The following is a 72,089-nucleotide window of genomic DNA, read 5'->3' on the forward strand; positions in this document are numbered from 1 at the left end:
GAGGGAAGAAAGGGAAAGAAGGAAGAGAGAAAGAAGGAAGGAGGGAAAGAAAGAGGGAAAGAGGAAGGAAGGAAGGAAGGAAGGAAGGGAGGAAGGAAAGAAGAAGGAAAGAAAGAAAGGAGGGAAAGAAAGGGGGAAGAAAGAGGGTAAGAAGAAGGAAGCAGGGAAAACAGGAGACAGAGAGGGAAAGAAAGAAAGAAAAGGAAAGAAAGAAAGAAAGAAAGAAAGAAAGAAAGAAAGAAAGAAAGAAAGAAGGAGGGAAATAAAGAGGGAAAGAAAGAAGGAAGGAAGGAGGGAGGGAGGGAAGGAGGGAGGGAGGGAGGGAGGGAGGAAACAAGAGACAGGAGAGAAAGAAAGAGATGTATAGAAAGAAAGAAGAAGAAGGGAAAAAAAGGAAAGAAGGAAGGAGGGATAGAAAGAAGGTGGGAAAGAAACAGGGAAGGAAGGAAGGAGGGAAACAGGTGACAGAGAGAGAGAAAGAAAGAAAGAAAGAAAGAAAGAAAGAAAGAAAGAAAGAAAGAAAGAAAGAAAGAAAGGAGAGAAACAGGAGACAGGGAGAGAGAGAGAGAGAGAGAGAGAGAGAGAGAGAGAGAGAAGAGACATATAGAAAGAAAGAAGAAGGGAAAAAAAGGAAAGAAGGAAGGAGGGAAAGAAAGAAGGTGGGAAAGACAGGGAAAGAAGGAAGGAGTGAAAGAAAGGGAAAGAAGGAAGGAGGGGAAAGAAAAGAAGGTGGGAAAGAAAGGGAAAGAAGGAAGGAGTGAAAGAAGGAAGGAGGGAAAGAAAGAGGGAAAGAGGAAGGAAGGAAGGAAGGATGGAGGGAAACAGGTGAAAGAACGAAAGAAAGAGAGAGAGAGAGAGATAGAAAGAAAGAAAGAAAGAAAGAAAGAAAGAAAGAAAGAAAGCTGAAGGAAGGAAGGAGGGAAACAGGTGAAAGAATGAAAGAAAGAAAGAGAGAGAGAGAAAGAAAGAGAGAAAGAAAGAAAGAAAGAAAGAAAGAGAGAGAGAGAAAGAAAGAAAGAAAGAAAGAAAGCTGAAGGAAGGAAGGAGGGAAACAGGTGAAAGAACGAAAGAAAGAAAGAGAGCAAGAAAGAAAGAAAGAAAGAGAGCAAGAAAGAAAGAAAGAAAGAAAGAAGGAAAGAAAGAAAGAAAGATAGAAGGAGGGAAAGAAAGAAAGAAAGAAAGAAAGAAAGAAAGAAAGAAAGAAAAAAGGAGGGAAAGAAGGAAAGAGGGAGAAGGAAAGAGGGAAAGAAGGAAGGAGGGAAAGAGGGAAGGAAGGAGGGAAAAAAAGAAAGAAGGAAAGAGGGAAAGAAGGAAGGAGGGGAAAAAGGAAAGAAGGAAGGAGGGAAAGAAAGAAGGATGGAAAGAAGATGGGAAAGAAGGAAAGAGGGAAATAAGGAAGAATGGAAAGAAGGAAGAACGGACAGAAAGAAAGAGGGAAAAGGAAGGAGGGAAAGAAGGAAAGAGGGAGAAAGAAAGAAAGAAAGAAAGAAAGAAAGAAAGAAAGAAAGAAAGAAAGAAAGAAAGAAAAAAGGGGAAAAAAGGACAGAAGGAAGGAGGGAAAGAAAGGGAAAGAAGGAAGGAGGGAAAGAAAGGGAAAGAAGGAAGGAGTGAAAGAAAGAGGGAAAGAAGGAAGGAGTGAAAGGAGAGAAAGAAAGAAGGAGGGAAATAAAGAGGGAAAGAAAGAAGGAAGGAAGGGAGAGAAAGGGAGAGAAACAGGAGACAGGGAGGAGAGAGAGAGAGAGAGAGAGAGAGAGAGAGAGAGAGAGAGAGAGAGAGAGAAAGAAAGAGACATATAGAAAGAAAGAAGAAGGAAAAAAAGGAAAGAAGGAAGGAGGGAAAGAAAGAAGGTGGGAAAGAAAGAGGAAAGTAAGGAAGGAGGGAAAGAAAGGGAAAGAAGGAAGTAGAGAAAGAAGGAAGGAGGGAAAGAAAGAGGGAAAGAGGAAGGAAGGAAGGAAGGGAGGAATGAAAGAAGAAAGGAAAAGAAAGAAGGAGGGAAAGAAAGGGGGAAGAAAGAGGGAAAGAAGAAGGAAGCAGGGAAACAGGAGACAGAGAGGAAAGAAAGAAAGAAAGAAAGAAAGAAAGAAAGAAGGAGGGAAATAAAGAGGGAAAGAAAGAAGGAAGGAAGGAGGGAGGGAGGGAAGGAGGGAGGGAGGGAGGGAGGGAAACAAGAGACAGGGAGAGAAAGAAAGAGATGTATAGAAAGAAAGAAGAAGAAGGGAAAAAAAGGAAAGAAGGAAGGGAGGGATAGAAAGAAGGTGGGAAAGAAACAGGGAAGGAAGGAAGGAAGGAAGGAAGGAAGGAGGGAAACAGGTGACAGAGAGAGAGAAAAGAAAGAAAGAAAGAAAGAAAGAAAGAAGAAAGAAAGAAAGAAAGAAAGAAAGGAGAGAAACAGGAGACAGGGAGAGAGAGAGAGAGAGAGAGAGAGAGAGAGAGAGAAAGAGACGTATAGAAAGAAAGAAGAAGGGAAAAAAGGAAAGAAGGAAGGAGGGAAAGAAAGAAGGTGGGAAAGACAGGGAAAGAAGGAAGGAGTGAAAGAAAGGGAAAGAAGGAAGGAGGGAAAGAAAGAAGGTGGGAAAGAAAGGGAAAGAAGGAAGGAGTGAAAGAAGGAAGGAGGGAAAGAAAGAGGAAAGAGGAAGGAAGGAAGGATGGAGGGAAACAGGTGACAGTTTGAAGACAGTTGCAGTAGAGGCCTGGCAGAGCATCACCAGGGATGAAACCCAGCGTCTGGTGATGTCTATGCGTTCCAGACTTCAGGCTGTAATTGACTGCAAAGGATTTGTAACCAAGTATTAAAAAGTGAAAGTTTGATTTATGATTATTATTCTGTCCCATTACTTTTGGTCCCTTAACAAGTGGGAGGCACATATGCAAACTGTTGTAATTCCTACACCGTTCACCTGATTTGGATGTAAATACCCTCAAATTAAAGCTGATAGTCTGCAGTTAAAGCACATCTTGTCCATTTCATTTCAAATCCATCGTGGTGGTGTATAGAGCCAAAAATTTTAGAATTGTGTCGATGTCCCAATATTTATGGACCTGACTGTAAGTACTGCCCTTCCATCTTTCAGTCTACAAAGCTTTAGCAGAAGGGATTACAAGATACTGATATCAAGAAAAACATAATAAATATTAAATACCTAACTGCGTTAAGTGTTTTTTTCAGTCTGCCTGTATTTCAGAATTAAAAACAGATAGTTCTTCCAACTACTGTACTGTTTGTTCTGTGGATTAAATGTGGCCACCAGTGGCGCTGCTACAGGTAGGTAAGGAGAAGGTATTCCTTGCCCACCTTCCTGTGTGCCACCCCCCACCCCCCCAAAATTAGGTGCAGGTGTTCAGCCACTGTGAGAGGGTACAAGAAGTCTCATGCTTCTCCTCTTCGACAGTGGCTGGCTTCTGCAGGAGAGAGGATTCCTTCCTCCAGCAGGGGGAAATGAGAACTCATAGTGCGGGAGAGGAAGGAGGAGCTGCCTAAACAGCATCTGTGAATACAAGGGGGCAACTCTGATGTATGGGGACACCTGATGGATGAGGACACCTGATGAATGGGGACACTGATGTATGGAGACACTAATATATGGGGACACCTGATGTATGGGGACACTGATGTATGGGACACTGATATATGGGGACGCTGATGTATGGGGACACTGATGGGGACACCCGATGTATTGGGACACATCTCCCACAGCTCCTGAGTCAGACATCCACGATGATCCATGCATATCTGAATTGTAAGTATGGGGTCTCCTATGGTAGCCCTTGGCTATTATATGTAACACCTTTTTTTAGTCATATTATATATTTACAACTGATGTTCTATTTTGTAAACATCTATCTGTGCATCTACTTCTGATGGAGTGGGCAATGACTCAAGAAATGCATTGAGTTTAAAGCAGGGGCAGACTGACCATTTGGAAACTCGTGCACTGCCCAGGGTCAGTAGGGGGCCCCATGAGATGCCACTGGAACCTTTTTCATAGGCTTTTTTGAGTTTGGGCAAGGACACAGGGGCCCCATGATCCCCTATTGCCCGGGGGCCCCATGAGTTGTCAGTCCGCCCCTGGTTTAAAGGATGTATCTTTAACTAATCATGTGTTGACCTTTATAATATTGTAATTTGATATTAATTATATTATGGAACTATCATAAAGATGCAATTTTAACTGAATCATGTGTTTACATTTGTAATATTGTAACTTGATATGAAATATATTATGGAATTATCATAAATCAACTTTACAATATAGTAACCTTTTATGTCATCTTATGTCAATTATATTTTCCCACTAATAAAATTGGTTAATATTTATTGTAATACATGTTGCACTTTATTTAAGTCCCAGAGCAAAATTATGTGTATATAGACTGATGTATATGGACACCTGATGCATGGGGACAATGATGGGGACACCTGGTGAATGGGGAAACTGATGGAGATACCTGATGTATGGGGACAATGATGTATGGGGGCACTGATGGGGATGGGCATCTCCTGTAGAATGCCTGCAATCTCTGACCATCTCCTGTAGTATGTCTGCAGTCTCTGACCATCAGGCCAGAAAAAAACAGAGACCCACAAAAACACTCAGGGTCTGTTCATTGGTCTTCATTAGTGACAAATTTAACATAGGGGGATAATTACACAGTCCTGGTGTTTGCTGAAATTGATTTAAACTATAAAGAAAAGCTTTTGAGAGTTTTTCCCTCTTTCTCAGTTATGAAGCAATAACTGAGGAAGAAAGGAAATTTTTTGAAAGCTCTTTTAAGTGTTAGGTTAGTACAATAAAAAGGCTTAACTGTATACCACATTACTCTCGTATTCTGAAATCTTATTTATATATCCTTACTTGTTTTTTTAAAGTGGTATGATTTAGTGGTGAAAATCATTAGGTGCCCCCAGTTTTGATTGTGGTATCCTATGGGCCCTCCCTATATATTGTTCCTAGAGTCGCCACTGAATGTCACTCCTGTATGTCTATCTGTAAAGCTTGAAAAGACTGCTGCAAAAATAGTTAAGCAGCTTCTACAGTATCACACTGTTCATTTGTCCTCTGGGCCTTCTTGAATAAATACTGTATCAGACATAAGCATGCTCACTGGGAAATAAATGAAAAATGACACAAAGAGGAAAGGTAAAAATCTGTTTAAAGCATAATTCTGGATTTCTCATTATGCTGCCTACTATGGAGCTACAAATGGCATTATGCTTTGTTGCACATTTTTACACATGTACACAGGAAATAAAATGTGGGCCTGCACATCCACATTAAATGAAGGAATGTCAATTTGTCCTGTTAAGGGCTGTGCTGGAGCCCAAAATCACTCAATAACTGCCATTTTCACAGGGGTTCACTGGAATGCTTGTGGGAACCTGACATGAAGGGAATGTCTGCTGACATTAGCTCATATGACAGTGTTATATCAATTGCAGAAGGCATAATAGGAATTTTTCATTCTGCCTTGGAGTTAAAACAAACCCATAATAAGCAAGGCACAGTATTATTTGCACAACATAGTTAAACTACTAAAGGCTTAAAGTGGAACTCCAGTCCAAACCTTTATGTGTTAGAGAATGGGACAGATAGTACCTCTGTGAGGTTTATATTGCTTTACAAGTCCCCACTGGGGAGATTTTCTCTAATTTTTCTGTCAAAATAACAATTTAAAAACATTAAATGACCTAAAGAAGTTCTAACCTTTCCACATTCTATCCAGAACAATGAATAATAGAAAGTTTTCTTTGCTTAAGAAAAGTATTTACAAATCTTTATATTACTTGAGTTAATAAAGGAACAGTGTTAGCTACACCAGCTTGTAGCTATGTTGGCCAACACATCCGGATGAGGATTTATTTGTGAAAAACCTTTGCACCACTTAGGTGTATCTAGGGTCTTCCATATGTTGACTTTGAGAGCTTCCTTTCCACAGTGTGTAATGTAATGCATTCATTGTTTACTACCTACTGTCAATACCACCATCATGCTGAAAGTCAGAATTTTAAAGTCCAAGCAATCTCATTAAATTCAATGAATATTTACCCGTGTCACCTACCTTCTCTTTGAGAACTATGTATGTGCCATCTGTTTCCCCTTTGTACACCATACATCTTTCTGTGCTTTGTCATTTTAATATTAATACATTCACAATGACACACAATTGTATTATTTTTATTTAGAATACAAAAATGGTGCTGGAAAAGTAATGCATATTTGGCTATCACATCAAAAATGATTTAGCTGTCCATCTTAGTCTTTTATTGTTCCAACCAACTGAGCCTCCAGGTAACCAGTTTGATTCCATACCCAAGTTTTTTTGATCTCAGATGTAAGTGTTCAGAAGTAGCACCTTTCGGGGCACCAATATTGACTGTTGTGAATATTTTTTAATGGAAAGAACTATACATGTTAAAGATATAGATGTGTTATTTATTCAGGATAAGGTATGGATGTGACAGAAAACCATATCCAGCTCAAGGGCCTCCAGCTGGACAAACTGATTCTGTGTACAGCAGGGTTTATCAACCAGGGTTCCTCCAGAGATTGCTAGGGGTTCCAAGAGCAATGAGCAATATCTGCCTGTCAGATAAGTTCCCACTGATACCATTGATCTATCATTTAGCTATCTGTGGTTTATCAACCAGGGTTCCTCCAGAGATTGCTAGGGGTTCCAAGAGCAATGAGCAATAACTGCCTGTCAGATAAGTTCCCACTGATACCATTGATCTATCATTTAGCTATCTGTAAGGGGGTAATTTTTCCCAGTGCCCACAAGTGCAAGGACCATTCTTTCCACTGACCATTACACTAATGTATCATGAGTGTAGATAAAGTAATTTTTAGCAGGGGTTCTCTGAGACGGAAAGTTATTTCAAGGGTTTTTCTGTGTGGAAAAAGTTGACAAAGGCTGGTCTAGAGTAACATAACAAAATGATTGCATTATAAGGAAGAAATAGATTATAATAGCATCTTGTCTAGACTCCAATATACAATACAAGGAAGTATTTTAGTGCTTTATAAGATACCCGTAGGTTTTAGTAAGACTGGAGTATAGTCTATCCTTTGTAGTCACATTGCTGTCCATTGCACATGATTTTATGAACCATCTTCAATAGGTTAAAAAAGTGTCACTACCAGTTTTCTGATGAAACATTTTGCCTACAATAATTCTCATATTTTACAGCTTTTTAGTTCTGCATTTTCTTGCCTTTGTGATGGGTCAGTTTAATATTAGGTTGGCCAAAGTGCTCCATGTTTATAGTCTTGTACAGTATGGAGGTAGACACATAGGCAGTCAGTATTCATCCGCAAAGCACTCGTTCCCCACATGTTCAGCGGACTCCAGCTCTACACTAGACAGAAAACGCCTCATACATTTCTTGCAGTTGTAATCCAGGGTGGTAGTGTAGACTGTTTTTGTGTGCTTTGGATAAACTATGGTGGTGCTCATGAATCTCTGTGGTTTGTTCTTTGGCTGAAAGTGAACTTCGGCTCTGTAGCTGCGCCATGTACAGTTGGGAACGCAGATTACTGTTTGACTGCATGAGGAGACACCCAGGCCCACAGGCATGTAGATGTTGTCAATAAAGTGCTTATCAGAGTCATATTTCACAGAAGATGTATACCTGGAAAGACAAAATATAACAGTATTTGAGGATTATAAAAATAATGTGTCACTTTAAGATACAAAAGGTTATGTTTAAAGAAAAGTATAACCACATGCACTTTCCAAATATTGGCATTGTAAAATGAAAAACTGTTTGTTAAAACAAACAATGTGATTCTTTGAGGCTACAACCAAAAAGGTCAGTTACTCTCTGGTTGCTATGGGCAGGGGCGGACTGACCATTTGGAAACTTGGGCACTGCCTGAGGGCCCGAGGTCAGTAGGGGGCCCCATGAGATGCCCCTGGTACCTTTTTCATAGGCGTTTTTGAGTTTGGGCAAGGACACAGGAGCCCCATGATCCCCTATTGCCCGGGGGCCCCATGAGTTGTCAGTCCCCTCCCTGGCTATGGGGCAATTCATATTGTTGCTTAATACATTCTGATAAATGTGACCAGCAATTTATATCACGTGAAACATTTCAAATAACAGGCCTCATTCATCAGAGTCTTTCTTTTCTTTTTCACTGGTTATACATACAGCAAATGTATATACATACACTATTGTGCAAAACTTTTAGGCAGGTGTGAAAAATGCTGTAATTTAAAAATGCTTTCAGGAATAGAAGTGTTAATAGTTTATTTTTATCACCTAACAAAATGGAAAGTAAATGAAAAGAAATCTAAATCAAATCAATATTTGGTGTGACCACCTTTTGCTTCAAAACAGCATCAGTTTTTTTTAGGTACACTTGCACTCAGTTTTTGAAGGAACAGGTAAGTTTTGAAGGCAGATAGGTTGTTTCAAACCTCTTGGAGAACTAACTACAGATCTTCTGTGGATGTAGGCTGCCTCAAATACGTCTGCCTCTTCATGTAATCCCAGACAGACTGAATGACATTGAGATTAGGGCTCTTTACGGGGCCAAACCATCACTTCCAGGACTCCTTGTTCTTCTTTATGGTGAAGATAGTTCGTAATGACACTGGCTGCATGTTTGGGGTTGTTGTCCTGTTACAGAATAAATTTGGGGCTAATCACACGCCTCCCTGATAATACGGCATGATGGATAAGTATCTGCCTGTATTTCTCAGCATTGAGGACACCAAAGATCCTGACCAAATCTCCAACTCCATTTGCAGAAATGCAGCCCCAAATTTGCAAGGAGCCTCCACCACGCTTCACTGTTGCTGCAGACTCTAATTATTATACCGCTCTCCAGCCATATGACAAACACATCAGTCCAGAGCACCTGCTGCCATTTTTCTGCACCTCAGTTCCTATGTTTCATGCATAGTTGAGTCGCTTAGTATTATTTCCAGGTCGGTGGTATGGATTTTTAGTTGCAATTCTTACATTAAGGTCACTTCTGGACAGATGTCTCTAAAAAAGTAGATGGGTGTACCTGTGCCCCACTGGTTTCTGCCACTTCTGTGCTGATGGCACTGCTGGACAACTTCCAATGCTGAAGGGAAGTAAACATTATTTGTCTTTTATCTGCTGCATTAAGTTTTCTTTGTCAACCACTGTTTCTACAGTCCTCAATCTTGCCTCTTCATTTTGGTCTCTTCGAAAGAGCTTGAACAGCACATCTTGAAACCCCAGTCTGCTTTGAAATCTTTGCCTGGGAGAGACATTGCTGATGCAGTGTAACTACCTTGTGTCTTGTTGCTGTGCTCAGTCTTGCCATAGTGTATGACCTTTGACATGAAACTGTCTTCCACAACCCCAAGTTTGTAGCAGAGTTTGGTTGTTCCTTTGATAGTGTTAAGCCTCCTACACAGCTGTTTCTGTTTACACTAATGACTGTGTTTCAACTTACATATGAAATTGACGATCCTTAGCACCTGCTTGGTATAGTTGGTGAATTGTACACCTGACTCTAATCCTAAAAAATCCCTGACTTTGTGCAAGGGTATGAAATGTACAAGTGTAAGGTTTGAAGCCTAAGGGTAGGCACACCAAATATTGATTTGATTTTTCTCCTGTTCGCTCACTTTGCATTTGTAAATTGCTAAAATATTAAAATATATATTTTTGCAGGCATTCTTACTTTAGAGCATTTCTTCACACCTGCCTAAAGCTTTTGCACCAGCCTGAACCATTGACACAAGGCAGGATGGATCCATGCTTTCTTGTTGTTTACAGCAAATTCTGACCCACCATCTGAATGTCACAGCTGAAATCGAGACTAATCAGACCAGACCTCTGCAATCAACAAGGCATTTTCAACCACACAACTGCCACTCACTGGATATTTTCTCTTTTTCAGACCATACTCTGTAAACCCTAGAGATGGTTGTGCATGAAAATCCCAATAGATCAGCAGTTTTTGAAATACTCAGACCAGCCCATCTGGCACCAACAACCATGCCACGTTCAAAGTCACTTAAATCTCCTTTCTTCCCCATTCTAATGCTCAGTTTGAACTTCAGCAAGTTGCCTTCACCACATCTACATTGTGTTACCAAGCAATTGAACAGGTGTACCTAATAAAGTGGCCGGTGATTGTGTGGGTATATATATATATATATATATATATATATATATATTCAAAATAATAGCAGTCAGACATCACTAACCTGATCAATCACTGTTTTTGGTAGAAATGATATTTCTACATGGGAAATAATTTAGCAGGTGTAGTAGAGTAATAGAAATCCAACAGACCCAACAGTCATGACATGCATGATGCTGATTCTGTGTAATTGAATCACTAATTGAGAGGTGTTTGAAATTCTGAGCAAAATGGGTCCTTCCAGACATTGTTCAGAAGGACTGCGTACCTTGATTAAAAAGTTGATTGGAGAGGGGAAAACATATAAAGAAGTGCAGAAAATGATAGGCCGCTCAGCTAAAATGATCGCAAATGCTTTAAAATGGCAACCAAAACCTGAAAGATGTTGAAGAAAGCGAAAAACTACCATTCGAATGGATAGAAGAATAGCCACTTTTCTTCAATTTTTTTAGAGGAACAACACAAATTTGATATATTTTTCTTCATGTTTTGATTTGGAATAGAATGTGTAGTGTTCCCAATGCATTTGTGTGTATGGAAATAAAAGCTATTAGAAGGATTTTGAGCTTTATTCACTTTTTCCAACACACTGCTATTATTTTGAACACAACTGTATATATATATATATATATATATATATATATATATATATATATATATATATATATAGTTGTTGTTAAAAACATCCTAATAGTTCATGCAGTGTCTGACATTTCTTTTTTACCAGTTTATGTACAGAAAATGTGACTTTTGCTGTAAAAATATTCATAATTTGTATAGATATTTAGATTACATATATTTTTATCTTTTTGTTCATGAGAAATTATATGTATTGCATTTTACACCTAGATAAGAAACTGATTATGTTTGCACACTAAAAACTTAGCAGCTTTTTTTTACGAGTGAGTTATTTATTCACAGAAATATAAGGAAGCTTTCACAGTAAATTCTTTCACTAAGCATGCATAAGCCTGCCACATGAAACATTCTCTGAAAGATGTTATCTACAGACTTTGTACCTTCTTTTGATACATTTACCTTCTGATGTTGGCATAACTGACTTTTTAGTTCTCAATAATGTTTTTTTTTTTTTATTACAATCAAAACAAACAAAACAAAATTAAAAAAGGAAGACGCTTATCAAAATACACCTGTGGCCTTTACAGTACTTTCCACACACAGTACACCCACCCCACCTGTGATACATCAAGATATCCAAAGTACATATTCCACATATCTTTCACACTCAGAAATAAAATGGGCAGGACATATCCATAGATAGTGTACCAGGGAGAATTACAAATACATTGCATTCATGTTACGTCACATAAAAAAAGCTGTTCTCACTGATGTTAATCTGATTCAATACAGCTGAACTCTAAGCAAGCATCTCAGTACTTAGTTGGGAAGTATGTTGTTTTACATAACAAAGCATAAAGCATACACTTCTCTACCTTCACTACAGTAGCAGCAGAGCTTGGTCAAAAACACACCCCCAGCTTGCAGTCTGAACAATGAAAAAGCAACATGCTCTCTCCTCCTGTCAGCATGTTCCATGTAAGCACATGTGCACTTTAGAAGAGCCTGGCTAAATTTAAATGCTAACCCTATTTCTCTCAATCTGACCCCTGATATACAGAGAAACAAGATGATTATATAAAGGGAAATTTGTGTATTTGCACACTGAGAAATACATTTAAAGTGATAAAAAAAGAAGCTGCTAACAGGTACAAACTGCAGGCACCAAGCATACTTAAGTGCCATGTTTCATTTCTTTTTGAACACTGGCAGCTACATGTTTCAGCTGTGCCTACTGCTATTTGAATTTCAGTTTCTCCTTCTCAACTCTGAAATCTATGATGAAGACCACTCCGCCGTAGATATCGCTAGCCAAAAAAAATCTAATCAAGAGACTGCTCTCTGCAAAAAGTCTAAATACAACACATACCTTGTTTTCAAATACAACCCACAACCTGGTTCCAAATACAACGCATAGCCTGGTTCCAATTACAGCACATAGTCTGTAGTTTAAATCACCATGCACCTTCAATTGCTTATTTGCTACCACCACAGTAAACAATTCTCATATTGGGGATTTTCTCCCTCTTGTAAAGGCTTTTAAGTTTAGTTATTTAAAATGTGAATAAAAGCTATTTTTGTTCTCTGGGCTCCATCTGGTAATTCTTTTTAAATGCCAACTCCTGCCATGTACCAGTAAGAGTTAGGACCAGTAGTAGGCCACCATTGGTAAGCAACCCACACTTTGGATAATACTGCAGTAAAGCAACAGGATGAGTGATAGGAGGGATTTAAAAAAAAGTTAAAAAGGCTATGGATATCTGCTGATATTTCTTACAGGGTAATGGTTCCTGCAGGCCCTACATTACAGAACCAGTACTAGAAAATCAGGCTGCTGCAAACAAAAACTCATCTCAAAATTAGTAGCAAGTAGGCATAGTTCACACAATTTCAGTTCACTATGTTAGACATGGATATCCAAGTAGTGAACAATTGAAAATGAATCCTTGTCTACTCAGTCGGCACATTCATAATTAATCATTACTTTTCTTTCACTGGACTGGGTGTAGGGCAGATAACATATGAATTACAGTTCCCATTTTAGTTATATATTTGTATTTTTACTGCTTGTCACAAATGGGAACTTCCAGTGAAAACATAACTTTGCTTTGAACATTTAGTTCTTTATTCAACATCCACTTTTACAGTCATCTGGAAGACATTCTCTGTACCCATGAAATCTTTAATGCAAATGTTAAACTTCTAGTAACATTTTCTTAAAAGGATTTCCTATGTCAAAGACAGTATGCCATTAATGCTCTGGCTATGCACATTCTTGTCTGTTTTTATTGATCTTTTTAAGAAACAAGGTTTTGAGGATGACAATAATCTTTCTTAGTATTTCTTTACAGTTAAAGCACCACAGGCATTTGAAAGGAGGAGCTAGTGTGTAATTAATGGACTCTGTAAAGGGACAATATGTATTTCCAAATAAACAGACAACTGGCAAGAAAAATATCTTGCAGAAACATGAAAAGGTTCATAAAATAGAACATTGTTAATTCTTTATTTATTTCGAGCATGATATATTCAGACTGCTGGCTCAAAATCAGTATTCAAGTATAAATATATGCTGTATATTGCACTATATGACAGTGGCCAGATTTTGTTGGACCTCTTTGGCTCTGATAACAGCTGCCAAATGTCACTGAAGGAACTATAAAATATACCTGTGTGAAGTTGACCACTCTGACATCGCAGGATTGGAAAGATGCGATATCAGCTGTTCCCTTCTATGGATTATGGATTATATATAGTTACATAGTTAGTCTGGCTGAAAAAAAGTCCATCCAGTTCAACCATTAAAAAAAAAAATGATAATCCTATACCCACAGTTGATCCAGAGGAAGGCAAAAAAAACAGCAAAGCATGATCCAATTTGCTCCTGCAGGGAAAACAATTCCTTCCTTATCCCCCGAGAGGCAATCGGATATTCCCTGGATCAACTTTACCTATAAATGTTAGTATCCAGTTATATTCTGTGTATCTAAGAAAGAATCCAGGCCTTTTTTTAAAGCAATCCACTGACCTGGCCAGAACCAACTCTTGAGGGAGTCTATTCTACATTTTCACAGCTCTCACTGTGAAGAAACCTTTCCATATTTGGAGATTAAATTTCTTTTCATCCAAACGTAAAGAGTGCCCCCTTGTCCTCTGTGATGACCTCAGGGTAAATAGCTCTACACCGGTTTATACCCAAGTCTACCATAGTGGTGCTTCATTTGAAACTGAGATTAGAAAATCCTCTCTGGTTCTTGTCATCTACATAATTAGCTTGAAAAAGTCCTTCCCTATGATGTCATGTAAAAGGGATTCAATCAGTAGCATGACATCAGTGTCATGTTTATTTAACCACTTTCCGACCGGCCGTTGTATATAAACGGCCGGACGGTGGCAGTGCAGGGTCGGGTGGCCATTTATAAACGGCCTCCCTGCACCCGGCTTGTGCGCGCTCCCTGGGAGTGCGCAGCACCACGATCCGGTGCCCGCTGTGTCCTCCGGACACAGTGAAACACCGATCGTCGGATGGGACCTCTGTACGAGGTCTGGATCATGTGATCACTGATTGGCCAATCAGTGATCACATGCAAAGTAGTAAGCAAGATGTCACTTGTGACATCATTGCTTACTACGTGTGAAATCTGTGAATGGTCACAGAGGTCACATGGTACAAGGCTATTCACAACAGCCTTGTACCATGTGACAAGCTGTGACCAATCACAGCTCACTCAGTACTTCTCAATGACTGCAAGAATGCACACAGAGAGAAAGAGAAATGATTGCTTTTATATCCTATATGGGTGTAAAAGCAATCAGTGTAAAAAAAAAAAAAAAAAATCTTCATCACCTCCCACAAGTAGTACAGTGTCACCATGGTGACACTGTACTGCTAGGGTGACAGTATGTAAAAAAAAAAAAAAATAATAATAATAATATAAAAAAATAAAATAAAAATGTAAAAAAAAATTTTACAAATTATAATTTTTGGTTATAAACTAATTTGGATTTTTTTTTACTAAAAAGATAACGGAATAAATTTTGGCCAAGGTTTATGACAAAATATTTATTTGCAAAATTTTATAAAAAAAACATTTTTTTTCAAAATTTTTGGACTTTTTCATTTACATAGCAAAAAAAATAAAAATCCCAGTGGTGAATAAATACCACCAAAATAAAGCTTTATCTGTCTAAAAAAAATGGTAAAAAATTAATTTGTGTACAGTGTTGCATGACCGCGCAATTGTCATTCAAAATGTGATAGCGCTGAAAGCTGAAAAGTGCCCTGGTCAGGAAGGGGGTGAAAGTGTCCCGTCTGGAAGTGGTTAACATGTGATCAAGAGAAGCAGTTGTGTTATAAAGTAAACGTGGTTCTTTTAAAGGAAATTTAATAAGACATACAAGTGCGGGCTGCCAAAATAAGCTGTCAGCAAACACTGATCGATCAATCAACTTGGGTACAACCAGCCTTTACTTGCGATTATTACTAGTGACTGCCACTAGTAATAATCACTTCTCTTCTGGTGGGGACAGCTTTCCCTACCGGGAGAATACAATATCTCAGGAGGAGGCATTCCCCTGTCAACACTGACTGTGTTGATGGAGTAATCGTGCAAATTTCTTTCCTGCAGCCTGTGGTTTCAGGAAGGAAATTTGCACCATCTATAGCCTGCCTTAAAGTGGGTAGTGAGAAACAAAGCCCCAATCTTAGATTAACCAGATTTCCTAAAACCGCCAGATGTCCCAAAATGCACATATCAAAATGTCATACAACATTTATATTAAAAATATTATAGATATGTTATTGATTAGAACTACTTTAAAACAAAATAATGATTTTTCTCGTGGTAGCATTGACCAAGCTGCTATGAAAACGAAACAGATTATTTCTAATATGTTAGGTTCACAAATTTATCAAAGAAATAATCACACTCCTGGGTTAATTTGTATAAGAGGAAGTCTATATAAATGTTCTAGCAGTAATTACAGACAATGTATTTGCATTGGTGAACAGTCTATGACACATGATCTTTACAGTAGACTTTTGTCAGTATCGAGTTAAAAACAAAAGGTGTACTTTGCGGCTAACTATTAACTAAAATAGTTGTTCCTGGAAACTTTGCCATCTGAAAGTAAAACATCTGGTTATTTCAGCTCTTTGTACTGCCAATACCACAACAAAACATTACATTCTTAAGCTGTCAAATTGCTCTTGGGCTGAGTATCAGCTTAACAATGTGTGTGTCCTGCTTTGGAATAAAAGTCCTCGGGGATCATGCAAAAACGGCCTATTTACCTGTAGTAACTATGTGGACTTTACATGATTGTAAAAGCTTACATACCAAATAAATGAATTACACCTATGTAAATGTGTACCAATGTGAAAGAAAGCTATACTGTATATTACCTTATCTCCTTGGGTGGCAGTGGATCAAATTCCACACCTTCTCCAAATGACAGAGGACAAAGCCTTGGGGTGTAACTGCTGGACAAACTTAAAGAAGGTGAAGTACTCTGAAAGAAAAGAAAACATACGATTGTTGTGTTATATTTTTTAATATTAAACTTCCCAGAATATATTAACATGAAGGAATTAAAAAATAACCAACAATGAGAAAAGTATTTCTAGTTTTATAACTCCAAATATTAGACAGGGAAATATTATAAACTGATTGTCAATGATGTTCTCTAGAAAAAAAGATTATGGCACAATTATTGGTAAGAAAAAAATGCCTCTGCATGCTATTGCTGAGTTTACTAAGGCTGGCCATACATTATACAATTTTCTTGTACAATTTTCCTTTAGATCTACCAAAACTATATAATATAAGGTCGGACCTGGAAACCTTCAATTTGTATGCAATCATGCAGGCCTGTGCACTACATAGTTCAAGGTAAATCTAAAGAAAATTGAATAAGAAAATTGTATAGTGTATGGCCAGCTTTAGACTCAAAGTAGAGATCTCTGTATGCAGAGGCATCAATTTAAATGGTGATGCCAACATGGGACTCTTGGTGATCTCAAAGAAGGGTTTATATGAAAGTATAGTGAATTTTCCTCTCTGCTACACATAGAATTTTATTTTGCAGCTTGTTTCCCTTCTAAATAGAATACCACCTTCTCAAGCAAAGGCTTAGGGTTAAAGGTAGGCAACATGGCAAGCATTAGTTTTAGGAGTAGAAAAATAATGCTTCAGTTATAACAGAGGTTATCCATGGGTAAGGTCTCAGGATGCGGCTTATGGTGACAGTTAAAGTCTACCTAAAGCCAAGTTTTTCCTAAGTTTGGTAAGAGATGTTCACTTAAAGTAAAACACTTGCTGGAATTCTGTGTCCCCTTATAGACATTTATTCTTTCTATCTGTCCTACTAACAATTGTCATCGGGGCTGAAAGTGAAAGAAAAATCCAAAATGCTGAACATTGCTGAATGCTGTTGCCAGAACAGGGACTCTACCAATGGGACACTTGTTCTAGTGACAACTGTCTAAGAGGCATTCATCCTTTGGAGAGATTTCCTTTTACTTCCTGTTGTACATGAAAATCTGACACAGACACAGGCAATGAAAAACCTGACAAGGGTTTTAACCATTCCTTAAAATGACAAAAAAAATGTTTGCTTTGGATACACTGTAGGTTTAGAGCAGAACAGGGTTTCTCAACCAGGGATGCATTGAACACTAGGATTTCTCCAGAGGTTGCTAGAGGTTCCATGGGCAATGAGCAAATTCTACCTCTCAGATAAGCTCCCACTGATGCTGTTAATCCTTTTAGCAGGGTCACTGCTAGACTATCTTGCACCCTCGGCAAGACCAGCTACTTGGGCCCCCCCCCAAAAAAAAAAATTAAAACTGTAAAAAAAACAGTAGAAAATATCAAATCAACAAAACATAAAACAGCTACATTTCTTTTAATTTGCAAAAATAAGTGCCATAAGATGCCGCCAGCACCAACATTAAAGACAAAATACATATTACCAAATATAAATTAACTGTATAAGCCAGTCAGAACAAAAAAAAAAGAGAGACAGTTACAAAACTCCACAGTTTTCTGCAGCTGTCAGCCAGCTTGCAGTAAGGGACTGAGTCTGAGAGGAACACTGGAAGGAGTGGCAGCTCAGTTGCTACACTGGCCCCAGACACCCAGCATCTTCCTCTGTCTTTCTTCCTTCCCCTCTGCCACCCCTCCCCTCAGCAGAAGGATCATTCATGCCGTGGCAACGTCCCACACAATCAATCAAGATCCGCTCCCCTCACCCGAGCAATGTCCGCCCCCCTCCTTCTCCTCTCACCTCTATGACCCACCATGCTCCTAGGCATGGCTCACCGCTGATGGCTCCTGACAGGATTGGGAGTCCAGGCTGCAGTTCTCAGTGAGGACAAGCAGCCTTCCAGCACTACACCGCTTCCTTCTCATACACACCGACTCCAATCATCCTACTCACATAGGGTTAACCCTGCAACCAGAGCACGCTCCCACCTATTGATTGGCTCCAGCTGTGTAGAAGAAGGCAGAGCCAGCGCTGGACATGCCCCATTTGGTCACTAGCCGGCTCCCTGTTACAGCTGAAGGATCATGTGTGCCAGTGTGTGTACTGGAGATGTACGGACCACTCCTTCAATCAGAGACTGCCGACAGCCCAGTGTCTTGGGCTAATGTCATCACTAGGGGGAGCCAACATGAAGTACTGATCTATATATACTAAATGGTCATGTGTGAGTAAAGATATGATCATTCCCTCATCATTCCCTGTGTATGAGGAGAGGAGGACTCTGCAGAGAAATGAAGAATTCATACAAGAGGTCCATAGGCCACACAAAGAGAGTACCTGCCTGTGCTGTGCCCAGGTGCCCCTAGGTGGCAGTGTGCCCTAGGCAGCTGCCCAGTTTCCCTAGTAGAAGCACCAGCCCTGGCTTTTACCCATCTGTAAGGGGGATTCTTCCCAATGTCCACAAATGTAAAGAGCATTCTTCCTGCTGACCATCACACTAATGCGGGGTTTCTCAACCAGGGTTCCATGGAACTCTAGGGTTCCTCAAGCAATGAGCAATCTCTTCCCTTAGATAAGTTCCCACTGACACCATTGATCTTTTTAGCTAATGTATCATGAGTTGTAGATATAGTCATTTTTAGCAGGGATACACTGAGACCAGAAAGTTACTTCAATGGTTCCTCTGTGTTGAAAAGGATGAGAAAGACTGGGGTAGAAGGTTTGGGAAAGTAACACTGCCCAGTGCTAGTGTCAAGTAAGCTGAGCGGCATGCACGCTGACAAAGTGAGTTGGTTTGAAAATGTTTAATCAGATTCCCCATTGCTGTTCTGCTGTTTTATGATAGAACACCCACCACCATGTTTGCCACCTACCTGTGTAATGAGAAGTCAAGGAGGATGTGTGTCTACAAAATGGAAGATTGTTAGCACTTGACTATGACCTACAACATGTATCTGAGCATCACATATGGGTTGTGCATGCATAAAACCTGTACATGAACGCAGTTGCGCTCATTTTTCCAAGAGATTAGTGAATAAGGTGAAGCTTCACTTTATAATGAATATCCAATCAGGTGCATATAAAATAATAATAAATTTAAAAAAAAAGCAATTTTGCTTGCACTAGATTGGATGATGGATATCAACAGAGCTTTACTACATTCACTAAGCTCTGGGCAAATTGAGTGCACCTTGCAAAGCGCACAGTCTATTTGCCTTTAGTAAATCAACCTCATAGTGTGCATTAATCTGAATTGGTGACAAAATGTGAAACTTTTTCTTAAACTCCAAAACGATAATCCCAAAAGAAAAACTGCACTGCACCAAGTTCCTAAATCAGCCTATCAGTAAGTCCACAGCTCCATGCAGGTCACAAGAGCTCGTCTACCTCAATACATATACCAAAATCAAAAAATGAGGGCTAAGGGTGGGGACTGTGTAACCAGCCAGCTATACACAATAAACCTACCAATGGAAACCCTGAAGAGTGCAGCCTCATTTTTTCATCTTTCCACAATGATAATCACCATGTGTTCCCACCACCCAATGGAACTGCACATACCAACCATTATGACCTCCAAATCATAGGAAGGTCATAATACACATGTAGTGTAGATAGGACTCCATGCTACTTCAATACCCCAATGGTAAGACCAACGTCAAAATACATCAAAAGCCATCTTTGAAACTGGATTCCTATTGCCATTACATGTATATTATGACCTTCCTATGATTTGGGGGTATTAATAGTTGGTGAGTGCAATTCCACAGTATGGCGGTACACATGGTGATCATGTTAGAGTTTAAGAAGTTTCACATTTACTATATTGCTATATACTCTATATTTACAATATAATTTGCAGTTTTTATTTACAGGATTTATGAATGCACAACCTACATGTGATGGACATTTAATATATGGAAGTGCTGCTTTATTTTGGTTTATTAGATTGCTGTACTAATTTTTTTTTTTTAAGTAGCTGCTTTGTGGATTTTTTTATTTACATTACTGGAGCACCGTGTCAGAAGGGGTTATGTAACTGAGCATACTGTGGCATATTTCTTTTATGTTATAGTAATTAATAGGTATACCTTATTGTTGTTACTTGTGTTAATGGCGCACTTCCAGCCTATAGTAAACCTGCTAGCTGTTTTATCCTATTAAAAGTAAAATTCCTGTCTACCAGAAGACATCACAAGGAGACAGCTATTCCTTTTTTCTGCCATATAAGTTTTGATAACGCTGGTAACTTTAGCTGTGTAAAGTCACGTTAAAAATGTGAGTTTTCCTTTTTTTTGCATTTAGTAGTGTTTTGCCGCGATTAGCAACGTTTTCCTGATTTAGCATTTTTCAGCGTTTTTTTATACAAAAAAAAAATTTTGGTAAAAAAATCCAAAAACGCCAGTTTGCAGTGTTTTACCGCGTTTTGCGGCATTTTTTGGCATTTTACAGACAAAAAACTCCTCTAGAAACCCACTAGTCCTGGGTTTTTTTCCAGCCAAAAATGTTGATTACAGTCTGTGTACATGGACACATAGGATAACATGCTGGGGGGTTTACTGGCTGTAGAAAAAAAACATCAAAAGCCAAAAACAGCCGCTGTAAAAATGTCCAGTGTGTATGAGGAATAAAAGATACCTCTGTGCACCCTTCTGATCCTGGTTTCACTTACGTGCTCATAGCTTAAACTCCTACTTTTAGGAAAAAGCCCCGCCCAAGCTTTTCCCCTGTCCAATCAGAGCACCGTAATTGGCCAATTAGGCACAGACAACAGTGGTAAGCCAGGGCTTAGTTTCAGGGGCCCTTTCAATCCACAGCATTTTGGGTGCATGCTATGTAATTGAATCATATACAAGGGGTTGCTGTGTTTACTATAGGCAGGTGTGCATCACCATGAATGTAGTCCAAATTCTTATATTTAATATTTTTGTGTCAACAGTACATCTCACACCCAACAAATGACATGGGTATATAGCAATTTTAGAAAATGAATTTCAGAGTGCTCTTTCTGGAGTTCAGTTGTAATACTAACACTCTGTTTAGCTAATTTTGTTCTTTTAGTTATTATGTGAAAATGTAAAACTCTGTGACGTACAGAGTACCATAGTATTCACAGTATTTGAAATCATTCTTATTAGGCCACAATTAGAGAAAATCCCACCATTTCACTAATAACAACTAAAAGTTCATGTCTCCTAGATTGTAAGCTTGAAAGAGCAGGGCCCTCGATCCCCTCATGTTTTGCATTGTATTGGTATTGTTCTGTCACATGTTCTGTCCCCCTTTGTAATGTACAGCGCTGAGCGAACTATTGGCGCTTTATAAATACTGAATAATAATAATAATAATAATGTACACTGCAGCTGATAAACTCACGTTTAGGAGCTTTTCTGCATTTTTTTCAGCAGCCCCTGAACTCTCCCTAATGTTTTCCTATGTGTCCATGTGCACATCGTTGTTTACAGACATTTGACTTTACAGTTGTTTTTTTGAACGCAATAAACTTGCATTCAGGAATAGATTTATCAGCGTTTCAAACGCTTGTAAATGCGTATAAACATGTCTAACCGCGTTTATAAGCGTTTGCGTTTAGAAGAGTTTTTTAACTATTCCATTTCCAGATGCTGTCCAGATCCTTTTTTTATCATGAAAAATGCATACAATATACATATTGTTTTCAAGGTACTCAAATGGACAAAACACTGAACACAGGATGTTCCTACCAAGCTTGTCACACATTGTAATGACCAATTCACACCGCAGACCTCTCCCACCCTTGGAAACAAAAGATATGTTAATGACCATTCACACCTCAAATTCCTCATGAAGACCCCCTGTCAGGTCGCCTTAACCTCCTTGGCGGTATGATTCTTTCCGATTTTTTGTGCTGAAAGCGGTACCATTTTTTTGCATGGAAATATGTAGTTTTTTATTGTAGGCTGTAATTTTTAGGAATAACTCACTGAAATCTGTCTGAACAAGAGTCTATTAAACATTCCGGATATGATAAAATTTGAAACACGAAATCATAAATTATAATTTAATAAATAATCATAAAAAATAATAATATAATAATAATAAATTTAATTCAATAATATAATCAAACCAAAAACACTGAAATTTGAAATACAGAGGCAAATTCGCACATCGCTGAGCAAAGTCGCAAAATCGTTTTCAGTGTCTGATGACGAATTTCCCCACGAATCATTATCACTCAATTCTGCAAGTGGTTCTGATTTACTATCGCTGTTCTAAAACCGCTTTTGACGTAAAGGGACGCTTTTTGGCCGCCATGGACTTTTCTAAGTTTCCAGGCAGAAAGAACAGTCAAAATGCAGGCAGGGCACAGGAAAAAGCAGTAGGGACAAAATGTATGTGAAATGCATTGAAACAGCAATGACAGCAAAAATGAAATTTTTAAAAAAATTCAAATTTCCCGCCGGTTCCGGCGCCCGTACGTCCCGACGTCACAGGGACCGGAACACGGAAGCTGGATGCCGGCATCGGCCGGAGGAGATGGCCGAGGACGCTGCAGGGGACACATCGCGGGAGCGAAGGACAAGGTAAGTGCTGCAGGGACCCCCAGAGCAGCGCCGCATGGTAAGCCCGAGTGTAGCTCGGGGTTACCGCTCTTGGTATAGAAATTTTACCCCGAGCTACACTCAGGAACACCGCTAAGGAGGTTAATGACTCACTCCACCAGACACCTTTCCCACCCTTGGAAACAAAAGAAATATTAATGAGCAACTCCCACCTAAGCTAATCTCAACATATACTGCTCTCTCTGCTTCTACTCTCTGTATTTCTCTGAAACAGTCTGAAATAGTATAATTTACTACTTTTCAGTGCATTCTGGGCATTTGGGAGGTTCTCCTGTACTTATCTTTACAAAACACTTCTAAATGCAAATGCACATAAGTGCAGTATGCAAACGCGTCAAAACTGATGTTTTTTATCCTGCGTTTACCTGCTGTCAATTTCCAGCGTTCAAACGTTAGTTTATCAGCTGTAGTGTACATGAGGGCTAAGTAAAATCTGATCAGGAGGAGATGGCCTTAAAACATTTACATATGTTTTCTTGGGAACCCGGAATGAACCGTTATTTTTATAACAAAGGTTACAAAGCAGCATGATTCTGAAAAGGGAAACGGTTTTGTATATTCTTTTCAGTGTAACAACTTTTGACAATGTGAAAACAGAATGCATGTTGAGGAAAAGAAGGTTTAGTAATTGGGAGCAAAAGGGCAAAGTGCTTTTAAGGTGGTGAAAACGAAGTACCTGCCTTTGTGCTGATTAGATTATACGCACTTATCAGGACCAGTTATATCACTGCAAGTTAAGGCACTCTTCAAAATGAATCCATGTTTGCTTTTCACACCTTATAATAATATTACAAAACAGCGTTGTTCTTAAAATATTTTCCATGTATAAAATGCACATCTGTTTAGAGGCCTGAAAAATCTTGCTGGAAATTTCCCACCATAAAATATCCTACATTTGGGATTTTAAAAATAAAGTTTAAAAGGCCCTTGTAAAATATTCATAGAATGTTCATACAGTTCTACAGTACTGCCTGACTTAAAGTGTTACTAAACCCACAACAGTAAAATCAGTCTGTATATGCAGTAAAGCATGCTTGTTATACTCACTGTGGAACCTAAGGGGTTAATCCACTGCATTGTGTAAAAAGGATGTTTGATCCTGTCTTCTCTGATTCTTCCCTTCTTCCAGTGTCTCCCTCTTATCTCCTGATAAGGCATATCATGTGGAGACACTGCACATGCTCAGTTTGGTGTGTATTGCTAGAGAGGTTTGTTTGTTTGTTTTTCTTGGGAGAGTGCATGTGATCAGCACAGGGCCAATCAACACTGGCCAGACAGAGGTAATAGAGAAAACTCCTCCTACAAGCTTTAACTAGTGCTCTGCTGGACACTGACAGAAGCCACAAGACTGTTCTAACTGCTGATGAGAAGAGATATTTAACAGTTTATATTTACAAAATAATTGCATTTTCATATTATGTGTACTGTGGGAGACCAGATATAGTGAATGCAGGGTCCTGGGTTTAGTAACACTTTAACTAGTTGCCGACCGCAGATAGCCGAATGACGGCTGCACTGCGGCCGGCCAGTTCTGGGTGGACGTCATATGACGTCCTCCCAGAACGCGCTCTCCTGCGCGCCCCAGGGGGCGCACACCCGGCGATCTCCGTGATCGCTGTGTCCTACGGACACAGCTGATCACGTGATGTGGTAAAAGGCCAATCACAGCGGCCTTTTACCAACGTGATCAGCGGTGTCCAATGACACGCTGATCACAGGGAAATGCAAGTGCCGGTTCTCGGCTGCACTTTCCTCACGCTGTCAGATCGTGAGGAAAGTACTGTCGAGAACCGGCAGTTGTCAGAGCGAGGATCGGCACCGATCATCAGGGCACTGATGATCAGTGCCCTGATGATCGGTGCCCAGCAGTGCCACCCACAAGTTCCGCCCACCTGTGCCCAGCAATGCGCCCACTAGCTCCGCCCACCTGTGCCCAGCAGATCACCCACCTGTGCCCAGAAGTGCCACCTACCTGTGCCCAGCAGTGCCACCCACCTGTGCCCACCCACCTGTGCCCACCAGTGCCACCCACCTGTGCCCACCCACCAGTGCTGCCCACCAGTGCCACCCACCAGTGCAGCCCAGCAGTGCTGCCAGTCAGTGCCACCAGTCAGTGCCCAGCGGTTGTGCCAGTCAGTGCCGCCAGTCAGTGCCCAGCAGTGATGCCAGTCAGTGCCGTCTATCAGTACCCATCATCAGTGTCACCTATCAGTGCCGCCTATCAGTGCTGCATATTAGTGCCGCCTATCCGTGACACCTCATTAGTGCTGTCTATCAGTGCCGCCTATCCGTGCCACCTCAGTACTGCCTATCAGTGCCCTTTAGTGCCGCCTATCAGTGCCCATCAGTGTCGCCTATCAGTGCCCATCAGTGCTGCCTCATCAACGCACATCAGTGAAGGAGAAAAATTACCTGTTTGAAAAATTTTATAATAGAAACAAAGAAACTTTTTTTTTTTTTTTCAAATTTTTTGCACTTTTTTTATTTATAGCGCAAAAAGTAAAGTGCCCAGTGGCGATTAAATACCACCAAAAGAAAGCTCTATTTGTGAGAAAAAAATTATCAAAATTTCATATGGGTACAATGTTGCATTACGGCGCAATTGTCAATCAAAGTGCGGCAGCACTGAAAGCTGAAAATTGGCCTGGTAAATAAGGGGGTATAAGTGCCTGGTAGGCAAGTGGTTAATGATGGTAAAAATGCAGCTCAACTGCAGTAAATGATCCAATTTGAGTCTTCTGCAGCTCACTGATGAGCGGACAAAGGAGCCAAGGATAAACATAAAAACCAAAAAAATTTAGCCCTGGTTCACACCGCTGCGACTTCAGGTGCGACATGAGATTTACAAATCGCACCCAAAGTCGTATCTAATGTATTTCTATGGCACTGTCTTCATAGGTGTGATTTCAAGTAGTATCCACCCCTTTTTCCAGTGTCTCCCTTTTATCTCCTGATAAGACATATTGTGTGGAGTCATTCTGTACATGCTCAGTTTGGTGTGTATTGCTAGAGAGGTTGTTTTTTTTTTTCTTGGAAGGGTGCATGTGATCAGCTCAGGGCCAATCAGCTCAGGAGCAATAAGATATATTGCATGGAGTCATTCTGCACATGCTCAGTTTGGTGTGTATTGCTAGAGAGGTTGTTTTTTTCTTAGAAGAGTGCATGTGATCAGCTCAGGGCCAATCAGCACTGTCCAGAAAGAGGTTATAGGTTCTGCATCCTCTTAGAGCAAAAAGAAAACTCCTCCTACAAGCTTTAACCAGCACTCTTCTGGACACTGATAGAAGTCACAAGACTGCTCTAACTGCTGATGAGAAAAGGTATTTAGCAGTTTATATTTATTAAAATAATTGCAATTTTCATGTTGTGTGTACTGTGGGAGACCAGATATAGTGAATGCAGGGTCCTGGGTTTAGTAACACTTTAATGCCCAAATTCAGCCAAAACCTTTTTTTTATATAGAGTGAGAAAGGGTTAGAATCTCTGTTGAGTTTTTGCTGCAGTCTATTCCCCTTTTGACGTATACCCTCACTTTCTGTCCCGGTGACAGGGTGTCACAAAGTAAGAAGTGACGGGATATGTCTCCAATGGAGACAGAGACAGCAACAAAAGCAAATTTACTTGGAAGCCAAAGGAAAATCTCCCCGGTAAAGACACAAATAGTATTAAAACTTCTCAGTTGGTTTGATCTGCATTCAGTCTATCAAAAACAGAAAGAAATTGCTTTGGCTGGAGTTTGGCTTTAAGTTAATTTAAGATAGATTTTTTTTTTATGGCTAACTTAAAAAATATGTAAACATGTATACAGATCAGAGCTGTAAATTTTCCTTTTCAGGCTTGTGCTAGACCAGGCAATATGTTTTCAACCTAGCTGTAGCCAGAGACTTCTGTTGCATGCAAGTTGAATGTCTGCATATGAACATACAGCGGGGAAAATAAGTACTGAACATGTCACCATTTTTTTTGGTAAAAATATATTTCTAAAGGTGCTATTGACATGAAATTTTTATTACATGTTGGTAACAGCCCATGCAATCCATATATACAAAACAAATAAGTTCAGAAATTAAGGTATGTGTAATAAAATGGAATTAAACAGGGAAAAAGTATTGAACACAAGAAGAAAGGGAGGTGCAAAAAAGCATGGAAAGCCAAGACACCAGCTAAAATCTATCAGTAATTAGAAAACAATCCTTGTCAGTACAAATTAATATCAGCTGTTTTAGTCTTAACTGATGGCCTATAAAAAGCTGTCTCATTACTAAGGTGTTTCACAAAAAGCAAAGAGCTCTCTCAAGACCTTTGCAACCTTATTGTTGTAAAACATACTGGCATTGGTTACAGAAGGATTTCTAAACTTCTGAATGTTCCAGTGAGCACTGTCGGGGCCATAATCTAGAAGTGAAAAGAACATCACCATAAACCAACCACGACAAGGTGCTCCCTGCAATTTTTCTGACAGAAGAGTGAAAAGAATTATCAGAAGAGTTGTCCAAGAGCCAAGGAGAGCTTCAGAAAGACCTGGAATTGGCAGTTTCAAAGAAACCAATAGGTAATGCCCTCAACCACCATGTCCTGTATGCACGCTCACCACGCAAGATGTGTTCAATACTTATTTTACCCACTGTACAATGGAGGTACACAGCCACCTTTAGGCTGTAAACACTTCCTGGACAGTGAAAATGGGTCAAGTCTACATTTGTGGCCAGTAAAAATATTTACTAGACAAGAGGGCCCCTGCAGCACTTTAGGTTAAAATGAATTTCCCTGTAAAGGCATATACCACCAAAAAAATTCACTGTGGCTCAGTGGTTAACATTGCTTCCATAGTGTTGGGGGCTGAGGTTTAATTGTATTTGGAGCGCTGGTGCCAAACATGCTGTATATTCACATATACATGTTATCGTTTTGAGCTTCCTTAGGGGTTCTCAGGTTGATCCTAAAAGACAATCCAAAGACATATGTCTTTAATTGGCCCTACAAAATTCATGCATGTTATATGAATATGGTTAGCATGTGTTGATCTCAACCATTCTCTGCAAGTAGAACACTCTGTTCCAAGCAAATAAAAATAGCACTTCAGTAACACATCAATACAAGTAAAAAACTAAATCATCAAACATCTAAACCTAGAATTCTGGAATGGATTCCCAGCTCCTCCTTCTGCTTTTGAATGGGAAAAGCTTGCTTTGGCAGTGATATCCTTGAAATCCTAATTCACTCTTTCCTACAGTTATGATTCCAACCAGTCCAATTTACTGATAAAATATTAAAACATACCCCATCTTCTGAGAAGCAGTCTTCGCTAATGGAATCATGAAGCAGATCCTTCATCCTGAGGTCCAGTTTAGTTCCAAGTCTGTTAACACTCTCATACACAGGTAAAGCACTGGGTGTTATATATTAGAGAAGAAAGATAAGATAACGAGCAGATTTCATCCAAAAAGATAAACCTATGGGTGGCCCTGTAATCTGTGAAAAGGAAATTAGCACCACACCTCTACATTATGTCAGGAAAAACACTCCAACTATAAGCCAGAATGAATGCATGGACCTTCAGTGCACAATGACTAGGTTTGAACCAACAAACCATAAATAGAAGTATTGTACATAAAGCCATGTTCACAGATGTAGGTAGATCAGGTGACAGCTTCTAAGAAAACGTTTCAAATCCAACACAGGCTATATATCCTGCTGTCTAAGGACATCCCCAGTACAGACCATAGAAATACAGTATCTTGAAAAAGTATTCATACCCCTTGAAATGTTCCACATTTTGTCATGTTACAACCAAAAACGTAAATGTATTTTATTGGGATTTTATGTGATAGACCAACACAAAGTGACACATAAGTGAAGTGGAAGGAAAATGATGAATGGTTTTCAACATTTTTTACACATAAATATCTGAAGTGTGGAGTGCATTTGTATTCAGCCCCCATAAGTCAATACTTTGTAGAACAGCGGTTCTCAACCTGTGGGTCGCGACCCCTTTGGGGGTCGAACGACACTTTCACAGGGGTTGCCTAAGACCATCGGAAAACACATATTTCCGATGGCCTTAGGAACTGAGACACCGCCGCTCTATCCGTCTCCAGGTGTGGGCGGGATGACATGCCGTCCCTGTCATCTGGACACACCCCCGGGATCAATCCTCGCCGGTGATTGGCCGCCGGAACTATAGCTCAGGAGAGGCACACAGGCGGCCAATCACCGGCGATGAGGTGGAGCTTGGAGAGGAGGAGCCGAGCGGCACCACGAAGATCGAGCGAGTGAAGAGGAGGAGAGCGGCCGGAGAAGGAAGACATCTGACCGGTAAGTGTCTGTACCATGGGAGAGGGAGGGAGCGAGTGAGCCCAGGCTGGAGCAGGGGTCAGCAAGGTAAGTATCATTGGTGTCAGTGGGAGGAATAGTGCCCAATCATTGGTGTCACTAATACCAATGATGGGGCACTACTCCTCCCACTGACACCAACGATGGGGCACTATTCCTCCCCCCACTGACACCAACGATGGGGCACTATTCCTCCCCCCACTGACACCAACGATGGGGCACTATTCCTCCCCCCACTGACACCAACGATAGGGCACTATTCCTCCCCCCACTGACACCAACGATGGGGCACTATTCCTCCCCCCACTGACACCAATGATGGGGCACTATTCCTCCCCCCACTGACACCAACGATGGGGCACTATTCCTCCCACTGACACCAACGATGGGGCACTATTCCTCCCACTGATACCAACGATGGGGCACTATTCCTCCCACTGACACCAATGATGGGGCACTATTCCTTCCACCGACACCAACGATGGGGCACTATTCCTCCCACTGACACCAACGATGGGGCACTATTCCTCCCACTGACACCAACGATGGGGCACTATTCCTCCCACTGACACCAACGATGGGGCACTATTCCTCCCACTGATACCAATGATGGGGCACTATTCCTCCCACTGATACCAATGATGGGGCACTATTGCTCCCACTGACACCAGTGTTGGGGCACTATTCCTCCCACTGATACCAGTGATGGGACACTTTTCCTCCCACTGACATCAGTGATGGGACACTATTCCTCCCACTGACACCAGTGATGGGGCACTATTCCTCCCACTGACACCAATGATGGGGCACTATTCCCCCCACTTACACCAATGATGGGGCACTATTACTCCCACTGACACCAATGATGGGGCACTATTCCCCCCACTGACACCTATGATGGGGCACTATTCCTCCCACTGACACCAATGATGGGGCACTATTCCTCCCACTGACACCAATGATGGGGCACTATTCCTCCCACTGACACCAATGATGGGGCACTATTTCTCCCACTGACACCAATGATGGGGCACTATTCCTCCCACTGACACTAATGATGGGGCACTATTCCCCCCACTGACACCTATGATGGGGCACTATTCCTCCCACTGACACCAACGATGGGGCACTATTCCTCCCCCCACTGACACCAACGATGGGGCACTATTCCTCCCCCCACTGACACCAACGATGGGGCACTATTCCTCCCCCCACTGACACCAACGATGGGGCACTATTCCTCCCCCCACTGACACCAACGATGGGGCACTATTCCTCCCCCCACTGACACCAACGATAGGGCACTATTCCTCCCCCCACTGACACCAACGATGGGGCACTATTCCTCCCCCCACTGACACCAATGATGGGGCACTATTCCTCCCCCCACTGACACCAACGATGGGGCACTATTCCTCCCACTGACACCAACGATGGGGCACTATTCCTCCCACTGATACCAACGATGGGGCACTATTCCTCCCACTGACACCAATGATGGGGCACTATTCCTTCCACCGACACCAACGATGGGGCACTATTCCTCCCACTGACACCAACGATGGGGCACTATTCCTCCCACTGACACCAACGATGGGGCACTATTCCTCCCACTGACACCAATGATGGGGCACTATTCCTCCCACTGATACCAATGATGGGGCACTATTCCTCCCACTGATACCAATGATGGGGCACTATTGCTCCCACTGACACCAGTGTTGGGGCACTATTCCTCCCACTGATACCAGTGATGGGACACTTTTCCTCCCACTGACATCAGTGATGGGACACTATTCCTCCCACTGACACCAGTGATGGGGCACTATTCCTCCCACTGACACCAATGATGGGGCACTATTCCCCCCACTTACACCAATGATGGGGCACTATTACTCCCACTGACACCAATGATGGGGCACTATTCCCCCCACTGACACCTATGATGGGGCACTATTCCTCCCACTGACACCAATGATGGGGCACTATTCCTCCCACTGACACCAATGATGGGGCACTATTCCTCCCACTGACACCAATGATGGGGCACTATTTCTCCCACTGACACCAATGATGGGGCACTATTCCTCCCACTGACACCAATGATGGGGCACTATTCCCCCCACTGACACCTATGATGGGGCACTATTCCTCCCACTGACACCAATGATGGGGCACTATTCCTACCACTGATACCAATGATGGGACACTATTCCTCCCACTGACACCAATGACGTGGCACTACTCCTCCCACTACAAAATTACAGTTATGAAGTAGCAACGAAAATAATTTTATGGTTGGGGGTCACCACAACATGAGGAACTGTATTAAGGGGTCGCGGCATTAGAAAGGTTGAGAACCACTGTTGTAGAACCACCTTTCACTGCAATTACAGCTGCAAGTCTTTTTGGGTATGTCTCTACCAGTTTTGCACATCTAGAGAGTGACATTTTTGCCCATTCTTCTTTACAAAATAGCTCAAGCTCTGTCAGATTGGATGGAAAGTGTCTGTGAACAGCAATTTTCAAGTCTTGAAAGACTTGCAAACTTTATCCCTGACTTGTCTGGTGTGTTCCTTGGCCTTCATGATGCTGTTTGTTCACTAATGTTCTCTAACAAACCTCTGTGGGCTTCACAGAACAGCTGTATTTATACTGAGATTACATTACACATAGTGGACTATTTACTAATTAGGTGACTTCTGAAGGCAATTGGTTCCACTAGATTTTAGTTAGGGGTATCAGAGTAAAGGGGACTGAATACAAATGCACACCACACTTTTCACATATTTATTTGCAAAAAAATTTGAAAACCATTTATCATTTTCCTTCCACTTCACAATTCTGTGTCACTTTTGTGTTGGTCTAGCACAGTGGTCGGCAAGCCGCGGCTCGCGAGCCACATGCGGCTCTTTACCCACTCTAATGCGGCTCTCCTGTGTGCCGGGCGCCTGCTCCCCTCCCTCCTCTCGGTCGGCCGCTCCCCTGCCTCCTCTCGGTTGGCAGCCCCAAAAGTCCGCGCGGACCTTTTAATCCGGCCCGCGGATGTGGCTGTCAGGATGTGTGTAGGCGGGGCAGCGTGCCGAACGTGAGGGGAGGGGAGCTAGGCTCCTCTCACAGTCCGCCCTGAAGACCCGAACGGCGCGGGAAGACAGCGAGAGGAACGCAAAAGGTAAGTGAATTGACACGGGGGACTTGGCTTACTAGAAGGGGGGGGGGGGGGGGGGGAATAGTACTGTGGGGGATGAAATACTATATGAGGGATGAATTACTATATGGGGGGTGAATTACTATATGGGGGGTGAATTACTATATGAGGGATGAATTACTATATGAGGGATGAAATACTATATGGGGGATGAATTACTATATGGGGGATGAATTACTATGGGGGATGAATTACTATATGAGGGATGAATTACTATATGGGGGATGAATTACTATATGGGGGATGAATTACTATATGGGGGATGAATTACTATATGGGGGATGAATTACTATATGGGGATGAATTACTATATGGGGGGTGAATTACTATATGGGGGGTGAATTACTATATGAGGGATGAATTACTATATGGGGGATGAATTACTATATGAGGGATGAAATACTATATGAGGGATGAAATACTATATGGGGGGATGAAATACTATATGGGGGGATGAAATACTATATGAGGGATGAAATACTATATGGGGGGATGAAATACTATATGAGGGATGAAATACTATATGAGGGATGAATTACTATATGGGGGGATGAAATACTATATGAGGGATGAAATACTATATGAGGGATGAATTACTATATGGGGGGATGAAATACTATATGAGGGATGAAATACTATATGGGGGGATGAAATACTATATGAGGGATGAATTACTATATGGGGGGATGAAATACTATATGAGGGATGAAATACTATATGAGGGATGAAATACTATATGGGGGGATGAAATACTATATGAGGGATGAAATACTATATGGGGGGATGAAATACTATATGAGGGATGAAATACTATATGAGGGATGAATTACTATATGAGGGATGAAATACTATATGGGGGGATGAAATACTATATGAGGGATGAAATACTATATGAGGGAAGAATTACTATACGGGGGATGAAATACTATACGGGGGATGAAATACTATACGGGGGATGAATTACTATACGGGGGATGAATTACACTATGGGGGATGAATTACACTATGGGGGATGAATTACTATATGGGGAATGAATTACTATATGGGAGATGTATTTTCAGTTTTAAAAATGTGGCTCTCAAAATAAATTGCAATCATGGTTTTGGCGAGATTTGGCTCAGTTGAAAAAAAAGGTTGCCCACCACTGGTCTAGCACATAAAATCCCAATAAAATACATTTACGCTTTTTATTGTAACATGACAAAATGTGGAAAATTTCAAGGGGTATGAATTCTTTTTCAAGGCACCATAGAACCTCATTATATGGAGGGGTAGTGGACAAACTGCACAAGACGTAGCTAAAAAACGTTACAGAGCAAAAAGGTTATGGATTGAATATTCATATAACTGTTGAATTTGACTGACAGTCAATGTCAATATAATGCCATGAAACAGAGAACAGTTCTTTTAACATCTTTGTCCACACAACAGTATACTGCATTTTTCCAAGGTGTCCTCAGAGACAGTCAAGTACAGTACAGCATGACCAAGTTGCGTGTAAACTCATCCTGGAGTATTCCTAATCTTTTCTGTGGCATATAGCATGTCCTACAACACTTAGAGGAAGTTTTGCTTTATGCTTTCTTTCCCCCTCTTCTTCTATGGGAAGTGTTCCCAGTTCCGGTCGAGACGCCTAGGCGATTCCACCCGGAAGTCTCCGTAGGCGATTCCACCGGAAGTCCCCCTAGGCCAGTGATGGCGAACCTTTTTGAGCCCGAGTGCCCAAACTGCAACACAAAACCAACTTTTTTATTTCAAAGTGCCAACACTGGAATTAATCACTTGCCTACCGGGCACTTCTACCCCCTTCCTGCCCAGGACAATTTTCAGCTTTCAGTGCTGTTGCACTTAACAAAGACAATTGTGCGGTCATGCAACACTGTAACCATATGCAATTTGTATCATTTTTTCACACAAATAGAGCTTTTTTTGGTGGTATTTAATCACCACTGGGTGTTTTATTTTTTGCACTATAAATGAAAAAAGAGCAAAAAATTAAAAATATAAAAGGTTTCCTTTGCTTCTATTCTAAAATTTTGCAAACAGGTAATATTTCTTCTTTGATGTGCGTTGGTGAGGCTGCACTGATAGGCAGCACTGATGGGCATTGATGAGGCGGCACAGATAGGTAGCACTGATGAGGCGGCACTGGTGAGCATTGATGAGGAGGCACTGATGATGCACTGATATGCAGGAAATGATGGGCACTGATAAGCGGCACTGACAGGCGGCACTGACCGGCGGCACTGCTGGGCATCATTGATGGGTGGCACTGATGGGCAGCACTAATGAGGTGTCACAGATAGGTGGCACTGATAGGCGACACTGATAATGGGTACTGATAGACAGCACTGATAGGTGGCACTGACTGACATCACTGCTGGGCACTGACTGGCACAACCGCTGGGCACTGACTGGTGGCACTGACTGGCAGCACTGCTGGGCTGCACTGATGGGCACTGGTGGGTGGCACTGGTGGGCGGCACAGGTGGGCACTGGTGGGTGCATTGCTGGGCACAGGTGGGCGCACTGTTGGGCACAGGTGGGTGCATTGCTGGGCACAGGTGGGCGCACTGCTGGGCACAGGTGGGCACACTGCTGGGCACAGGTGGGCGGAACTTGTGTGTGGCACAGGTGGGCACCGATCATCAGGGCACTGATGATCAGTGACCCTGATGATCAGTGCCGATCCCTGTTCTGACAACACTTTCCTCACGATCTGACAGCGTGAGGAAAGTGCAGCCGAGAACCGGCATTTGCATTTCCCGGTGATCAGCGTGTCATTGGACACGGCTGATCACGTGGTAAAAGGCCGCTGTGATTGGCCTTTTACCATGTCACGTGATCAGCTGTGTCCGCAGGACACAGCGATCACGGAGATCGCCCGGTGCGCGCCCCCGGAGGTGCGCAGGAGAGCGCGTTCTCTTCCTCTTCCTCTCTTCCTCCTGGCGTGCCCACTGAGATGGCTCTGCGTGCCAGCTCTGGCACGCGTGCCATAGGTTCGCCATCACTGCCCTAGGCGATTCCACTGGAAGTCCCTCTAGGCGATTCCACTGGAAGTCCCCCTAGGCAATTCCACCGGAAGTCCCCCTAGGCGATTCCATCTGAAGTTCCCCCAGGCAATTCCACCGGAAGTTCCCCCTTCGCCTGCAACTTTCTGGGACATGTCATAGGTCTCAGAAGGCTGCAGGACCATTCACAAAGCGCAGCGCGGCTCAAGTATGTACATCTGGAGTCTATTTGTGAAGCCACAAGAAATCACAGCCAGCTTCCCACAGTTAATATGCCAGCACCAGGGACCTGAAGACCAGCGAAGAACTGGCCTGGGTGAGGACAACGCTGGATCCCTGAACAGATAAGTGTCCTTTTATTACAAGTCAACAGCTACAGTTTTTGTGGATTATGACTTTGGATAATTATTTGAAGAGGGTGAAAAACCTCTTTAACAATTTAAAACAATTTTGTTTGTTAAAACAATTTTAACAAAGTCACACTATAAATATTTTAGGTTTCTAAATTGCGACATAAAATGAAATAGTGGCAAAGGCCTACATGCAAAGGCAAACAAAAAGGGACTTTACTCTGCTACAAAGTCCTCATACACACTGGACGTTTTTACAGCGGCTCTTTTTGGCTTTTGATGTTTTTTTCTACAGCCAGTAAACTCCCCAGCATGTTATCCTATGTGTCTATGCACACATAGACTGTAATCAACATTTTTTAGCTGGGACGTTTTTTGGCTGGAAAGAAAACCCAGGACTAGTGGGTTTCTAGAGGAGTTTTAGAGCTGTAAAAAATGCTCTAATGCTGAAAAACGCAGTAAAACGTGGTAAAATGCCACAAACCAGTATTTTTTGATGGTTTTTTTGGGTAAAAAAACACCAAAAAATGGAAATGTGGAAAATCGCAGCATGACGCCACTAAACACTACTGCAAAAACGCTAAAAAAAGCTGAAAAACTCACATTTTTAACGTGACTTTACACAGCTAACATTATCAAAACGTCCAGTGTGCATGAGGACAAAATACTACCAGTACTCTCCAGTATTATCCAGCATTTTTTTACCCTTTCTGCTAACAAAGGGTAAAAGTCTTCAATCTGAAATGTTTTTAAATTGCATGCAGTACCCACTAAGCTTTTCTCCATTAAGTATCAAGCTGATCATACACTGAGTGAATTGTATCTGGCTCTTGATGAACCTGCCAAAATTCACTTAAATGGTGGCCTGACATTCTTAGCTGGGTGGAACATTGTTGACCAAACAGCATCTGCAGCCAATCTCAAACAGCGATGTTGAGGTATTCTAAGAGCTGCCCAGAATACAATCGTCACAGAGGAAGATTTGTCCATCTGCAATGTATAACACGGATGGTGGAATCTGCTGGATTTTGCAGGCTGAATGAAAAAATCTGTGTGTATGGTCAGACTAAAACTGGCCATACACGTATAGATTTTTGTTCCAATTCCAGGATATTTGTTTGATTTTTCTAATCATTAGTGGGGTCAAATTGATGCTCGTTTTTGATAGCAGTGATGGGAAAATTTGAAGGGGCGGGAAGGAACACTTTTCTCGATCAAATTTTTAGCCAGTGTATGTGGTTATCATTCAGAAATTACATTCATTCTAAAACCAAATATTAGAACAAAAGACAATTTTTGAACAACATTCGTTCATTCATCGAATGTACAAAGAATTTTCATACGACTTTTGTTACTAATATTCTCGTGCGAAAATCTACACATGTATGGCCAGCTTTACTCTCCAAGGGCTCTCCAAGAACTTGGCATCATTAAATGGAGAGTCTGTTCACACACCAGTACTCGTAAACTTGGGAGTATTTAGTAGTGGGAAAGCAAGAATGAAGCGAAGTATGTTAACACATAATAATCAGAAATCATTAGGCACTGAAGTTAAAGCAGGAAAATGCTATTTGATTAATTACATTGCTTCTTCTACTGCCTTATGCCCCAAACTTTATATTATATAAGTAGATATTGGACTGATTCTTTTTTTATCTTTTACTTGATGTGCTACAATTCACTAATCCCCCAAAGTACCCCCAAAGAAACAATAGTCAGGCCAAAATAAAAAACCCATATTCAGCTAATGGTGCTGATATTTCCTCTTCTCCCTTCTAATATTTCTTACAAGTGTGACAGTCACACTATCACTCAACACACACCCCCTACAGTCACTTCATTCTTGGCAATTGTTCTGGATTTTCTCCAATGTAATCTCATTTTCGTCCACCATAGACTCTCTTGGCCTACACCATGGTATCTCTCTTGGCAAAGTAAGATCCTCACTTCAGTTTTACATACTTGTCTACAGACACTATTTCCATTCCTGGAGTTATTCAGTAAATTAGTCAATATCACCATCCACTTAGGACCTCCTTTCTGCTTGTCCAGAAAATCTGCACATACATTTGTTCTGTGCGCATTGGGCAAAAATGAATGTTATTAGGTTATTTTCTCTTCTGAACCAATGTTGTTTTATGGCCAGTAGTAAGATACCACATTATGGTCATTAAATGGAATTAGAATCTTTGTAACAAGAGATACAATGTAACAATTCTAGCAGGATTTTAGTAAATATCTAATCACTGGTCACCTTTTCTCTCCTTGTATGGCAGGGAACAAGCGGAAAGGTACAATACTGCAGATACAGTGGGCTGAAGGGCCAGATGGAGAAGTTGGGGAAGGTCAGCAGCCAGCATCAATGCTGATGTTCTGCTGGATCATGCAGATCCACCTTTAGCCTGTTGTCAGTCCTACCACCTTTCCTTTGATGTTAGAATAGGCATAGATGTGGGAGGTAGAGTGCAGAGTAACTGGTCAGGTGCAGGCCAGGTAAACCTAGGAAGCACAAATCTCAGAGGTGCACTGAGACAACCAGCATGTTAGAAGCATGCTGCTGGTCTGGTCACTTAAAAAGGTGCCGTCTGACAGAGATAAGATCAACTCATTTTTAGGCTTCATGGACCACAAAAAGAAAAATAAAGGGCACATTCCCTTAAGGTACACATGCATCTAAGTCTTTATCAAAAATGTATTGTGCCTAAACAGGTCAGGGCTAGGTTCACACTTCTTCAATCTGATTTCGATCCAAGTGCGATTATGTAGTGAAAATTGGATGATAGCTGGACACTACATTGATGGTACTTTTTAGTGGTTTGCATATTTCATGGGGCCAAAAGCACACTGGAATCACACCAAAGTAGTGCAGGAACCTTTTCCAAAATCATTCCATGGTGAGTTTCATTGATATGAACGGACACCATTGAAAACAATGTGATTTCCATTGTCATGTGATTCTGTGCGACTCAAGTCACATCTGAAATTGCACTAGTGTGAACCGAGCCTTACTTAGAACTCAAGTACCAGTATAACAATTGAAAGAGCCAGCAAAATACATGTAGTCACCAGGGAGCATATTCCACTGTAAAAACAAATGTTAAAATGGGGAGACATAGACATGGATTGTGTGTTTCCCCAGAGTAGACTGTCCATAGCAGCTGTTGTGAACAAGAGTTATGTGAAACCCTAGGGGTTCTCCAGAATTTGCAAGGGTTCCTTGAACTGTGGTTGATGGACCTCTCATCTTATGGTCCTTGCATCATTTTGGGTCTAACACTACTTAGAAGAACTAGTGGTATGACACCATTGATCTTCCTAGATGTCTGTAAGGGTGGCACTGTAAGTAGGACATTCTTTATAGAGGTCACTAATAGTGATGGCCCTTGATGTTTGAGGCGAACATAAGAAAGTAACATTGGCCATTCGTGTGTCTGGCGAACAGAACGGTAAGGGTGTTCGAGGCGAACATAAGAACGTAACATTGGCCATTCGTGTGTCTGGCGAACAGAACGGTAAAGGTGTTCGAGGCGAACATAAGAACGTAACATTGGCCATTCGTGTGTTTGGCGAACAGAACGGTAAGGGTTTTCGGTGGGCTGTTAGCCCACTGCGCCCCATAATGCACTCTGCTTGGCCACAGTGATGCACCTGACCACAGGCCAGGTGCAATGCTTTGGCCAATCAAAGCACAATTGGACGTAGCTAGCGGTGACATCACTGCTAGCTCTGCCCAATTGTTTACATCTGACCGGCAACTGTCAGACCTGTCAGATTGTGATGAGTACTCAGTGGGTGCAGAAAGGTCGGTGAGCGGCAGGGTTTTTTTTATTTCAGCGAGTCGGTGTCGTCGTGTCAACTCTGGACACCATGATTAAAAATGAATTACAAAGATGGAACCATTTTTTTTTTCAATAAATAATAATAAGTAAAATGGACTCAGAAAACTGTTGTTTTGTTTTGTTTTTTTGCTCAAAAAAGGAATTTTTCAAAAGACTGGTCTTTTTATTTTTTACTCAATTTAACCCTTTAGTGAATGGGTACCCCTTACACAAGGGGGGGGCAGAATCAGGGTGCACCCTTATTTAAAGGGGTACCTTGATGCTAATGAGCCCCCTGCACACAGACCCCCACAACCACCGGCCCAGCGTTGTGTGGAAAAGGTCCTTGAATTTAGGAGGGACCCCATGCTTTTTCCCCCCCATTTTTTGAGGGTTTGGTGGGGCTTTTAGGGGGCACCCCACGTACTCCCCCCCCCATTTTTGGGAGATGAAGCTCCCCTTAACAGTCCTACCAGGCCTAAAGGGCTTGTTATGGCTTTTAGGGGAAACCCCACACTTTTTTTTTCTGTGGGGTGCCTCCTAAAAATGTTATTTTTTTTTAAATGTCAGTCCTGCTGCAGCAGGTTCTATACATTGTACAGATGTGCAAGTTTGAAGGTAGTTTAAGAGGACCTCCCAGGCATGATATTTAAAGGAATTTTTCATTCTTCTTTTTTTACTTTAAGCAATGAAAAATGATGATTGCCCCTTTAACAACAGTACTTTTTGAATTTTTATTTTTTCACTGATTCATGTCCTTCAGGACAGTACCCGAGTCCCCATACCCCTTTTATGGCCAATAACTTGCATATATATATATATTTGTATCACTCAACCCTCCTAGATTGTAAGCTCTAATGAGCAGGGCCCTCTGTTTCCTCTTGTACCAAATTGTATTGTAACTGTAATGTCTACCTTCATTTTTTAAAGTGCTCCACAAATTGTTGGCGCTATATGATAATGATAATGATAATATAAGCCTTCAAAATGGGCACTTTTGAATTTACAACATTGAGTCCCATAGATTTGCATTAAGTTTGAAATTCGTAGTTGAAGATTCATTAGGTTTGAATTTTCAACCACGAACCGAACATGGGAGTGTTCGGCCCATCACTAGTCACCAATGGAAGGGGGCATTTTCCCACTGGCCCTGACTGATTGATTTTATCTGGAGTTTCCCGACACCAGAAACTTTTTTCAAGAGTTTCTCTGTGATAAAAAGATTGAGAAAGGCTGATCTATAGGATACCTGCAACTTTTCTTTTCACCTGCATCAGAGCTTTATCTTGGGAATATCAGTATCTACTTTCTCCTTTAAACAGCAGTACTAGAGCTGTCCAGTACTAGGGCTGTCTGTTGCACATACTGTATATTCATGGATACTTGTAAGGAATGAATATTCAAATAGTGTAACATCAATTGAAATTTTACATATACACACATATATATATATATATATATATATATATATATATATGTGTGTATTTAGCCTGGGTGTATGGGAGGTTTTTCCCTGCTTCAGTTAGGTGTGTATTGCTCTAGTCTTCATTAAAATGGCCGCCGGGGTCCACCCTCACAGTGATTAATGTTTAGACTCCCTATATATGGAGTTCACTGTCACCACCTTCTTTGCCCTGAGGAAGTCATGTGACCCGTGACGTAACACGTAGGACGGAGATGTGGTGACGTAATTTCCGGCGTAGACGGCAGCCGCCATCTTGCTACACCCATGCAAGTACACCCTGTGTGTTTTATGCTGATTTGGAAGCTTGTGGGTCTGCAGACCCTGTTTATTTATTGTAAGTGGTATTTTGGCATGTGTTGATTTTAATAAATAGCTTGACTTACTACACTATGGAAGTCCTTTTTTACTTACCTCTTTATGGGGATCGTTTGAGAGGCTCTATGGTCCACCATCACAAGGAGCGGGATACCACCACTGTTGTTATGATTGCTGGATTACTGCCAAAGGCCCATAAGCGATTTAGACCACTTCGCTGAGCACTTTTCTGATGTGTGTTGGCCCCTAGGGGCCGCAGCATGGAGGTGAGCGGGCATGCTAGCCAGTGGTGGATACGTTTGTTACCAATCAAGTTTCACACAGAGTCATATTGTTGGATCCTTCACGGAGTTATTTTGGACTGTACACCATTGTGTTAGTTCACATTTTTGTGGCACAATTGTCATTTCAGTTTATACGTTTAGATTATGTCCTTTTTACACTTATTTATTTGATACACTCACTTTATTACCCATCACATTGGGGATTACGTCCTTATGTGTCATTTGATGGTTATATTGCTCTTTGGTTAATGTTTTTGCTGTTGCGTTTTCACTCTCACGTTTTTATGTATTCATTATTTGTTCATCCACTAGTGCATTTTCTCACATTTCTTGGATTTGTTCACTTTATGTAAATAGGAGTAGTGCAGCACCTCTGTTTGTTTTTTCACCATTGTTTAGTGGGGGGTTCTGATTTGCATTGCACATTAGACTATATGTATGTTGATATCTTATTATCACGGTTCTGTTGACACTTTTCTTTCATTTATTTCCATTGATCTTTTTGTTATTGTTTTATAACCTGTATACACTTACGGGCAGCTCAGTGGCTAAATGGTTAGCACTCCTGCCTGGCAGTACTAGGGTTGTTGGTTCGATTCCCAACCATGGCACCTCCTGCCTGGAGTTTGCATGTTCTCCCTGTGCCTGCGTGGGTTTTCTCCAGTTTCATCCCACACTCCAAAGACATGCTGGTAAGTTAATTGGATCTTGTCTAAATTGGCCCTAGTATGTGTATGAATGAAATTAGGGACATTAGATTGTATGCCACTTGAGGGTTAGGGCCTAATATGAATGTACTATATACTGTATATGTAAAGCACTTCATAAATTGACAGCGCTATATAAGTACCTGAAATAAATATAGGATTAGCGCAGCACCACCTTTGTCCTGTTGTTTTCTACTATTTGGTATTATAGTTTATCTAGTTTATATAGTTTATCAGGCGCTTAGTCTATTTTAATTATGTCCAATCCGACATATCGGATTGGATGTCAATCCATTTCCTCAAACTAAATCTTTCCAAAACTGAGCTCCTAGTTTTCCCCCCAGCCCTCGCCCCCTCCCCTGACTTCTCCATCAAGACCAACAACACCACCATCAGTCCCACCCCTCAAGCCAGAGTACTTGGTGTCATCCTAGACTCCAATCTGTCCTTCCAGCCCCAGATCCAATCGCTGACAAACTCATGTAGACTTCACCTCCGCAACATCTCCAAAATACGTCCATTCCTAACCCCGGAATCCACTAAGCAACTCATTCACTTCCTTATTATTTCACGCCTTGACTACTGTAACTCCCTCCTCATCAGCTTACCTCACCACAGGCTATCCCTGCTTCAGTCTATCTTGAATGCTGCAGCCAGACTCATCCACCTTACTAACCATTCCGTATCTGCCACCCCCCTCTGCCAATCCCTCCACTGGCTTCCGATTGCCCAACGGAAAAAATTCAAAATACTAACACTGACGTACTGTATAAAGCTGTTCATAATACTGCCCCAAACTACATCACCGATCTGGTATCCAAATACCACCCTAAACGTGCTCTCCGCTCCTCACAAGACCTCCTACTCTCTAGTTCCCTGGTCTCCTCCTCCCATGCCCATCTCCAGGACTTCTCCAGGGCTTCCCCATCCTCTGGAACTCACTACCCCAATCCATCAGACTATCACCTACTCTCCTCACGTTTAGGCGCACCCTGAAAACCCATCTATTCAGGGAAGCCTACCCCGCCCTCAGCTAATTACTGAACTCCTCTACTCTTCCTACCACTCCACCCCCCACAGCTATTTCTTCCTGTACCACTATCCCCTCCCTCCTAGATTGTAAGCTCCAAGGAGCAGGGCTCTCAAACCCCTTGTGTATTGAATCGTATTGTTACTGTACTGTCTCGTGTACTGTCTCCCATTATAATGTACAGCGCTGAGCAAACTGTTGGCGCTATATAAATACTGTATAATAATAATAATATGAATAGTTGGGTGCTAGCACCCATTCTTGGTTTCTGTGGTTTAGGTTTATTTGTTTTTTCCTTTTGTGGTATAGTGGCAGGGCAGGGGGCTCTTTGTGTTCAGTGGATTGATTACCAGCATACAAACCACTATTTAATGTCGATGGACAGTTACAGGTATACTTTAATCAGTACTGAAAATGAAGCCCTGAAATGCCTACAGGGAGCGCAGCCTACCTGCTCAGGGCTTCAGTTTGTAACGAATGAGGAAAGACAAAACAGAGGGCGCACAGGCCTAGTGCATTACCATAAAAAATGTTTAATAAAAAATAAAGTATGTGTTGTACTCACAAACGACAATATGGTCAAGGCACATCATAAAGAACAGCTGGGTCAACACCGTGCTGAGTAACAGTCCGTAATAGGGAGTTTAGACATCCAAAAGGCTGACGTGTTTCGAGGACTTGCCTCTTCCTCAGAGCTCAGAACATTTTTTATGGTAATGCACTAGGCCTGTGCGCCCTCTTTTTGTTCTTTCCCCATTCAGTATATTTGGCTTCCCCCGGTCCATTTGAGGGCAGCAAGGTGTGCATGTTCCAGGACATTCTTAATGTGGTTGTAGCCTGCATCGAGTCCATCCCCAAGCGCAGGAGCATTTGTGTTTGCTGGTTCTTTCTTCCGTTTGTAACGTAGGCATTGTATCAGTCCACCCCATTCCCTTGTCGTTATTTGGATTATCTGGAAATCCATTTCTGTAATGCAGAAGACCTGTTCCCAGAAGCACCCACTGCATGCTCCCTGTTGTCTCACATATAAAAAGTCTGATATTGTAAATCAGGGGTGTCCAACCCGTGACCCACGATGGCTATGAATGCAACAAAAAACACAAACACAACTCAACACAAAATCGAACACTTACTTAAAAAAATGTAGATTTAAAAAAAAAACGCATTTACACTTAGCGAACAGATGCAGCCGCAGAAAATTCTGACAGTGTCTGTTTACTGGACCTTTCTAAGTTTAATCTTCCCAAACTCTTCACAATCAAGCCCTATTGGTTCATGGCAGCACCTATATTTGTGAGCAACTATCTTCAAGAATGAAGCACTCAAAGGGCAAAATTAGAACCAAAATATCTGATGAGCACCTTGAGAATTCATTGAGAATCTCTACTACATCCATCGAACCAAATATTGATGTGTCAAATATCGCACTAGTTTCATGTTGCCCTCTTTTACTTTGAGAATAAAAATATTATAAAAAATGACTTTTATTACTCAGATAGGTACATTATCTATCAGAGATCATTAACTTGTGATCTGCCTGACTTTTTCTGCTCATCAGCTATCCTTATTGTTAGTGTATTTTATGTGTGGCCCAAGACAATTCCTCTTCTAATGTGGCCCAGGAAAGTCAAAAGGTTGGATACCCGTGATTTAGCCTCCATGTACACGGGACACTTCTGAAAAATGGAAACTGACTGCTGGAAAACGTAGGTTAAAAAATGTCTGTTTAGCTGCGTTTATGCAGGTTTATGAGTGTTTTTTAAAGATAACCTCAGGAGACCTTTCCAAATGCCCAGAATGCACTGAAAAACAGTAAAAAATTAACTATTTCAGACATTTTGAGAGAAATAGAGAGAGCAGAAGCAGAGAAAGCAGTATTTGTTGAGATTAGCTGTCTTTTTTTTTGTGGTGTTTGGATGTGTTCCAGCTCATTTCTGTGCAGAAATTACTGCAGCAGTGTCTAACATATTTTCTTTCATGCAAAACCTCAAAGTATGGTATACCAGGTCAATTTGAGTACCAGGAAAAAGCTTTGCATGCATTTTTAATGATGAAAAATGCTCTGGACAGCATCTGGAAATGGAAGAGTTAAAAAAAATTGCAAACACTTATAAAAGTGGTTAGCCACGTTTACAAGCATTTGAAACGCTGATAAAATCTACTCCTGAAGGCAAGTTTTCTGTGTTCAAAATGACAACTGTAAACTCAACTGCCTGTAAACGACTGGAAACGACGATGTGTACATGGACACATAGGAAAACATTAGGGTGAGTTCAGAGGCTGCTGAAAAAAATGCTGATCAGCTCCTGAACATCAGTTTATCATCTGCAGTGTACATGAGCCCTTAAAGTGTCAGCAGTAGATTGCTCACCACTACCAATCAGATTCACACCTGCCTGGAACGTTTTGTGGATTCCAATACAGTAAGCACAGAGTGAGATAAGGTTACACAACACATGCTTTAGTAAGTATCCTCCCAGGGAACACTGTGTGAAGCCCTCAGGAATCTGGTCCCTGTGCATTTCATACAGCTCTGATAAAGGTAAACAGGGTTACATTTCAGTCTTTGGCACAGCTACAGTGTTTCCTGGACAGCATTACTGGTTTCCCTTATTGCCTGAAATTACTCCTTAAAGTGTTACTAAATCCACAACAGTAAAATCAGCCTGTATATGCAGTAAAGCATGCTTGTTATACTCACTGTGGAACCTAAAGGGTCAATCCTATGCATTATGTAAAAGCTCTGTTTGATCCTGTCTTCTCTGATCCTCCCCTTCCAGTGTTTTTTTGTTTATAACGCAAAAAGTAAAAACAGCAGAGGTGATCAAATACTACCAAAAGAAAGCTCTATTTGTGAAAAAAAATTACATAAATATAATTTATGTACAGCGTTGCATGACCGCGCAATTGTCAGTTAAAATAACACAGCGCCGTATCACAAAAAATTGCCTGGCCAGGAAAGGGGGTAAATCTTCAAGAGGTTAACCAAAAAAAAAAAAAATCACAAATTTTGGATTGTCCACAACTACTTAATAAAGGGGAAATCTTCCAATAGGGACACTAGTTCTGGTGACCAGGGGGTCCCCAAGGGAGTCCCTTAATTTGTAGGGATTTCCTCTCATTTCCAGTTTTGACTATGAGATAGGAAGTAAATCTCCCCAATTGGACACAGATGGGAAAAAACTGACAGGGGTTATAACCTTCCCTTACCTAACCAAATCGAAAAAAAAGTTTTGCCTATAGTTCTACCTTAATGTGGAACTACACTGCATCTGTCCACCACAAACCAAATAAAGCTCATTTTTAATATTAAAAAAGAAAACTCAACCATCCATCCATATTTCCATGTTTTATTTTGCTGAGAAATGACTTTGAAAACCATCCTCCTAGCATTTCTGGTCAGGGCCATCTTGAGTAAGGGCAGATGATTTATGTATATTTACTTCCTTGAATCCTTCTGCCCTTAGCTCAGACATGCAGGCAGGAGGGTGTGCTTAGCTGTGAGGACCCCTCCTACCTCCTGAAGACTCCTGGGATGTATGACATCATTAGCCTAGACCTGGAAACTGGGAAGTAGCTGACAGTGAAATGTTAAAAAAAGGTTTAAAATATAAATACTTATACCGATATAATTTCCTACTTACTAAAGCTAGCGGCATAAGGATTAAACATAGTCAAAGCTGATTGAGAGTGTAAAGTTCCACTTTAAGAAAGATATGTCACTCAAATCTGTCACAGAAATAAAAATTATGAGTACTACTTCTACTATGAACTAGAGAGCATCTATTGGTCATTGGTCCATCCTTGTGTAGCCTTGTTCACACAGGGTGCAACAATGCATATACCCATGCGAGGTCATGCAAGGTATCAATACTAATTTGACATCAGTGTGGGTGCAGGTCAGGGGTGGACTGACCATTTGGAAACTCGGGCACTGCCTGAGGGCCCGGGGTCAGTAGGGGGCCCCATGAGATGCCCCTGGTACCTTTTTCATAGGCTTTTTTGAGTTTGGGCAAGGACATGGGGGCCCCATGAGTTGTCAGTCCGCCCCTGGTGCAGGTGAGTACAGGGTGCATGTCCCTGAACTCACACAGTGTGCATTTGAGGCAATGCACCCGCAAAAATGTCAGGCTGAGAGCAACAGTTGTGTCCATGCAGCCGCTGCTTCCCAATTGACATCAATGGAGTGCCTTCAAGGGGATGCACAATACACCTGGGCATTCATGTACAGGCAAACAGGGCCTTGTATGAGCGTACGCATTGATACACCCCGTATGAATGAGGCCTTAGTCTAATAGAAATGAATGATGCACAAACACATATCTAGTGAGCCCACATTGCAAGTATACAATCCAAACATACACGTTCTGGCGTTGGTCACATGTCTGATGAAGGGGTCCTGCGAGACTGAAACGTTGCCTTGTTGTAACTATGTGATCGTTCATTAAAACGTCTGGACCCATATTGGTAATCCTCGATGTGTTGGTGACATTCACCCTTAGTGAGCCCACATAACACAATGCTTACATATGAACAGTATGCTACCTTGTGGCATGTCCTGTGCACAGCTAAACATTAAAGCTTGCGTTCACTTGATTTTAAAATCAGCACAAGGAACAGTACTTATATTAAATGATGTGTCCCTTGTGGTGGTGACTGCTCTCTTTAAGTCCTCATGACACTGGACGTTTTTACAGCGGCTGTTTTTGGCCTTTGAGGTTTTTTCCTACAGCCAGTAAACTCCCCAGCATACTATCCTATGTGTCCATGCACACAGACTGTAATCAACGTTTTTCGGCTGGAAAAAAACCCAGAGCTAGTGGGATTCTAGAGGAGTTTTTTAGCTGAAAAACGCGGCAAAACACAGTAAAATTCCGCAAACTGGTGTTTTTGGACTTAAAAAACACTAAAAAATGCAAACGCGGGAATACGCCGCTAATCACAGCAAAATGCCACCAAACGTTAATGCAAAAACACTAAAAAATGCTGAAAAACGTGACTTTACACAGCTAACGTTACCAGTGTTATCAAAATGCCCAGTGTGCATGGAGCCTAAATCTTCAGTCCTTCAGTCATTTTCCAGTGCTGCAGGGGCTAATTGAAGCTGCTGAAACTGTCACAGGTACTTGTCAAGGACATTGACTATATCCGCCTATTCCGTCCCCCTCCTCCCTTCATAAAAGCTGTACTATAGCTTCCCCCAATGAATTGTGCTCTATGAATGGAGGACCTTTCTTTCATCTATCCATCCACCATTCATAGAGCACTTTTCATTGCAGGAAGCTATAGTACAGCATCTATGAAGAGCACTTTTCATTGCAGGAAGCTATAGTACAGCATCTATGAATAAAGGATGGGGGGGACGGACAGAATGAGGAGGCATATAGTTAACATCCTTGAAGAGTGCCTGTGACAAGTCCAGTGGCTTGCATTAACCCCCACAGCACCAGAAGATTATGGGCATGGGGTGGGGACAGAGGGCTGAAGATTTAAATGATGACAGCAGTCACCAGCAGGGGCGGACTGACAACTCATGGGGCCCCTGGGCAATAGGGGATCATGGGGCCCCTGTGTTTTTGCCCAAACTCAAAAAAGCCTATGAAAAAGGTACCAGGGGCATCTCATGGGGCCCCCTTCTGACCCCAGGTTTCCACATGGTCAGTCCGTCCCTGGTCACCAGCACAAGGGACACTAATTATTTAAAGCAGAGTTCCACTCACCTGTCAAAAAATAAAAGTCAGCGGCTACAAAAACTGTAGTTTTTAAAAAACAGCCACTTACCTCTCCCTCAGTCCCGCGGTGTGTCCCCCACAGCCCGTTTCACCGGCCATCCTGTATTCCAGGCACCGGCATCTTCAGTGTGGGCACCCGGCTGTGCGTGTCCACTGCGCATGCGCAAGTAGTGCTGCGTTTCATGAATGGTCCTGTAGTCTTCTGGGACCTGTCACATGTCCCAAAAGACTACAGGAAGGGAGGGAGGGAAGCCTAGGCGATCGGACCGGAAATGGGAGCGGGTACCTGTCAAATTCGGGTACCCGCTCCCCCCCCCCCCCCCACCCCACAAAGGTGCCAATTCTTAATGGGGAGCGAGGAAGCAGTTCTTAAAGTGGAACTTCCCCTTTTGGGTGGAGCTCTGCTTTAATGTAATACCATCCCTTGTGCTGATTAAACTAAAAAAATAACTAAACTTAAGCTTTAACAGTACTGTATGGTGTCCTTGTATGCTGATATATGGAAGTTTGTTAGGAATCCTAAATAATACTAGGTCCTGCTAGATATGTGTGTGTATGTGTGGGGCTTGCATAAATATGTACCTCTGTAAATTGTTTATTAAAGAGAAGGGCAAAAATCCCTTCACCACCCAAGACAAACAATGGCAAAATTAGGGAGAAAAGTTACAACAGGTTCATTGGGTCCACAATTGCTACAAAGGAAGGCAGACTAATCGCTACCAACCATTAGCAATGAATGGTCTTTAAACCAGCCATTTGGGCTTTGTGCTAGAGAGGCTAATGACACTTTTAAGGTATTAGGGTTCAAATAGTTACATAAACAGTGGCTATGACTTTCACAGGAGACTACCACTGCATTGCCCATTGGAAGGATTTCCACAATTACAGGACACAAGGAAGCAAAAATGACTTTAGAAAATCCCAGGCAAGGCCTGCACTATAACTATAATACAGCGATCACTTAACATTTCTAAATGGAAATGGAAAATAACATTTACAAATGACAATGCCATTTCGTTCCATGCAGGTCTTCCAGAATTCCAGTCTATTTTCAAGTCTAACAGCTGTTCATTTTAACAGACGAGTCATTATGTAGCCAAATAGTGGAAGTGGGAAGCAGAGCAGTCAGAGCTCCTAAAAGAAGAATAATGAGTGCAATGCAATGTATAGGAACGCCGCCACTGACAGTTAATGACCTGAATGGCATAAAGTGCCTGCAGAAAATGCTCACACAGCACAAAGCATACGATCAACATGTCATTATGTAAGTTTAACATAGAGGACCCCTATACTGCATCACTGTACATCTATATTGAGTCTAGAAAGCAGTGGTAAAGAAAATAGATATTCTGCAGCATTCAAGCCTTGGGGTTGCTTTTGTTTCATTCCTCAGTTCCAAAATCCTACTAAATCAACCTGATGTTGTCCTAGTTGGTCTTTATGCATAGGAGTTGTTGAAACTGGTTTTATGGGTTCCTTTGGGGCTTGGACAGATCTTTATTGCCTGACATTTTCTTTACAGAATATACAGCATAGCAGTATGCTCCTGCTGTTTGTGCATATATACAGTACATACAAATATTATATATATATATATATATATGCAAAGGAAGATGGTATGATCAGTCCATCCAAAACAAATCCATGCATGTAGGAATAAGTATTGTAGGTGCTCAAAGGGCTTCCACAGCTGAACAAGGAGGACAGTATAATAGTTTTATTGTACCCACATTTCAGTGAGTCACAGCCTGAAATAGCTGGCTGAAAAGTGACTCACCTGTGACTTATGACTCACCAAAGCATTGGTGCAAAAAAAAAAAAGGAAAAAAAAAAAGCTACTATACCATCCTTCTTGTTCATCTGTGGAAGCCCTTTGTGTGCCTACTAGTCTAAAATATAGTGTTGCTATATATACTGTATGTATACACTACTGTGGAACAGTTTTAGGCAGGTGTTAAAAAAATGTAAAAAATGCTGTAAATTAGGAATGTTTTCAGAAAGATATATTTTAATTGTTTATTTTTATCAATTTACAAATTGTGAGCCAAAAGCAATCCAAATAAAATCAACATTTGGAGTGACCACCCTTTGCTTTCAAAACAGTATCAATTCTTCAATTCTGCTAGGTACACTTCCATACAGTTTTTGAAGGAACTAGGCAGGACATGTTCAAACATCTTGGAGGACTAACCGCGGATCTTCTGTGGATGTAGGATGCCCCAAATCCTTCATGTAATCCCAGACAGACTCCATGATGTTGAGTTGTTTGTTTGGGGTGGTTGTCCTGCTCCAGAAACAAATTTGGGCCAATTACACGTCTGATGGTATGGCATGATGGCTAAGTATTTGCCTGTCTCTCTCAGCATTGAGGACACCAGTGACCCTGACCAAATCTCCAACTCCATTTGCAGAAATGCATCCCCAAACTTGCAAGGAACCTCCACCATGCTTCATTGTTGCCTGCAAACCGTCATTATTGTACCGCTTTCCAGCCTTCCAGAGCACAAACTGCCTTCTGCTACAACCAAATATCTCAAATTTTGATTCATTAGTCCAGAGCACCTGTTGCCATTTTTCACCAGCCCAGTTCCTATGTTTTTGTAGGACTAGTAGAGTTGTTTAGCTTTGTTTCTACGTCAGAGGTATGGCTTTTTGGCTGAAATTCTTCCATGAAGACCACTTCTGGACAGACCTGGGTCCCACTGGTTTCCACGAGTTCTGTGCTGATTGCACTGCTGGAAATCTTCCATTGTCGAAGCGAAGCAAGCACGATGTGTCTTTCATCTGCTGCATTAAGTTTTCTTGGCACTAGCACTGCGTCTACGATCCTCAACATTGCCCATTTCTTTGTGCTTCTTCAAAAGTGCCTGAACAACACATCCTGAAACCCCAGTCTGCTTTAAAATCTTTGTCTGAGAGACCTTGCTGATGCAGTATAACTACTGTATCTTATTGCTGCGCTCAGTCTTGTCATGGTGTATGATCTGTGACATGAAACTGTCTTCCACAACCTCACCTTAGTAGCAGAATTTAAGCCTCCTACACAGCTGTTTCTTTTTCAGTTAAGGACTTTCAACCTACATTTGAAATTGATAATCATTATTACCTGCATAGTATAGTTGGTTAATCATACACCTGTCTCTAATCCTACAAAATTCTGAATTTGTGTAAGTGTGCAAGCGTAAGATTTGATGCTGGTTTGAAGCCAAAGTAGCCACACCAAATTTAGATTTTCCTTCTCTTCGCTCACTTTGCATTTTGTAAATTGATAAAAATAAACAATTAAAACATAAATTTGAACGTGTTCTTACTTTAAAGCATTTCTTTACTCCTGCTCAAAACTTTTCCACAGTAATATATATATATATATATATATATATATATATATATATATATATATACAATATATATATATATATATACACACAGTATACCGCCTTTATATTTATTTAATTACAATTTCTGAATGATGGTAACATGTCAATATTCATGTGAACATATACAGTATATGCTATAAGTTATCTGCTAAAATGCTTCATGTATATGATTTGTAGCAAAATTGTTTGTATTCATGAATGTGCTGTGCGTGTGAATACAATAACGTACATCCAAATAGAAATGATCACAATCTACAGAACAAACAAATCCCTAATTGCACACAGATCATGGAATCAGATATTGAACAATAGTGTTTGCCACATACTAATTTGTTCACGGTAGGCTGTCCTTTAGTTGAACAAGCCATGTAGTCCCAGATAGTGGAGGGTGTTTGCTTAGGAAGGAAATATTGTATTACAGTCATGAAAGACATGTGAAGAGGCATGTAGAAATGAAGGCTAATCTCAGCTAACAGCACAGACTTCTAGTAATTCTGCTCCTTTTATCCAGCTCAGATATCATTTAGGTTGAATTGACTGTACCGGAGGCTTTTCTCCACCTTTTACCTGTTTGCACTTGTCTGTCTATACAGCAGTGAATACAAATGTTATTTTAATAAAAGAAAAGCGGAAAGGGAATAATACAATGAAAAAGAGAGAGAATTGCACAGACAGATGTTGTAAGTCTGTAACATTTGAAAACACACTGACATAACAGTACATTATTCAGCAGATGGAAAGCTGCAGCTGCAGAGCTGACATCCTACATACACAGTACATGCTGCTCTAGTAATAACAAGGATCTCTGCGATCCTTCCTGTCTAGTGTTAGGTGGGGGTGTCTAAGGACATATACGGTCAGCTGCCCACTGGAGGGGAAATCTTATGTCAATATACAAGCACTACCTATTACTACTGATGAGATATAGAGCAAACACTGATCATCGTCACATCAGCGATCATCTCATTACTGATTATTATCATCACATTACATCACTGATCATCACCAGATTACTAATCATCACTGATCATCAATACATCACTAATTATCACTGATCACCACACCACTTATCATCACTGATAACCATCACATTACTGATTATCAATACATCACTAATCATTACTGATTACCATCACATCGCTGATCATCACCACATTACTGATCATCACTGATCACATCATTGATCATCATCACTTTACATCACTGATCATCAATACATCACTGATTATCATCACATCACTGATCATCAATTCATCACTGATCATCACTTATCATCATCACATCACTGATCATCATCACATCACTGATCATCAATACATCACTGTTCATCATCACATCACTGATCACCACTGATAGTCATCACATTACTGATCATCAATACATCACTGCTCGTTAATGATTGACATCACATTACTGATCATCATCACATTACTGAACATCACTGATCACATTATTGATCATCATCACATCACATGACTGATCATCATCACATTGCTGATCATCAATACATCACTGATTATCATCACATTACTGATCATCACATATCATCATCACATTGCATCACTGATCATTATCACTTCACTAATCATCAGTAGAACACTGATCATTGTCAGATTACTGATCATCACTATATCAACGATCATCATATTACTGATCATCATTGATAATATCATTGATCATCATCACATCACATCATTGATCAGCATCACATTTCATCACTGATCATCATCACATCACATATCATTATCACATCGCTGATCATTGTCACATTACTGACCATCAATACATTAGTGATCAGCTCTACATCACTGATCATCATTAATCAACATTGATCGTCATCACATCACATATCATCATTGCATCACTGATTATCATCACATCATTATCATCACATTGTATCACTGATCATCATCAAGTCACTGATCATCAGTCATCATTGTCACATTACTGACCATCAATACATTAGTGATCATTACTATATCACCGATCACATTACTGATCATCACTGATCATCATCATATCACAGATCATCATTGCATCACTGATCATCACTCATCATTGTCACATTACTGACCATCAGGGGCGGACTGACCATTTGGAAACTCGGGCACTGCCCGAGGGCCCGGGGTCAGTAGGGGCCCCATGAGATGCCCCTGGTACCTTTTTCATAGGCTTTTTTGAGTTTGGGCAAGGACACAGGGGCCCCATGAACCCCTATTGTCCGGGGGCCCCATGAGTTGTCAGTCCGCCCCTGCTGACCATCAATACATTAGTGATCATCACTATATCACCGATCATATTACTGATCATCACTGATCATCATCATATCACAGATCATCATTGCATCACTGATCATCATCACGTCACTGATCATCACTCATCATTGTCACATTACTGACCATCAATACATTAGTGATCATCACTATATCACCGATCACATTACTGATCATCACATCACAGATCATCATTGTATCACTGATCATCATCACGTCACTGATCATCACTCATCTTTGTCACATTACTCATCAATACATTAGTGATCATCACTACGTTACTGATCATCATCACATCATTGAACATCATATCATTGATCATGATCCCATCACATATCATCATCACATTGCTTCTCTGATCATTATCACATCACTGGTCATCAATACATTCCTGATCATTATCACATCACTAATCATCAATACATTCCTGATCATTACCACATCATTGATCATCACATCAGAGAACATCATCACAATACTGATCATCAATACATTCCTGATCATCATCACATCATTGATCACATCAGAGAACATCATCACAATACTGATCATCAATACATAAAGGGTCATCATCACATCACTGATCATCAGTTGATGGCACGATGGAGGTGAGGGTCCTGCACCTTGTGACCCATGGGCTCAATGCCTGCAGTGGGTATCTCCGTGCAGGCGACCAATGCCCTGCAGTACTCACCACCCGCACGGTGTGCCCGGGGACCTCGTGATCATTCGCCTTCTCCGCGGCTGCGGCTGCTGCTGGGAGCCAGTTACTGGGACAAGGACTCGGGGGGAGTCCTGAGTCTGGACTGTCCAGCAGCCTGTCCCCCTTCTTCTTCATGTCCAGCAGTTCGGGGACATCCTGTAAGGCCAGCCTGCCAACCATTGTGCCGGGATGAAGGTGTCGGAGAGGAGTCTAGGCTGTGTGTACAGTGTAGTATGGAGGCACCGTGGAGTAGTCAGCTCAGTGCTCAGCACATGAGATCCGCCCCCTCGCCTCCTTCCAGCTGGACTTCCAGGGTTTATTATTAAGCTGGAGTTAATTGTTAATATGCAGGCATGACAGTTCTCACGCCTCAGGACACTGACATAATACATCCCCTTCCTAACATGGGATTAGTGTGTGCCTGCCTGTCTACACTGCTCTGCTATAGCATGCACGACTCCTGGCTGGGGACTCAGTCCTTCCATACCAAGTCTGACAGTCCATGAAAGCTGCTGTCTCATTGGGGACAATCAGCCATATGGGGCCATAGTCAAGGCATTTGTCACACGTTTCTGGCAGCGTGGATGTTAGGGGAAGGCTTGCGCCAAATTCAAGAACGCCCTGCGACCTGTTATAGTGACACTAAAGGGTGTATTTACTAAAGAGTGCAAAATCAGGATCACTTCTGTACAGAAACCAATCAGCTTCTAACCTCAGCTTGTTCAATTAAAGTGTTAATAAACCCAGGGCCCTGCATTCCCCTGGTCTCACAGTACACACAACCAGGGGCGGACTGACAACTCATGGGGCCCCCGGGCAATAGGGGATCATGGGGCCCCTGTGTCCTTGCCCAAACTCAAAAAAGCCTATGAAAAAGATACCAGGGGCATCTCATGGGGCCCCCTACTGACCCCGGGCCCTCGGGCAGTGCCCGAGTTTCCAAATGTTCAGTCTGCCCCTGCACACAACATGGAAATGCAATTATTGTAGCAAATATAAACTGCTAAATACCTTTTCTCATCAGCAGTTAGAACAGTCTTGTGACTTCTATCAGTGTTCAACTGAGCACTGGTTAAAGCTTGTAGGAGGAGTTTTCATTCTCCCCTGATGGTCCTATGAAGCTACATAACCCCTGACCCTCTGTCTGGACAACACGGATTGGCCCTGTGCTGATCACATGCACTCGCCAAAAAAAAATGTCTCTAGCAATACACACCAAAGTGAGCATGTGCAGCTTGCCCCCAAGGCTATGTTCTATCAGCAGATGGACTGGGACAGTAGAAGAATAGGAGGATCAGAGAAAACCAGATCAAACATCTTTTTTACACAATGCAGAGGATTAACCCTTTAGGTTCCACAGTGAGTATAACAAGCATGCTTTACTGCATACACAGACTGATTTTACTGTTGTGGGTTTAGTAACACTTTAAGCTTTGGCCTGGAAGCTGATTGGTTTCTATGCAGAAGTGAGCCTCACTCTCCAGCTTTAGTAAACAAACCCCCAAGGGGTAAATTTACTAAAGCTGGAGAGTGCAAAGTCAGGCTCACTTCAGCATAGAAACCAATCAGCTTCCAGGCCAAAGCTTAAAGTGTTACTAAACACACAACTGTAAATCAGTCTGTATATGCAGTAAAGCTGAGGAACCTAAGGGGTTAATCCTCTGTATTGTGTATAAAGGATATTTGATCTTGTCTTCTCTGATCCTCCCCTTCTTCTACTGTCACTGCACTCAGAATCTGGTGCAGCTGTGCATAGTAGCCAATCAGCTTCTAACTTCAGCTTGTTCAGTAAAGCTTTGACAAAAAAACCTGGACGCTGATTGGTTACTATGCAGAGCTGCACCAAATTTTGCACCATGTAGTTTTAGTAAATAAACCATGAATAAAAATTTAGTGTTAGCCCTCTGAAGGACAATCTGAGGTGGGTCACTCTTCAGAGGCGTTTGATGGGCAGCACGGAGGTGTTATGTCATTTCCCACCACCTCTTTCGCCCAAAGCCCACACCACTGCACTGAAACTGCATGCATTGTGATTGTGGGGCACATGCAATGCAGCTCCATTCACCTGCAACGGAGGGTTTCATTCTTGCCAAAAAACAAAGCACTGTAGCTACAGCATGTGTACACCTGGGGGGGCAGTAAAAGTGTGGCTCAGCAGCATGTACTGCATTTACTAAGATCTATGAATGGAGGAGAGGATGGACAGATGACTGATAAGTCCACCCTCTCCATTCACAGACCATGTTTCATTCATAGAAGCTGGAGTAGGACTTCTATGAATAGAGAAGCTGGACGGAAAAGGTGTGTATTGTTGGCCACTCTTGATGAGAGCACCAACTGTTCTGTAAACCCTCACCATACCAGAAGATTACAACGGCTGGGTGAGAGGGGCATGGACAGAGGAGGATTTCACCTAACAGAAGAGGAATCAGCACAAGGGACACATCCTAATGACTGTAAATTATGTCCCTTGTGCTCATTTTTATGTTTTCTTATTTTGGCTGTACTTAAGCTTTAACTCCTTCAGTGTGTGTGTGTGTGTGTGTGTGTGGGGGGGGGGGGGGGGGGGCAGCCCTGCTACAAAGTGGGATTTTTCCTTTCCTAGGAGACAGACTTCAACAATGAAAATTTTGCAGCACTGAATGAGAGAAAGCACTTGATTCTCCCATCCATGCTGAACGGTATGGATGGACAGATCAGCAGTGCTGACTATTCCGTTCTGGTAGGAAGAATCTTTGGCTGTTAGAATACAGTGAAGGAAATAAGTATTTGATCCCCTGCTGATTTTGAAAGTTTGCCCACTCACAAAGAAATGATCAGTCTAAAAATCGAATGGTACACTTGTGTTCAAAATAATAGCAGTCAGACATCACTAACCTGATCAATCACTGTTTTTGGTAGAAATGATATTTCTACATGGCAAATAATTTACTAGCAGGTGTAGTAGAGTAATAGAAATCCAACAGACCCAACAGTCATGACATGCATGCTGCTGATTCTGTGTAATTGAATCACTAATTGAAAGGGGCATGTTCAAAATAATAGCAGTGTGGAGTTCTATTAGTGAGGTCATTCATTCTTTGAAAAACAGGTGGCAATTATTGCCCTTATTTAAGGAAGGAAGGCAGCAAATGTTGTACATGCTGGTTACAGTGCATTTCTCTCTGAAATTCTGAGGAAAATGGGTCGTTCCAGACATTGTTCAGAAGAACAGCGTACCTTGATTAAAAAGTTGATTGGAGAGGGGAAAACATATAAAGAAGTGCAGAATATAATAGGTTGCTCAGCTAAAATGATCGCAAATGCTTTAAAATGGCAACCAAAACCTGAAAGATGTGGAAGAAAGCGAAAAACTACCATTCGAATGGATAGAATAGCCAAAATGGCAAGGACTCAGCCAACAATCAGCTCCAGGAAGATCAAAGAAGGTCTAAAGTTACCTGTGAGTACTGTTACAATTAGAAGACGCCTATGTGAAGCCAAGCTATCTGCAAGAAGCCCCCGCAAAGTCCCACTGTTGAAAAAAAGACATGAGCTGAAGAGGTTACAATTTGCCAAAGAGCACATTGACTGGCCTAAAGAGAAATGGCGCAACATTTTGTGAACTGATGAAAGTAAGATTGTTCTTTTTGGGTCTAGTGGCCGGAGACAGTTTGTCAGACGACCCCCAAACACTGAATTCAAGCCACAGTACACTGTGAAGACAGTGAAGCATGGTGGTGCAAGCATCATGATATGGGGATGTTTCTCATACTACGGTGTTGGGCCTATTTATCGCATATCAGGGATCATGGATCAGTTTGAACACATCAGGATACTTGAAGAGGTCATGCTGTCTTATGCTGAAGAGGAAATGCCCTTGAAATGGGTGTTCCAACAAGACAACGACCCCAAACACACCAGTAAACGTGCAACATCTTGGTTCCAGACCAACAAGATTGACGTTATGGAGTGGCCAGCCCAATCCCCGGATCTTAATCCAATAGAAAACTTGTGGGGTGACATCAAAAATGCAGTTTCTGAGGCAAAACCAAGAAATAGAGAAGAACTGTGGAATGTAGTCCAATCATCCTGGGCTGGAATACCTGTTCACAGGTGCCAGAAGTTGGTTGACTCCATGCAACACAGATGTACAGCAGTTCTCAGAAACAGTGCTTATACAACTAAATATTAATTAAGTGATTCAAAGGAAAGCAAAATCTTCAAACATTTTTCAGTTTATATAGTGAATGTTTGAGTTTGTAAAGAAGAATACAAACACTGCTATTTTTTTTGAACAGTCTAATATTCACTTTTCTTCAATGTTTTTAGATCAGTGGTTCTCAATCTTTCTAATGCCGCGACCCCTTAATACAGTTCCTCATGTTGTGGTGACCCCCAACCATAAAATTATTTTCGTTGCTACTTCATAACTGTAATTTTGCAGTGGGAGGACTAGCGCCCCATCACTGATGTCAGTGGGATGAATAGTGTCCCATCGTTGGTATCAGTGGGAGGAATAGTGCCCCATCATTGGTGTCAGTGGGAGGAATAGTGCCCCATCATTGGTGTCAGTGGGAGGAATAGTGCCCCATCATTGGTGTCAGTGGGAGGAATAGTGCCCCATCATTGGTGTCAGTGGGAGGAATAGTGCCCCATCATTGGTGTCAGTGGGAGGAATAGTGCTCCATCATTGGCGTCAGTGGGAGGAATAGTGCCCAATCATTGGCGTCAGTGGGAGGAATAGTGCCCAATCATTGGCGTCAGTGGGAGGAATAGTGCCTCATCATTGGCGTCAGAGTGAGGAATAGTGCCCCATCATTGGCGTCAGTGGGAGGAATAGTGTCCCATCATTGGCGTCAGTGGGAGGAATAGTGTCCCATCATTGGTGTCAGTGGGAGGAATAGTGTCCCATCATTGGTGTCAGTGGGAGGAATAGTGTCCCATCATTGGTGTCAGTGGGGGGAATAGTGCCCCATCATTGGTATCAGTGGGGGGAATAGTGCCCCATCATTGGTATCAGTGGGAGGAATAGTGCCCCATCATTGGTGTCAGTGGGAGGAATAGTGCCCCATCATTAGTATCAGTGGGAGGAATAGTGCCCCATCATTGGTGTCAGTGGAAGGAATAGTGCCCCATCATTGGTATGAGTGGGAGGAATAGTGCCCCATCATTGGTGTCAGTGGGAGGAATAGTGCCCCATCATTGGTGTCAGTGGGAGGAATAGTGCCCCATCATTGGTGTCAGTGGGAGGAATAGTGCCCCATCATTAGTATCAGTGGGAGGAATAGTGCCCCATCATTGGTGTCAGTGGGAGGAATAGTGCCCCATCATTGGTATGAGTGGGAGGAATAGTGCCCCATCATTGGTGTCAGTGGAAGGAATAGTGCCCCATCATTGGTGTCAGTGGAAGGAATAGTGCTCCATCATTGGCGTCAGTGGGAGGAATAGTGCCCAATCATTGGCATGAGTGGGAGGAATAGTGCCCCATCATTGGTGTCAGTGGGAGGAATAGTGCCCCATCATTGGTGTCAGTGGGAGGAATAGTGCCCCATCATTGGTGTCAGTGGGAGGAATAGTGCCCCATCATTAGTATCAGTGGGAGGAATAGTGCCCCATCATTGGTGTCAGTGGAAGGAATAGTGCCCCATCATTGGTATGAGTGGGAGGAATAGTGCCCCATCATTGGTGTCAGTGGAAGGAATAGTGCCCCATCATTGGTGTCAGTGGAAGGAATAGTGCCCCATCATTGGTATGAGTGGGAGGAATAGTGCCCCATCATTGGTATGAGTGGGAGGAATAGTGCCCCATCATTGGTATGAGTGGGAGGAATAGTGCCCCATCATTGGTATGAGTGGGAGGAATAGTGCCCCATCATTGGTGTCAGTGGGAGGAATAGTGCCCCATCATTGGTATCAGTGGGAGGAATAGTGCCCCATCGTTGGCGTTAGTGGGAGGAATAGTGCCCCATCGTTGGTGTCAGTGGGGGGAGGAATAGTGCCCCATCGTTGGTGTCAGTGGGGGAAGGAATAGTGCCCCATCGTTGGTGTCAGTGGGGGGAGGAATAGTGCCCCATCGTTGGTGTCAGTGGGGGGAGGAATAGTGCCCCATCGTTGGTGTCAGTGGGGGGAGGAATAGTGCCCCATCGTTGGTGTCAGTGGGGGGAGGAATAGTGCCCCATCGTTGGTGTCAGTGGGGGGAGGAATAGTGCCCCATCGTTGGTGTCAGTGGGGGGAGGAATAGTGCCCCATCGTTGGTGTCAGTGGGGGGAGGAATAGTGCCCCATCGTTGGTGTCAGTGGGGGGAGGAATAGTGCCCCATCGTTGGTGTCAGTGGGGGGAGGAATAGTGCCCCATCGTTGGTGTCAATGGGGGGAGGAATAGTGCCCCATCGTTGGTGTCAGTGGGGGGAGGAATATTGTCTCATCGTTGGTGTCAGTGGGGGGAGGAATAGTGCCCCATCGTTGGTGTCAGTGGGGGGAGGAATAGTGCCCCATCGTTGGTATTAGTGACACAAATGATGGGGCACTATCCCTTCCACTGACACCAATGATACTTACCTTACTGACTCCTGCTCCAGCCTGGGCTCGCTCTCTCCCTCTCCCATCTACAGCCTGCATACCTGGCTGCAGCAGCAAAATTTGCACTTACCTGTCAGCTGTCTTCCTTCTCTGGCCTCTCTCTTCACTCGTTCCTGCAGCTCCCTCGATCTTCTTCGATCTCCGCGCGCTGCCGCTCGGCTCCTCCTCTCCAAGCTCCACCTTCTCGCCGGTGATTGGCCGCCTGTGTGCCTCTCCTGAGCTACAGTTCCGGTGGCCAATCAGCGGCGAGGAGGCGGTGACAGGGGCAGCATATCATCCCGCCCACACATCGCCGGAGACAGCAGCGGTGTCTCGGTTCCTAAGACCATCGGAAATATGTGTTTTCCGATGGTCTTAGGCGACCCCTGGGAAATGGTCGTTCGACCCCCAAAGGGGTCGCGACCCCCAGGTTGAGAACCACTGTTTTAGAGGAACAACACAAATTTGATATATTTTTCTTCATGTTTTGATTTGGAATAGAATGTGTAGTGTTCCCAATGCATTTGTGTGTATGGAAATAAAAGCTATTAGAAGGATTTTGAGCTTTATTCACTTTTTTCAACACACTGCTATTATTTTGAACACAACTGTAGGTGTATTGTAACACTGAGAGACAGAATAGCAACAAAAAAATCAAAAGAAATGCATGTCTAACAAATTACCATATTTTTCGCTCCATAAGACGCACTTTTTTCCCCCCAAAAAAGGGGGGAAAATGTCAGTGCGTCTTATGGAGCGAATATAGAGCGGCCGGTCCGGTATTTTCACCGTCGCCGTGTCAGAATACCGGGCCGGCCGCTCAGCTCTGCAGTGGGACCTTACCTGTTCCTCTATCCAGCGGCGCGCTGTCTTCCCGGCTTCTGTAGTGTGCGTGACAGCCGGGTCCCAAGTGCGCATGCACAAGAAGCGGTGCTCTTTGTGAATGGTAAGGCGGTACCTGGGACACATGACAGATCCCAGAAGCCGCCGGACCAATCACAAAGCGCAGCGCTTCTCACGCATGCGCATTGGGCTGTCCGCCGAGCGCCCACACTACAGAAGCCGGGTAGACAGCGCGCGGCTGGATAGAGGAACAGGTAAGATCAAAGAAAAACTCTCAATTTCAGGTACCCGCTCTCCCTCCCTCCCCAAAGGTCAGCAGTCATCTCCTGTACTGTCCACAGTCTCTGGTCATCTCCTGTACTGTCCGCAGTCTCTGGTCATCCCTGTACTGTCCGCAGTCACTGGTCATCCCTGTACTGTCCGCAGTCACTGGTCATCCCTGTACTGTCCGCAGTCACTGGTCATCCCTGTACTGTCCGCAGTCTCTGGTCATCTCCTGTACTGTCCGCAGTCTCTGGTCATCTCCTGTACTGTCCGCAGTCACTGGTCATCCCTGTACTGTCTGCAGTCACTGGTCATCCCTGTACTGTCCGCAGTCTCTGGTCATCCCTGTACTGTCCGCAGTCTCTGGTCATCTCCTGTACTGTCCGCAGTCTCTGGTTATCCCCTGTACTGTCCGCAGTCACTGGTCATCCCTGTACTGTCCGCAGTCTCTGGTCATCCCTGTACTGTCCGCAATCGCTGGTCATCCCTGTACTGTCCGCAGTCTCTGGTCATCCCTGTACTGTCCGCAGTCTCTGGTTATCCCCTGTACTGTCCGCAGTCACTGGTCATCCCTGTACTGTCCGCAGTCTCTGGTCATCCCTGTACTGTCTGCAATCGCTGGTCATCCCTGTACTGTCCGCAGTCTCTGGTCATCCCTGTACTGTCCGCAGTCACTGGTCATCCCTGTACTGTCCGCAGTCACTGGTCATCCCTGTACTGTCCGCAGTCACTGGTCATCCCTGTACTGTCCGCAGTCTCTGGTCATCTCCTGTACTGTCCGCAGTCTCTGGTCATCTCCTGTACTGTCCACAGTCTCTGGTCATCTCCTGTACTGTCCGCAGTCACTGGTCATCCCTGTACTGTCCGCAGTCACTGGTCATCCCTGTACTGTCCACAGTCACTGGTCATCCCTGTACTGTCCGCAGTCACTGGTCATCTCCTCTACTATGTCTGCAGTCCATTAGTTCAGAATTTTTTTTTTCCTGTTTTCTGCCTCTAAAACCTAGGTGCGTCTTATGGTCAGGTGCGTCTTATGGAGCGAAAAATACGGTATGCACTGATTTGCATGTTCATGAGGGAAATAAATATATGATCCCCTATCATTCTGCAGGATTTCTGGTTACCAGCCAAGATTTGAAGCAGTCTCTTAAAGGGAGTGATGCTAATCTAATTTTGTTACAATCAGATTCCAAACTCTCCACCATGGCAAAGACCAAAGAGCTGTCCAAGGATGTCAGGGACAAGATTGTAGACCTACACAAGGCTGGGCTGGGCTACAAAACTGATCTGCTATTCTGTCTCTCAGTGTTACAATACACCTACCATTCGATTTTTAGACTGATCATTTCTTTGTGAGCGGGCAAACATTCAAAATCAGCAGAGGATCAAATACTTATTTCCTTCACTGTACCTGCATCTGAAGAATTTTCCGCTTGTCTCTTTCGGTGACAAAAGTCGATTGAAGTATAGATTTTTGTTGAGCCAGATAATGCCAACTGGGCCACCTGCAAAACAATTTAACGCATTAAGCCTGTCATACATGGATCAAAATTCAGCCAGCTCAGCAGGCAGAGGCCGAATTTCAATCCATGTGTGGGCAATTGAGGTTGTACAGATGTTGATTTAGCCATCGACTTCTGTACAACCATCCTGTTGGATTTTCACTGCCTGATCAGTGCCACTGACTATAACCTGCAGCACTGATCAGTGGATTCTGATGGCACTGATGGTCAAAATACAATGGCTCTTTAGCTCAATAGCTCGTTGAAGGAAAAAAAAAAACTGACTCATCTATGGGCTGCCTGAGGACCAACGTGTGCAACAAATTCATGTACTTGTTATTTATGACATTTTTATCATTTGGCGCTTTGTTGTGACAAATTCATACAAAAATACCGTCGTGTCGGTGATAAGGAAAGTAGACTTGAATAAGACCTCTTCCATGTTGGAGCAAATTGTCGCAGGTGTAATTATCGTGTCGCAACTTTGAGACAATTCTGCAGCAAAATTTGTCTTCAAGTTCCTCAGGAACTGATATTTGATGCGTTTCCATTACTCTCCCAACTCCTCTAAATAGCTTCTGTACCTGTAAAGCTCTGCCACTTCACAGGAGAGATACTTGTGACAGATCTGTCAGACTTGTGTCACATACACCTTACGGGAATCTGTCCCAAGTGCCACACTTTGTTGCACTACCACGAGACAGACTTCTAAGTATCTCCAAGACTCTGTATGCGTTTCAGTGTCTTTGTTGTTGTTTCTTTAAGTTAGTAGGTAATTCTTATATTTACATTATTATTGACAGGGAACATAGCTGTGTCATGTGGTGTTGTCACTTTAGGGATCTTAGGTTTCATTTTAGCTATAATGGTATGTTTCTATTTCTACTCCTGGAGTGTTCTTACCATTTACAACATTTTTACAAGTCAGCACCGCATGCCTTTCTTGCAGTCTTTACCTTTTGGGACCCCATAAGCCAGGCTGGACAGATAGTAGGCATGAAATATAGAAACTACAAGCTTAGGCCTCATGCGCACTGGCACTGTCAAACCAGCATTTATACGTATTTTCTAAATGTATATACAGCGGGTAAAATAAGTATTGAACATGTCACCATTTTTCTCAGTAAATACATTTCTAAAGGTGCTATTGACATATTGATATTTTCACCACATGTTGGTAACAGCCTATGCAGTCCATACATAGGAATCAAAACAAATAAGTTACAAAATTAAGTTATGTGTAATAAAATGGAATGACACAGGGAAAAAGTATTGAACATGCTAACTAAAATTTATTTGATACGTCATACAAAATCCTTTGTTGGAAATGACAGCTTCAAGACGCCTCCTGTAGGGAGAAACAAGTCGCAAGCATTGCTCAGGTGTGACTTTTGCCCATTCTTCCACACAAACAGTCTTTATATCTTGAAGGTTCCGTGGGGCTCTTCTATGAATTCTGATCTTTAGTTCTTTCCATAGATTTTGTGTTGGATTTAAAATGATTGGCAGAGCCATTCAAGAAGCTTTATTTTCTTTCTTTGAAACCAGTTAAGAGTTTCCTTGGCTTTGTGTTTAGGATTATTGTCTTGCTGAAATGTCCACCCTCGTTTCATCTTCATCATCCTGGTAGATGGCAGCAGATTTCTATCAAGCATGTCTTGGTACATTTTTCCATTCATCCTTCCTTCAACGACATGAAGTTTTCCAGTACCCAGGGGCGGACCAACCATTTGGAAACTCGGGCACTGCCCGAGGGCCCGGGGTCAGTAGAGGGCCCCATGAGATGCCCCTGGTACCTTTTTCATAGGCATTTTTGAGTTTGGGCAAGGACACAGGGGCCCCATGATCCCCTATTGCCTGTGGGCCCCATGAGTTGTCAGTCCACCCTGCCAGTACCGTATGCTGAAAAACAGCCCCACACCATGATGTTCCCACCTCCAAATGTCACTGTTGCCATGGTGTTTTTGGGGTGATGTGCAGTGCCATTTGACCTCCAAACATGGTGTGTATTATGGCATCCAAAGAGTTCAATTTTGGTCTCATCTGACCAGACTATAGTCTCCCACTATTTCACAGGCTTGTCTAAATGTTGTGCAGCAAACATTAAATGAGCTTCAACATGCTTTTTCTTCAGCAATGGAATCTTGCATGGTGAGCGTGCATACAGGACATTGCGGTTGAGTGCATTACTTATTGTTTTCTTTGAAACAATTGTACCTGCTAATTCCTGGTCTTTCTGAAGCTCTCCACAATTAGTCATTGGCTCTTGGACAACTCATCCTATAATTCTTTTCACTCCTCTGTCAGAAACCTTGTGAGGAGTACCTTGTCGTGGCCAGTTTATGGTGAAATGATGTTCTTTCCACTCCGGATTTTGGCACCACAGTGCTCACTGGAACATTCAGATGTTTAGAAGTCCTTTTGTAGCCAATGCCATTAGAATGTTTTGCAACAATAAGGTTGTGAAAGTCTTGAGAGAGCTCTTTGGTAATGAGGTAACACCTTGGTAATGAGACTGAACCAGCTGATAATAATTTGCACTGACGAGGGACAGGATTGCTTTTTAATTACTGATAGATTTCAGCTGGTGTCTTGGCTTTGTCTAGCATGGTTTGTTACTGGCATGTGGTGAACATTTCATGTCAATAGCATCTTTAGAAATATATTTACTGAAAAAAATGTTGAGGTGTTCAATACTTATTTTACCCACTGTAAATGCATGAAATGTTTTTTTCCAGTGATGACATTGTTACTTTGCATTTCCCTGCATTTAGATGTGATCAGTCTAGATGCATTTAGAGAAAATAGAACTCTGTGTATCCCAGATCCAATTAGACACTATAAACACAACTAAATGCATGTAAACATGTGTAAACCCATGTATATGTAACTAAACACACTGCATTGTCCAGCCCCGCTGCTGGCAGTCTGTTAAACTCTCTGAGAGGCTGACAGCTGCTGTGACTAGACTGGGATAGACGGTGTACCTAGCGTTATAAACATTTAGGGAAGAAGACACTCATAGACAAATACCTGTAATGCAGACTGCCCTAAACAGTTACAGGTTTTCTTTATGGTGGCATGAGTGGTGTAATAGATACCTTATGTCTTTACTGTCTGAGTGCTTTAGTCATTCAATCACAGACTGTGCCTAAACCGCTGAGTACCGGGATTTCTAGCTGGGACTTTTACAGCTCTGAATCTAGGAACGCCCAAAGCTGAGTGCTTCCAGGTTCACACATAGTGAGATGTGGGAATGGATTTTCTCTCCTCCCACTTGCCATCCTGACAATGTTAGTTGTGGTCCCAGAAATGAGAGGGCCCAGGAACCAAAGCTAAAGGGAGTTTGGTGGAGACATCAACTATCCAGCCCGCGCTAGACCCCACCAACCTGAACAACTTAAGACCCATCTCCCTGCTCCCGTTTACCTCTGAACTTTTAGAACGCTTAGTCTACAATCTCCTGAGCTCCTACCTCACTGACAACAACCTTCTTGACCCTTTACAGTCTGGCTTTCGCTCACTACACTCCACTGAAACTGCCCTACTGATTTGTCTCTGTCTCCTCCTCTCCACTTCCTCTTTCTGTAGTGGTCCCTCAAGATTCTGTCCTTGGACCCCTTCTCTTCTCCATTTACACCTCCTCCCTTGGTCACTTGATAAACTTCCATGACTTTAAGTACCATCTCTATGCTGATGACACACAAATCTATCTTTCTACTCCTCACCTCACCCCTTCAGTCTCCTCTCGCATTACTAACCTATTAAGTGACATATCAGCATGGATGTCACTCCACTTCCTCAAACTCAACCTTTCTAAAACTGAGCTCTTGGTATTCCCCCCAGTCATGCCCCCTCCCCTGACTTTTCCATCAAGATCAGTAATACAACCATCAGTCCCGCCCCTCATGCCAGGGTGCTAGGTGTAATCCTAGACTCCCATCTGTCCTTTCAGCCCCAAATCCAATCACTGTCCAAATCTTTTAGACTTCACCTCCACAACATCTCCAAGATACGCCCATTCTTAGCCTCTGAAACTACTAAGCAACTTATTCACTCCCTGGTTATCTCTCGCCTTGACTATTGTAACTCCCTCCTCATTGGCCTACCTCAATGCAAGCTATCCCCTCTTCAGTCTATCATGAATGCTGCTGCCAGACTCATCCACCTTTCTATATCTGCCATCCCTCTCAGCCAATCCCTCCATTGGCTTCCCATTGCCCAACAAATAAAATTCAAAACATTAACAATAACATATAAAACCATTTATAACTCTGCCCCAAATTACATCCCCAAACTTGTCTCCAAATATCACCCAAACCATCCTCTCTGCTCCTCCTACGACCTCCTGCTCTCTAGCTCCCTTGTCTCCTCCTCCCATGCTCATCTCCAGGACTTCTCCAGAGCCTCCCCCATCCTCTGGAACTCTACCCCAATCTATCAGACTATCGCCTACTCTGCCCACTTTTAGGCGATCTCTGAAAACCTATCTCTTCAGGGAAGCCTATCCTGCCTTCAGCTAATGACGAAATCTTCTATTCCTCCTACCAGTCCATCCCCCACAGTTATTACCTTTTGTACCACCAGCCACTCCCTCTTAGATTGTAAGCTCCAAGGAGCAGGGCCCTCCTAACCCTCTTGTATTGAATTGTTTTGTTGCTGTATTGTCTCCCTTTATATTGTAAAGCACTGATCAAACTGTTGGGGCTATATAAATCCTGTATAATAATAATAATAATAATAATAATAATAATAATAAAGAATGCTGTAAAAGTGATGGGGCAGCTCTACACTTTTACATAAATGCCAGAAGCTGGCAGAATAAAACAGAAATACGCTTAGGGCTGTATCTGACACAGGATGGATTCTGTTCCAATTTACAGAGGATCTGTGAGCTGACTCCTGCTGATCAGGGCAGAGCAGGACGGATGTCACATCTGTGTCTGCTTAGTTTATGTAGAGCAAACACTGAAAACCCAACTCTGCTCTATGGGTGACCAGGTGTAAACGGATTCCTGTCAGGCTACCTCCAAACCAGCCAGCCAAAATGGAAAAAGGATGCAGTTCTCTTTCATTCTTATTTGGAGGACATGATTGGACCCAGAGGTAGGAGGGTGAAACAAACATAAGTCCATTTACACCCTCCTGTCCATAGGGCTGAATGGACCCTCCAATCAGGTCCGCCTAAAAAACTGACAGGTGAACCTGATTGGAATGTCCCCATGAAAGGGGCCTAAATCTTGCCTTAGCTAGTTCTCCTACCCTGCGTACAGGATTTTGTCATTAAATCCCCCAAAACACTCCATCGCTTAATCCGGGCATTCCTAATGACACTTGAATCCGTAATGTTTCCTCAGATCAGGGAATCTTGTGTTATGTGTATGTTTTTTGCATGTGAAAAATGTAATTAATTGCATTTACTGGACTATAGAAAAAAAAAATGAGACAACTAACTAGCACCAATATTCCAAAACTATTATAAAGCCCACTGTCTAAATAGCTTGAAAAAAATGCATGCTCTAACAAGTATTAGAAATTACTAGAAAATGTTTCACATCTTAATAAAAGGTTTCATGTTACCAGGGCATTGCTGAAAAGAAAAAAAAAAACTGTGTTTTAACTGCTTGAACAGGTCTATTCATTATTCAGACATTTAGTGCCACAACACACACTGGCTTATTAGGCACCCAGCATATTTACAACAACCCATGGCAACCCAGGCCATTTCTTTACGGGAGTATCTACATCAAAATGCATGTTTCTATGCACCAGTTTATTTAAAGCTGAAGTTTAGATATGGTATATTTTTTACATAGTTACATTGGTCCAGCTTGGCAGCTTCCACTGCCCTGCTGTATTGTGATCACTGGCGGTTGGTGCTTGGCACGGGCGCCATTCAGGGAACACTTTCGGTTTCCTCAATGATTGCACAGCATTCTGTGATTTGATGAGGCGGAGATGTTGATACCTCATAACCAGTGTTGTATTTTGCTTTTGTGCTGTGCTAGAGAAGACTAAAATGGGCGCCCCCCCCAATCTAAATTTGTCTTACTCCAGAACTCCCAGATCTTTCTCAATGGTGGAGAAGGATCTAGGAGTTCTGGTAGCTCACAAACTTAATAATGGCATGCAATGCCAAGCTGCAGTTTCTAAAGCGAGTAAAATCCTCTTTTGTATTAAAAGAGGTATAGACTCCAGAGAGAGAGAGATCATTTTACCCCTGTACAAATCATTAGTAAGACCTCATCTGGAATATGCAGTTCAGTTTTGGGCACCAATTCACAAAAAGAACATTGGGGAACTGGAGACAGTACAGAGAAGGGCAACCAAACTGATAAGAGGCATGGAGGAGATCAGCTATGAGGAAAGATTAGAGGAACTGAATTTATTCTCTCTTGAGAAGAGGAGATTAAGGGGGGATATGAACAACATGTATAAATACATCAGTGTTTCATATAGTGAACTCGGTGTAGAGCTATTCACTCTGAGGTCATCACAGAGGACAAGGGGGCACTCTTTATGTCTGGAGGAAAAGAAATGTAATCTCCAAACTTGGAAAGGTTTCTTCACAGTGAGAGCTGTGAAAATGTGGAATAGACTCCCTCAAGAGTTGGTTCTGGCCAGCTCAGTGGATTGCTTTAAAAAAGGCCTGGATTCTTTCTTGGATACATAGAATATAACTGGATACTAACATTTATAGGTATCCAGTTATCCAGGGAATATCCGATTGCCTCTCGGGGGATCAGGAAGGAATCTTTTTCCCTGCAGGAACAAATTGTTTCATGCTTTGCTGGGTTTTTTGCCTTCCTTTGGATCAACTGTGGGTATAGGATTATATCTTTTTTTTTTAATGGTTGAACTGGATGGACTTTTGTCTTTTTTCAGCCAGACTAACTATGTAACTATCTTACCCCTTTCTGTTTAAGATCCAATCCTTCAGGACAGGACAGTAGGGGGGCAGCATGATGGGGGGGCAGGGTGACAGGAAAGGGGAAGCATGATGGGAGGGGGTGTGGGACAGGAGGGGGTCAGCAGCACAGGTAGGGGGCAATGAGATAGGAGAAGGACAGTGTGACGGGGCCACGGGACATTAGGGGGGCAGCAGGACAGGTGGGGGGACAGCAGGATAGCATGATGGGGGAGGGCCACGGTACAGGAGGGGGGCATCGGGACAGGTGGGGGGCAGCTGGACAGCAGGCCAGGCAGTGGAAAAGGTGGGGGAAGCGGAAAAGGAGGAGGGCAGCGTGATGGGGGGCAGTGGGATGGGGGGCAGCATGACAGGTGGGAGGCGGCAAGCCAGGGGGGTAGTGTGACAGGGGAAGCACCAGTCCTCCAAGCTCTTACCTGTTCAGCAGTGGCTTCTCCAGATGGTGTCAGGATCTAGTGCCAGGATCGGTAGCTGAGCCTGTGTCCCATCTCAACCAGGATCTCCGGAGGCAGCTGCAGTAAAGAGCAGGGGGGCACCTCCACCCTGACTTTGTCTTCTTCTTCTTCCTCCACAGGCCCTCCGCTGACACTTCGTGGCCTCACCCACCCCACACAG

At 42.4% G+C, this 72,089-nt stretch overlaps 1 protein-coding gene across 1 annotated transcript; it reads right to left on the minus strand.

Annotated features, from left to right (window-relative positions):
* Nucleotides 1-6,157: 6,157 nt before the first annotated feature.
* Nucleotides 6,158-55,749, minus strand: RFLNB (refilin B). The gene is made up of 3 exons (XM_089668434.1): nt 55,391-55,749; nt 16,108-16,214; nt 6,158-7,627 (listed from the first exon to the last, which is right to left on the minus strand). The coding sequence occupies exons 1-3, from the start codon at nt 55,577-55,579 to the stop codon at nt 7,297-7,299; spliced, it is 627 nt and encodes a 208-aa protein (XP_089524560.1). The 5' UTR covers nt 55,580-55,749; the 3' UTR covers nt 6,158-7,296.
* Nucleotides 55,750-72,089: the final 16,340 nt, after the last annotated feature.

Source organism: Staurois parvus, unplaced genomic scaffold (assembly GCF_062004578.1).
Source record: "Staurois parvus isolate SC_StPar_1 unplaced genomic scaffold, SC_StPar_1.0 ptg000058l, whole genome shotgun sequence".
Classification (NCBI taxonomy): domain Eukaryota; kingdom Metazoa; phylum Chordata; class Amphibia; order Anura; family Ranidae; genus Staurois; species Staurois parvus.

What these genes read in the sequence shown, in the direction of transcription:
- RFLNB (XM_089668434.1), bottom strand. Translation starts at nt 55,579, where the DNA reads ATGGTTGGCAGGCTGGCCTTACAGGATGTCCCCGAACTGCTGGACATG. An exon ending in CCGGGCACACCGTGCGGGTG is followed by an intron (nt 16,215 to 55,390) that starts GTGAGTACTGCA and finishes CTTTTCTTTCAG; the next exon opens with AGTACTTCACCTTCTTTAAG. An exon ending in CTGCCACCCAAGGAGATAAG is followed by an intron (nt 7,628 to 16,107) that starts GTAATATACAGT and finishes TTGTCTTTCCAG; the next exon opens with GTATACATCTTCTGTGAAAT.